This window comes from Rhododendron vialii, chromosome 3a (assembly GCF_030253575.1).
Source record: "Rhododendron vialii isolate Sample 1 chromosome 3a, ASM3025357v1".
NCBI classification, from domain to species: Eukaryota; Viridiplantae; Streptophyta; class Magnoliopsida; order Ericales; family Ericaceae; genus Rhododendron; species Rhododendron vialii.
The window spans coordinates 17619461-17691549 of NC_080559.1; the positions used below are offsets into that span (position 1 = coordinate 17619461).

At 37.8% G+C, this 72089-nt stretch overlaps 2 protein-coding genes, 2 long non-coding RNA genes and 1 pseudogene across 6 annotated transcripts in view; 3 read left to right on the plus strand and 2 right to left on the minus strand.

The window, feature by feature from the left end:
- Window positions 1–3887, plus strand: part of LOC131318776 (uncharacterized) — a 12838-nt gene extending 8951 nt beyond the window's left edge. The window contains exons 2-3 of the long non-coding RNA XR_009197812.1: window positions 2991–3052; window positions 3616–3887. This is a non-coding gene — a long non-coding RNA (uncharacterized LOC131318776). The remainder of the gene's footprint in view (window positions 1–2990; window positions 3053–3615) is intronic.
- Window positions 3888–7849: 3962 nt separating this feature from the next.
- Window positions 7850–9454, minus strand: LOC131318777 (uncharacterized). The gene is made up of 3 exons (XR_009197813.1): window positions 9183–9454; window positions 8104–8235; window positions 7850–8006 (listed from the first exon to the last, which is right to left on the minus strand). It is a non-coding gene; the product is annotated as an uncharacterized LOC131318777 (long non-coding RNA).
- Window positions 9455–31490: 22036 nt separating this feature from the next.
- On the minus strand, window positions 31491–34272 carry LOC131321172 (uncharacterized; annotated as a pseudogene).
- Window positions 34273–38653: 4381 nt separating this feature from the next.
- On the plus strand, window positions 38654–52964 carry LOC131318778 (beta-hexosaminidase 1). 2 transcript variants are annotated; one of them, XM_058348745.1, is made up of 15 exons: window positions 38654–39223; window positions 39325–39408; window positions 41637–41672; window positions 45190–45301; window positions 45404–45474; window positions 45615–45745; window positions 46438–46454; window positions 46695–46743; window positions 47269–47369; window positions 47492–47551; window positions 48296–48329; window positions 48431–48529; window positions 51369–51428; window positions 51526–51776; window positions 52603–52964. In XM_058348745.1, exons 1-15 carry the CDS (start codon window positions 38831–38833, stop codon window positions 52776–52778), a joined length of 1674 nt encoding a protein of 557 aa, XP_058204728.1. In that variant the 5' UTR covers window positions 38654–38830; the 3' UTR covers window positions 52779–52964. The 2 variants fall into 2 exon arrangements, with proteins under 2 accessions (XP_058204728.1, XP_058204729.1); XM_058348746.1 differs by lacking the exon at window positions 41637–41672.
- Window positions 52965–69672: 16708 nt separating this feature from the next.
- The window catches only part of LOC131318797 (protein-tyrosine-phosphatase MKP1), an 8583-nt gene continuing 6166 nt past the window's right edge, over window positions 69673–72089 (plus strand). The window contains exons 1-2 of one of the 2 annotated variants that reach the window (XR_009197815.1): window positions 69673–69801; window positions 70160–72089. The exon at window positions 70160–72089 is cut by the window's right edge and continues 894 nt beyond it. Coding sequence is in view for 1 of the 2 variants with exons in the window: in XM_058348766.1 (XP_058204749.1) it covers window positions 70452–72089 (1638 nt within the window). In the remaining variant the exon portion in view is untranslated. The remainder of the gene's footprint in view (window positions 69802–70159) is intronic. The other variant, XM_058348766.1, reaches the window with a different exon arrangement.

Here is a 72089-nt window from a genome sequence, read left to right on the forward strand (position 1 = left end):
TCTTAAATCTTGCGTGTTCTTACATCTAGCTGATTATATGTATTGTTTCTGTTTCTACCTCTGCTGGTGGCCATATCTCATGCTTGCATACTTGTTGATCTGTTTCATCAAACATAGCTTTGTTTTCATGGCACGTCTATTCATCTTGTACACATTTCAATTTTCAATTTCAATCACAAGGGTCCGTCCCATTTTCAAAATTCAATCACAAGGGTCCATCCTGTTTTCAAAATTCAATCACAAGGGTCCGTCCCCTTTTTCAAATTAAATTTCAAGGGTCCGTCCCGTTTTCAAGATTCAATCACAAGGGTCCGTCCCATTTTCAAATTCAATCTCAAGGGTCCGTCCCATTTTCAAATTTAGTCTCAAGGATCCGTCCCATTTTCAAATTCAATCTCAAGGGTTCATCCCGTTTTACCCCGTTTTCAAAATTCAAACTCATGTTTTCAAATGCAATCTACCGTTTTCAAATTCAAGCTCAAAGGTGTACATCCCATTTTCAAATCCAATTTCCAGTCAATTTTCTCATGCTTGCATCTACATCATAGTGTTCATGAGCATAGTTTTGTTTCACGAAACGCATTACCGCATTTACCCCCATGAACTACGCAGGTCTGATCCCTACAAAAAAGGTACGTAGGCAGCCCGAGAGGGCGCGACCACAAGTTTCTATATGTTGCATTTTCAATGCATTTACTTAAAAAGTACCTAGACGACCAAATTTGGTGGTCTATGTCTTTAACGCGACTTGAATCATACAATGGTAATCAAGTCTCGTCAAAGAGGGGCAACTGTAGACACCCCAATTTGGAAGTCGCGGATAACTTTTAAGTCCCCAATGATGATAAACAAAACATTATTTAAACCTTTTGAAGCACTACCTTTCGAAAACCGTAGACAAGTGGCCGATAAGCTTTCCAATGATTAAAACGTGCCTTGAAACTTTAAACAATGCTCTTTGTACTCAAAGGAGTGAGAAAACACCTTAGAACTTGGTATGAGAGTGCCAAGTAACACTTAAAATGAGTGAGTACGTATTTTGGCTATCATGGCACCAATGGTCTTCAGTTTAGTCTGCTTTCAGCCCATCTTTCATAAATTAAACTTCCTTATTTTTATGTTTGGATCCCACCATCTTTTAGTACATTCAAAACCCTCTTTATCGATATATAATAAGCCTTAATCCGATTTGAAATGAGGGAGATACAAGGATTTTGCCTACATGACTTATTTTTTGACCACCTGAGGGTAAAATCGTCATATCTTTTGATGTACAAAATTATTTTTATCCAAACCACTTGGGTTAGAAAGTAGACTTAACGAGCTTTCCAACGGTTTGAAGAACACCTAAAACTGAGTTCGGGAGTGTCCGGGGTGGCCATTCGAAGTTCGGTCTATTGAGCAGTCAACTATACCGTACGACGGTCAACTGTGCCGTACGGTGGTCAACTGTGCCGTACGGTGGACATATTTGTACCGTACGGTAGAGTTTTTAACTGCCTAAACTTAAGTCGGTTGGGATGTACCGTACAGTGGACCCTAGTGCCGTACGGTGGACTTTAAGTACCGTACGGTGGACTAATTTTTGGTCAAAAATGTCAGGAATGCGGCAAATCAGTTGAAGGCCGAAATTCTTTGTGTGCACACCAAGTATGCTTGATATCCAAGCTATTTTTGCTCTATAAATACCTCCCCCTTCATTAGACAAGATATTCAATTTTTTTTGAAGAAGGAGAGAGGGAAATAAGACCAAAAATAGTTCAAAATTACTTTGAAAAATCCATACTTGCATGTTTTCATACCTATTTCAAATACCAAAGGCACCATCCTCTTTCAAAAGCCATTTTTCACTTCCCATTTCAAAAACAAGCCATTTTTCACTCATTTTCACTTTCAAAACACCGAAACACCTCAAAGCCAATTCCAAAACCGCTTCAAAAGTAACCAAATCCAAAGCCAAGTCTCACACCTTGTCACTCTGATGTACTAAAGCTTACCCCGCTCATCCATATTCATACCAAGGGCTACCACTTGAATCCCAACTCTCCGAAGGAAGGCTCTCAATCCAAAAGGTATAAGTTTCTGTTCATATATTCTGAGGGGGACCATGTGGCCTAAACTGGTTCCACATACCAGTTCTGGGCTTAAATGGTTTAAATTGTACAAGAAAATAAAGTTGGTACACCGCGCATCTCTACCGTACGACACACATGATTGCCGTACGGCAGAGTCCTTTCAAGGGGACAGTTTCGTTTAAGCATTTTGTTTCTTATTCTTTTCGTAGAAACTGATTTGCAGTGAAGTGCTATTTTTCTACTTTAAGAGTAACATATGCCATGCTAAGTTGTTTTTTTTTTTTTTTAACAAAGCATGTTGGTCTTATATTACTTTTTGGAATGAGAAGTAGTAATTTCTTGCATAAACATGCATACATGCTTTAGATAACCTTGATTAACCTTGTTTTAAGCTGCTAACCATGAAGCCATGTGCCGTATGGCACAACTTTCTACCGTACGGTAGTGTTTGTCATGGAACAGAATCTTTATTTACTTCCTATAATTAAAGTGTTTTAATTCCAAGCATGCTTGTTAATATTTGTTTCTAAATTGTTTACGTGCTATAAACTGTTTATGTGGCATAATAGTTAGCAAATAAAATGATTTTCAAAATCCCACAAAGATTAGTAGAGATCGATTTTATCGGACGAGGGGGTGCTTTTCCAAACAAAACCTTCCCCCCTCGTGACCTTACTCCCGAACCCAAAACTCTCTGTTTTAAGAACAAAACCTTTTTAAAAGGGCAAAAGAGTCACATTCTTCAAATAAACGGTTTCTCGGGGTTAATCCTTTTCAAAACCCGGGTGGCGACTCTCAAACGAACCAACCATTTCCCCTTTTTGTAACACTAAAAATACGAAAAGAGAGATGGGGAATTTTTCCGGGCATATAGCCCACACTTATGTTAGTGATAAGTTGCCTATTTCTTTGTAGGAACTCCAACAAGAAATCAGTAATTTGCAACAGCAACTCTAAGCGGCAGAGGAACAACTAAGGTAATTACTATTTTTTTCTAGAAAAGTTTAAATCTAGCTACTGTATTCATATGTTTAAATCTTCTAGCTAGAGTATTCATGCAAGATCAAGTTCAGATGTAAATCACTAGTTCTATTTATATATTTGGGGTCAATATTAGATTCTTATTTCCATATTCTTGGAACAAAACTCGTTCTATGGATATTCCATGAAAAGTAGTTTTACGCTTTGTATAGCAGTACTACTAAGAACAATTTGAATCGTATTTTTTCAACTTGGTAATGGTTGGTTCATTTGGCAAGAATAATATACAACCTTTAATCAAATGCTCAGTTGATAAAAATTATGAAGGATAGTCATTATGTTGTAAAGAACTAAAACCAAAGTAGATGGTAGTTTCAAATGTTTTGATAGCCATGTGGATTCATTGCTCGACTTCGTGAGAAGGAAGTAGGTATGCTGATTTTACATTTGACAGCTTCAATTATCTCTTGTTTTCTCCTTATTGCTGTGTTTTCTTCTGCAATTCTGTTCTTTTTTGTCGCAACGTTAACATGTCCATTTGGCATTACGGTATTTGCAGGTTTATTTGATGACATTGAAGACGACATTTACTATGATGAAGAGAATTTGGAATTAGATGAATGATCAAGAGAATTTTGTGCTTCAGTTTTGTTTATAGTTTTGTAGGGAGACTATCTTTTAAGATTTGGAGTCTATAAGCATTTGGTAGTTCGAAGTATGTTTGAACCTCTAGAATAGCTTTGTCATGTATCAAACTCCATGAATTTTTCCTTTTACCATAATGATTGAGTAATGGCTAGTAACTAATTTGATTGCAGTTACTAGAAAACATGACTTGGTCCACGTGAACAAAAATATTGGTCCTCACTCATACTCGGCGTAGTCCTTTAAAAATTGATGACTTTGTCTTTTATACCTCAGACAGTGTTGACTTGAAAAGAGGATGGAACCCTGATTTCGGTTATCCGACCCCCTTATTCCATTCCTTCCTCAAGTCAGGAATGGCGGGATGCTAGCTTCCTACGACGAGCTGCTAGAACACCCCTTTTGACAGTACTGCTTCATGGCAGTACTGTCGGGGTGCAGCTTGACTTTCACGACTATCAGGGCACCTACGGAACTAGATGCAACTCAAAAGAAAGCTCCAACTTTATCTAGTGAAGGTTTAGGCTTTCTTTGCCTCGGACAAGCTTTTTTCTTTCCTTGCGTCTTTCTGTTCACATGGACCAAGTCATATTTCTATTCACATGGACCAAGTTTTCTAAGGAATGGTATTCAAGTTTTCGCAATAGTAGTAGTGGTGGTTAAACATACGTAATATATATTTCGTGTTGAGCTCTTTGGGGGAGCTCGACGGTGTCGTGTCACCCCGAGAATCTACCAGTGCCACCTCCTCTCGATGAGGGCGACTCCAACAACTTGTGCCTATATACTTCACCTCCTGTATTCCCCTACTTTCCACTCTCGTATGCCCCCAGACTTGGTTGTTATTGTAGAGGTGCCGAATGACATTCAACGACATCGCATGGAGTACGAGTGGTTCATCGAGAATGTATTATCCCACTCGTATGTATTATCTTATGGGTGATAACCCAAAGCCAGGAAAGTTTGTCCTAAGTTTATATTAAGTTTTCTTTTCTACCTTTGACCTGAAAAACTTAAGAAATAGTTTATTTTTATTCATGTCAATAATAATGGGCTATAAAGGGCAAGTCAGAAAATTGATTGGACTACATTGAGTATTCTAAACTACCAATCTTGTTTTTAACCTGGACCAAGCCATATATTCTGACAGAGTTTTATCCCATTTTAAAGGCACATGCGGGTGGAGAAAGTTAGGGGGAGCCATCTCCAAATCAACCTAAACCTTGTTTAAGGTAGAAAATGGCAAGTCATTAATTTTAAAGGACTAAGTCAGATATTAGTGAGGACTAGTCTTTCTGTTCACATCGACCAAGTCATATTTTGTGATAGAACATTATCCCATAACCATTCTAATGACATGCCTAAGGGCACATGAGGGTGGAAAGTTAGAAGAGTCATGTTTCATTCAAGCTCAACCAACACTGTCTGAGATATAAAAGTGCAAGTCATTAATTATAAAGAACTACGTCGGGTATTAGTGAGGACCAATCATTCTGTTAACATGGACCAAGTCATATTTTTTGAAAGAACATTATCCCATAATATTGACCATTGTAATAACAAGTCTAAGGGCAAATGAACAGAATATATGACTTGGTCTAGGTTAAAAATAAGATTGGTCGTGTAGAATCTATATATTATAAAACAGAGCGGTTTTCCACCAAAATGTCTATGCATACAAACAGAGCAATCTCTACAATCGTTTGATCGTACTTCCTATTAACTTTGTAGTCGTTGGATCGAGTGAATATTTTCTAATGTATAAACCTACAATAATGTAAAAATTCTGCTAACATTAAAGAGGATTTCCTTTTAAGATTTACACGTTTCCTAAACCTACAATAATGCAAAAATTTTGCTAACATTAAAGAGGATTTCCTTTTAAGATTTACACGTTTCCTAAACATACTCCTTCATTTTCCAATTGATTTTGATTGATTTAATTTTGTTCCCCTTTCCGAAACCTAATTTAGTATTAATTTTATATCCTATATATATGACTTCCTAAATAAGTTTAAATTCAAATTTTATTGGCCAAAGAAATGCCATAATTGATTCCATGATTTGGGCATCTATATTATAGCGTACGTAATAATTGATTCCAAATTGACCAAAATATTTACAAAGAGCATTTCTCTCTCATTTTTTTTTTTTTTTTGATCGGCAAAAGGAAGATACCCGTTCATGTTTACCAATGTTGGCTATTCCACACCGGAGCCACAGACCACCACTCCGAATAAACAGTAAATACTGTGGTGTCTATCACATATTCGACTTATTCGTTGAATCTCATGTTTTCTCTATTTATCTCACTAGCTATTCGGGAAGGTTACAGTCAATAGAACGAGAATTCTTGGTGATGTAAGCTTAAGGAAACTCTTATGTTTAGCAAGAATTCTTGATTTATGTTAGCTTATGAAAAAGCTTATGTTAGGCTCCGTTTTGCTAAGGTTCTTATTTTTCTATACCTGGATGCAACTAATGGAATTACACCGGTTTGATAACACATGTTGTGTTAGATTATTCTATGAATTTGAAATTTCGATAAGTAGATTTTGTTGGGAGGAGGGAAAATTTTTCACTTAACAGTTATTTGTAACCTCCTCTCACATGGGGTGGGATATACACATACACGGAACTTACCCCATGTGAGATTGAGTTAAAAATAACCGTTATATCCAAAAAAAAATCATAAAAGTACAATTTAATACTTCATTTTAGACTGTGTTTAGAATACGTCGCGTCGTGCCTTCAGGCACGGGCATCCACTAGTCGATATTATAAAACAGAGCGGTTTTCCACCAAAATTTCTATACATACAAACATAGATGAATCTACAGTCGTCCTTTCATATTTAGTGATAAGGTTATAGCCGTTGGATCAAAGGAAATGAAGGTTTTCCTAATGTATTAACCTCTCTCTCTCTCTCTCTCTCTCTCTCTCTCTCTCTCTCTCTCTCTCTCTCTCTCTCTCTCCCATAAATTACTCCCCTTAAGGCATTGTATTCAAAACCACCTAACATTATTCAAATGAAAAACCAAAATCATATATAACCTTTGTACAAAACCGAAATCAAAGTCACCGAGATCACCGAAATCAAAGCCAACATTCCTTTTCCTATTTCTAGGCTATCAAACGTACATCACGGAAATCACCGAAAATAGAACTTTCTATACATCGTTTATATCATTTTCACATTTTTCTTCTTTACTTTCTCTATCTCTCCCTTCCTCTCCTCTCCTCTCTCTCTCTCTCTCTCTCTCTCTCTCTTGGGAAGTTCAATACCACCAAAATCTACTTCACCGAAACCACCGAGGTGAGTTCTTCCATCATTCTTTGTATATTTGCTACCCATTTCCTTTTCATTAAGATTATGATGTTTATTAATGGATATGTTGCATTATTGTTTATCGCATAGTTGAATCTGTTGGACACGGGTTTGTATATTGCACACAAGTTTAGTATTAATTTACGTGTGGTGATTGTTTGAGCCGTATATTACACGTGAGTTCAGTATTTATTTCCATGTGCTAATTGTCCGAGTCGTGCCTTTAGGCACAGGCATACGCTAGTACTCAATATAGTCCATCAATTTTTTGACTTGCCCTTTGATACCTCATCTTTGTAATATAAATACCAATTGTTCTAACTCTCACATAATCACAAACCCAAGCATGCGATACAATCCAAACTATCCGAATCTCTTCCTTCACAGTGTGTGTGTATATATATTTGTTAGGTAATTCGTCTTCGGTAGGGGGGTTTTGGGAAAAACCAAGAAAGTGTTGTTATGGATAGTTACATTGACTTCCCTTCTAGTTCGCCAACATCTTGTTTATATGTGCGGGGAATATAGGAGGTGGAGTATATGGGCATATGTTGTAGTCTCCCTCATCGAGGGCACTCGTGGATTCCCAGTGTGACACGACATCGATCGTGGAGCTCCCCCAAGGAGCTCAACACGAAAGATATCAATTGCGGAGATAGTCCTACGAAAGATGTATTTTGTATGTTTAATCACCACTACTACTATTGAGATAACTTGAATACCATTCCATAGAAAAACTCATACAAAAATAATAATAATAAATTTTCCAATTACTACTCATTCACTTCCTGTTTCCGTGTAAAAAAAAAAGACTAATTCCTTGGTATCAACAAACTAATAAGCCAATATCATAAAAATGAGAATGTTAATGCATCTTCAGCATAAATTCATCAAAAGGTCCAAGTATTTAGAAAAGAACTCTATACATGTGGTGATTAAAAAAAAAAACTGAATTGACAACCCAGCAACTCTTAGACCTGCAATTCAAAAAGAATGAAAATGGATAAGTGACAGCATAGCCAAACCACTAACAAGGAAGTTAAAAGATGAACTCCAAAATAAAGCATTACATACCTCAACAAGGAAGACAGTAACATTCAAGTTAAGCTCCAAATCGGACCTCAAAAGCAAATCGGTCATGATGTCAACATTCAGAAGTACTCTTCTCATGCCACATACTAAAGTTCAATTCAAAGTTCCAAGGCCCTGCAAAAGGTTCCCACCAAGTCTATCAAGATCATATGCAGATAATGAACCCTTCATATGACTATTGTACAGAAAAGAACAAAAGTCTGGAATTGTAATAAACAATCATAGAGATCTAATTTTTGGTTCATAATTAGCAAAGGAAAAGATATCTCTTCTAGTTGCACTTGTAAGGAACGATTATGCAAGATTCAATAGATCACCATTCTTTCATAGAAACTAGCTAAAGCACATGTCCATGGACGCAGAAATGTCTATATGTATGAATGGATTAAGGGCAACACATGAAAACCGATTAAACGGAGCAAAGATTAGATGAATATTACAAGTTCACAACCACCAAATCCATATAAATAGGCCTAACCATTATTTTCACACTTTGGCTATCAATTGCAGATCCATGTTCCAGGATATGAGCACAGCGCCGGTTCGACACATCATCAGGGAGGGCAACAAATGTTACAACTTGTTTGCTAGAGACACCAAATCCCATTGTTATTCTTTTTTCTTTTATCAGTCTATTCCTACTCAAATGTGGTCACCAAAGTATTAGTGTTGTATTAAGCTCCAACTAATGGAGGACACAAGGGGTGTTTCTTATCCCCGAACTTAACTTTGTCCTCGTAATTTCTATTCTAGGTCTTCCATTTTTACCCAAAAATAAATCCAAAAAAGCCTAGCCAGTCAAAAGACACAAAACCAAGCACATCGTACTAACAAGCCAATATCAAAGACACATGAACATAGCAATGTCTATATACGTATGAATTGATTAAGGGCAACATCACCTGAAAACCCATTAAGCAGAGCAACAAGTTTATACTTCGCAATTACAACCACCAAACACAATCAAAACCAAGCACTTAAAATACCATACCAAAAATAAAAACAGGTGAAACCACTCACAACAACATATCCATGTCCATTATCAGATTTAGACAGCTTACCTGACAACGATCGAAACAGACCCGAGCTAGCGTGTCTGGTAGAAAGAGGGAGCCGATTAGGGGATGGAAGTTGGGGAACAAGGTCGGGCGTCGAGGAAAGGGCAAGTCTTGCGAGGATGGAGAGCACAATGGAGGAGGACGACCAAACCCTAAAGAGAGGAAGGAGAGACTTACGTTTACATTCTACTGCAGAGAGAGGAGGGAGGAAAGAGGGGTTTTGGAGAGTAATAGGGATACGACGTCGTCTTTATAGAAGGGCAGAATGGTCCATTTAGGACATGGTTTGTAACATTCCTAAATTTTTAGATAAATAAAAATATTCTGAAATGTTAAATTCTAAATCAATAATTAATTAGGTTAATAAACATAAGTACCTATTGAGTGTATAGTTTATAAAATGGTATACGGTGTTATAATTATTAATCTTTGCATACATATATATATATATATAATGATAAAGATCATGCCTACCTCACTTTCTTCATTTAGTCTTCATTCCATCCATATGCATGTACCTCATTTTTTTGTCAGTTTGAAATCCACAAAAGATCGGATCAAAAAAAAAAAAAAAATCCACAAAAGATGGCTTTATCCCTCCCGAACAACTCTCCCTTATCTCTCCTGAATTTTTCTCTCCCTCACTTCCCTTCTACGTTCCACCACCTTCACGCTTATCCTCCCACACTCCCACCACTTCCAAACTTGTACTCTCCCTCTCTCTCACTTCTTTATATAAATACATCTTCTTTAGACTCCTAAAATTGGTTACCCAATTCATTTCTTTAGCTGCAAAAAACAGTAGAGAGAAAAGAAAAGTGAGAAAGCTCCTGCGATTCCCCGCTGCCGCCATCTTCTTCATTTTACCGAATCTGTCCGGAATTCATTTTTCGTTTTTCGACTGAATTCAAGGTAGGATAATTGCTCCCCAAATTTCCCCTAAGTATATTAAGTTCCTAAAATAATGTATTCGTCAGATTAAAATGTAAGGGAATGGCGCCATGCATCAAAACCCACCAACAGTAGCCTTCCCCTATTTTGTCTCGAAAAACCTCAAACTGTATTGCATGTTTAAATGTTAATATTTCAGTTTGGCTTTTGTATCACACAGTCATGCATTTTATTTTATTTTTTTAATCCCAAATGGTTTATAATACTATAAAGGTTGACCCCAAATATTGTTCTCTTTCGACTCCACTGCATACATCTCTTTTGTTTGCTGTTATGACTGTGCTAATAGGTTATTATATTAAAAACATAGCAGGACCATTTATCTTGTTATTATTCAAAATACGAATAAAAACGCAAGTGTATCATTGGAAAAGTTAGGAGTATATTTGAACTTAGGACTAGCAATCAATTAAAGTGTTAAAATAAATTAGTACGAGCTAGACCACAGTAGGAATCTTTTAGGATAAAAGGTAATAAACTATATATAAGGTAAAATGTAAAACTAAACTCGTAGTCTAATACCAATAAAATTTTAGGCTAACAATTAACAGGAAAATTTTATAACTTAATATGTTAACAAGGGAGTTAGTAGGATCGAGAACTTTATGAATCCAAAATTTGTGAAAAGTAAATGACTTCAGTTAGCATGGTAGGTAGTGCATGTTGATAGGTATAAATGTATAAAAATCCCTAGTAAGTAAAAGAATTTTTGGCTAACTTTGTAAATCAGTGGATATGACTTGGTCGGAACCTTATGATATCACCTAAGTCGAACTACTAAAACCTACTGGGTACGAAATGTTAACAGAAATCCTAAAAGCTAGTAAAATTATAATAAGCATATGTGTCAGATAAAACATAATTAACCAATGAGTCCTGCTACCGGTACAGATTTTTGTGCACAGATTGTGCACAGATTTCGTTGTGGGACCCACCACGGGTCCCACACAAATCATCCAAGCCGTTCATTAAATGTAAAACATTTTTTTAAGGGTTCCCGTAAAAAATAAGCTCAATCCAATACCTATAGGTGCTTCATCCAACCATCTAACTTTTCATTCAGATTTTCGGATAATGAAAAGTTATACGATTGGATCGAGTATCTATATGTATCGGATTGAGATTATTTTTTACGGGGACCCTTGAAAAAATATTTTACATTTAATGAACGGCTCGGATGATTTGTGTGGGACCCGTGGTGGGCCTCACAACAAAATCTGTGCACAATCTGTGCACAGATTGTTTGTGTGTGTAGCATTTCCGTTAACCAATAAGGCATCGACCCAATCCAAATCCCCTATGTGTTTAATTCTTTGCACATATTAATTGTTATATTGTTGCCTCATTGAAATGTATCATATTTGAGCTGTTGATTGATTGTATCATGTTGAATGTGCTAGAATGGACTTAGGTTCATGGGTGATTTTGAGAAGTGAATTCGTAGACGTGATTAAGTAAATGATAAAATGGTAAAGTTAATTGAGGATGTTGGGTGCCGGTAAAGGACCCTGGTACGGTAAAGTACCTTTAGTTGAGTTGGGGAACGATAAAGAACCCCAAGTTCGGTAAAGTACTCAAAGTATGTGGAGGATGATAAAAGACTCCAGGTATAGGATTTGGGATACAATAAAGGATCCTAATGCAGTACAGTACCCTGTGTGTGTGTGAAGGACGGTAAAGAACTTTGGTACAGTATTTTAGGAAACGGTAAAGGATCCCTGAATACGGTATAATACCCAGTGTATAGATTACAAGTATGCTAAAATACCCAGTGTGTAGAGTTGGGAAACGGTAAAGGATCCTGGCAATGAGATAGTATGATCCCTAATGATGAGTTGTCATGGTGAGCTGTTCCTTTTATTATGGTTGTAGGCGAATTCAGACTGAGAACATCATTTAGAAGTATTCGCTTAGAACCCTGGTGCAGGACAAATAAAGGGAGAATTATTCCATGGGACGGTCAAAGTTGGTGGACGTGGGAGGAAAGGACCTTGTGGAGAAGATCCTTAGATTTTATGTAAGTCGATGGATAGTAAAGAAAAATGCGATGTGCTGTTAATCTGCACCTATTGTGTATTATGAATTATTATATTGTTGATCTACTAATTGTAAGGTAAGAGGTTAGTAGGGTTGAGATTATCTACTGAGTTTAGTGTCATTGGGCTGGCGTTTCATGCCAGGTAATCAAGAGACCGAAGAGTAGAATCCGCTGCAAGACGATCCGTACCTGAGTGAGGACCTCCCAGCTGAGGCAGGGGAGTTTGTTGAGCCTTGGAGGCCATACCCTTAGAAACTCTATTAATTTGACGTACTTTTATTTAAATTTTCATAAGTGTTATCACATTTGTCAAACTCTATTTTATTTTGTTGGTTTGTAAGACAATTAAGTAGGTTTGAATTTGGTATTTAAAGTTTTCGCTGCTAAACTCTATTTAATAAAAATTTCATTTCTTATATATCAGTTGAAAATGATTTAATTAACGTGTCCAAAAATCGGGGCGTTACATGGTTATCATGTATTGGTGATTAAAATAAGGGATACCATATATTTGCGATTTGGAGAGTGTAAACCATCAAAGTGGTGAATAACCTTAGGCCCCGTTCCGGAAAGGAAAATAAGTCCTTATTTTTTAAAAAGGTAATTCCAAGCTAAAAAATAATGTGTTTACGCAAATTATTTTCGTATCAATACGGATCTTGTTTGATAGATCTCATTGAGATCTTTAATACGGTGCAAAAAAAATTGAAAAATTATTTTTCATTTATATTATTTTTGAGTTTGAAAATGTAAAATAAGTATTTATTTTTTAAGAAGGTGTTCTGGAACGGGGCCTTAGTCTCCTCCTCTGACAGGTAATTTTCCCTGAGTTTTCATTTGTGACAGTGACACGAAATACCCCGCCCCACCTGATTCTCATCCTTGTGTATGACATTGGAGAAACAACAATACTACAACCACACACAAATACCTACACATATTCATAAAGGACGTGGACCCCACACACACTGGATGTGTGCATTGTACGTGGGGCCCACTTCATTTATGAGTTTGTGTGTGTAACGGCCCGTTTGGATAGAGGATTTGTTTTGAGTGGATATATAATGAGGATGGATTTAAAGGTGGATATGTAATAAGGGGTGATATGTTAAGAAGTGTGGCTTCACTCTTAAGAATGGTGGATTTGTAATGAGGTTTTTGGATGGTTTTTTTTTTTTTTGAAAAGGAGGATATAGAAGGTGGATGTGGTGGGATTATATGTCAAATGACTGAATTGCCCCAACTTAGATTTTTTAATGATAAAAATTCGTTTATTTAATTATAATTATAGTAAATATATATTTACCATTACTTATTGCAGAAAATTAATAAAAATTATCTTTAAAATGTTTAAACTTTATTTTTTATTAATTTTTTTAATAAAATTTTAAAAATTTGAATTTTTAAATTCATTTTAGTAATTAAAAAAATACATTGTTTTATAGTTTTCTTTATCTTCACTCTCATCGAAAAATCTATTCCAAAACAACAATTATGACATTTAAATGTTAAAGACGACTAAGAGTATGCTTAAAAATATATTTGGCTCAAACATTTGTGTAACCAGCACATAGTATAAATTCAATGTTTATATTATAATAATTGCAATAAAAATTATCATAGTTTGGGCATCAAATCAAAATGAGTCCTGCTAGTGGTACCGACCAATAGCATAAGGAAAATGAATTGACGGCCGCGCAGGTCTGTCTCCGGCCATTGGACGGCGGATCCGAGCTGTTCAAAATTTAAAAAAAAAAAATGAGTGGGCCCGCGCGAGAATCAATGGTATCCGACGTGCGTAGGTGCTCGATCCAAACACCCTATTTTTTGTACATACATGTACACACGAAAAAATGGGGTGTTTGGATCGAGCATCTATGTACGTCGAATGCCGTTGATTTCGGTGGGGCCCACTTGGTTTTTTTTTTTTAAATTTTGGACGGATCAATCCGGTGGTCGGAGACGGCCCGGCGAGGCCGTCGGTGCATTTTCCCTACGGTACTGTCGGTACCAATAGCATTTCTGAATCAAAATTGTATTTATAATAATTGCAACCCCAACCCCAAAATTGTATTTATTATAAGTATTGTATATATTTACAATAATTGCAATTTAAAAATCATTTTATATATAGGTATATATGTATACCGTATACATAAAAGATCACGACAAATCCCAGTCACCCTTGCCCTTACCCCATCCAATGCATTCACCCACACACAACCTCCCATCTGCAGTCTTCTTCGTCGATCATCCTGAGTTTTCCAGTCGTAAGTCTCTCTCTCTCTCTCTCTCTCTCTCTCTCTCTCTCTCTCTCTCTCTCTCTCTCTCTCTCTCTCTCTCTCTCTCTCTCGTTTTCCACAAATTTATCGAGGAGGTCGAGATGGGGTCACCGGAAATATCAATCGGCGACCTCCAACTCTTTCTCTCTCTCCTGTTTCAATAGATCGTCCAGAAAGCAGATAAAAAAAATAGATTGCCTAGAAAAGGGGTGATTTGGTGGACGAGGTAGGATTTTGAGAGGGCAAAATCATCAAAACAGCACCCCACTTCACCAACGACAGGCCTAATCCGGGAAGAGGTGGATTACAAATCCAGGAGAGCCTCAAATTTACCTTCCCATTTTCACTCCCAAACACCGGAGAAGAGGAGAAGTCGGAGATAAAATCCGACCGCCTCACAAATCCACCCTTTTCTACACTATCCAAACAGGCTGTAAGTGTTTGTGTGTCCATGTGTGGTTGTAAAATTATTGATTGAAAAAATTATACATTGCCCTTGGGGCAACAAGTCATTTTTTACAGGTGTTAGCCTCTCACCAATCAAAACCTGCCTTATGTCATTATTCTGACACATCAACAATTCTCAATGGCCAAGTACCCAAGACAAACGACAAACCAATGGCGTTAACATCCACATCCACCTACACCTATCTTGTTAATTTTGATGTCCTTGCTATTCTCTCTCCTCTTTTCATTTTTCCGGTCACTTCCTCCCCCTCTATTTAGGCCATGTTTTCGGTAGTAATTTGCGAAAAAAAATGTAGACATTTTTTAGCATATTTTTCACATAAATTAACAATTTTTGGCATTTTATCATCTCGTTCACGGTAACTAACTTGTCAACAAAAAAAAATTTCGCTATAGTAACTCTACTCACAAACACATCTACTACTTGTTCTGTAGAGACCCATATATTTCTAATTATCGAAATGTCTTATTAATGCCTAATTGGGAAAATAGGAATTGTATGGTAGATAATTGCATTGGGGTTTAAAGTGAATGAATGAGAATTAGAGGGAATAAAAGTGTGATTTGCTTTTAAGGTAGTATAAATAGTGTGTGTGTGGTTGTAGGAGATAGAACTATCTCTCTCTCTCTCTCTCTCTCTCTCTCTCACACACACACAAAACTCCACCAAAAACCTCAAGAACCTCAAGGATCCATCTTCATTTCACCTATAGAACGCAAGCTCGGGCTTGTATCATGTTGGGTGGAGCTCGGAGAGAAGATCTCGGTTGATTTCAAGAAACTTGGAGCTAAGGCTCGTTCAAATCGCTTGGATTTTGGTTATCGTCGCGAGGTAGGGACTTCTTTACCTCTTTTATGTATTTATATGTTGGTTTGGTGTAAGAATCGGGTTTGGATCTTCCCCCTTCGTTCATTTCGAAAGTTGTCAAAATCTGTAGAAAATCACCCAAAATCGCATAGGGATCGATCCCTAAACTCGGGGGATCAATCCCCCTTTTCATTTCTGATCCAGCAAGCCCAGGGATCGATCCCTGGTGATGGGGGGATCGATCCCTCCCCTCTCTAGAAATTCTACTCGTCTTTTAGGATTCAGCCCAACTTCAAACAGCCATAACTTCTTCATCCGATGTCCATTTCATGCAAATTTTATATCTATTCGAAGGTCTTGAAGTTAGCTTTCCATTTCCATCAAAATCATCTAAAGACTCTGAGTACACAGAAAGTTATGACTGTTAGAGTGGGGGTGTGTCAGTCTCCCAACATCCGTTGGCTACAACTATGATTTTTGTTTTGTCATTATGACTTCCTATGATTAGTGGATGATATTCTTGACCCATTGGCCTTCCGTTAGTGAGGAGCGAATAGGGAATTACTTGGTTAAAATGTCAATGAGATGCAACTTGTGATTGAATTGATTACTTGTGAATGTTTGTGGCATATTTGTGATATTGTTGGCATGTCGTGACATACTTCATGAATGAATGTGGTTTTGGGAAAGTCTGAACTTGCATATCATGTGAGAAAGTGGTTGTTTGAGTTGGAAGTTGGTTTAGAGAGTCTCGTAATGCAAATGGTGGTAATACGGAGACTTAAATAGGTCTCGTAACGCAAGGGGTAGTAATACGGTGACTCGAGTCATTAGGGATCACTATGACGCAAGGGGTGGTAACACAGTAATCCTCGTGGTGTTATACAGTAACGCAAGGGGTGGAAATTTAGGATAGCGAGTCGTGTTGAGGCAGTAGAGTGCATGAGTCTTGTGAATTGTGCGGCCGTTAGTGATAATGGCATATCCTTGAATGATCGTAATGAATGTTGATGCACCTATGAGTTCATTGTTATCTCTTGATTGAACTATATCTCCTTGTTATTTCATTTGCACTTGGCTTCATATTTATACATAAAATTGGTAAAAATTTTCCTATTGAGCTAGTATAGCTCAACCTAATCTTTCTTTTCAAGTTCAAACACTGGACAATAGTTTGCATGCATTCATGTGCTTGGATGTGGAAGACTCTTAGAAGCTAATTTCATTGAGTTACAGAATTAGCTTTGTAATGACTTCCTTTAGATCAAAATGAGTTTGTAACTAATTATCAAAAATTTCTTTTGACTAAATCGTTTTATAACTTAGTAATTGGTTGTACTTGTATTTGGACTCATTTGGGGCCGAAGTGCCAATGTTGTATATTTTTAAAACTTGGAGACTTGTTTGTAAAGTTAAACAGGTGGCCGGGAACTTCTTTTGGGTATTATTTATCTTATGCGAGGATCTTTTATTGAAATGGGTTATTTATTTATGTTGAAAATCGAGGGCGTGACATGTTTACTACCGAAAACAACTTGACATTTCTTAATAACTTATTCACTACCGAAAATACCTAACAATTTGATTGCTACAAAATTTTCTCAAAATTTATTCACTACTGAAAATACCCCCCTAATTTTTGTTAACACTCATCAAGTTTTCTGAAGTGTAAAAGGACCAGAGAAAAGAGAAATAATTTTCAAACTCTTTATTTTTTTATCCACACTTTCTTTATTCTTTTTTAGCAAAAAAAAGAATATATACACTTTCAATGACAAGTTAAAAAACACAAAGGGAGTGGATATCAAAAAAGGAAGTGCGAAAATGACTCATTCGAGATTAAATACCCATCCTCCCAACATTTTGGTATTTTTTTATTTTTGGTTTTTGTTATTCATCATGTTTTTTTGTATGAATTAATCACTTGTCCCTTGTGTCTAAAAAATAAATATTTGACCCAGAGAAAAAAAAAGTTTAGTAGATACGAAAAAGTACAAAACAATTGCTATTGTCGTCGCATTATATGAACTTTTTTTAAAACTTTTAGTCCATATTTTTATACTTTTCTAAATCATCTTGTCAATACTAATGATTAATCCTAAAAATTATGATGAAAAAATAATAAAAAATTACAAAAGATAACAAATACAAAAAAAATAAAAAAATTCTCCCTTCGTCCTGTAAAGTTAGTTCTCTACAAAATTACGTTCAATTTTTAAGCTTAAAAATAATGTACTTACCGAAATAATCATTTTGATTGGACATCAATAAATACAAAAAAATTTATTTTTCAAAAATTTGTTTCTTTAGATAACTAGAAATATTCAATGAAGATAATTTTTAAAACCTAAACTTCTTAACAAGCCCTACAAAATGAACTGTTCGGATCCGTCAATTAAGTGATCAATGTATACTTACAAATCAGACATGTTAAAAATGCCATTTAAAAGTTTTATGATTTTGTGTAGACATTGCCATTAGATTGTAATAAAACTTTAATGGGACCCTATTTCTATAAATGTCATTCAACAACCAGAACTTGTAAGTGTATTTTGAGCTCAAGAACTAACATGATTTAGAGAATGAATTGTAATACAAATTTATCTCAATCATGTGATTGATCCCTTTGTTGGTCCAGGTGCGAAGTCGATGAAATGATCATTTGTTATCATGATGATAATTTCTGAAAAGACCTTATCAAAGAGTGCCACAAGAGGACAACTCCCTTACTGCATTTGGTGCACTACAGAAACTCGGTTCCTTGAATTGTGACAAATCATGCAAAGTTTACTTTTATTCACACATAAAAAAAAATGCATGAACGTTCCATTATGTAAGTATACAAAAAAGTATCTTTTGGGTTTAAAATTTAACCCAAAAATTGAATGACGATAACAATCATTAAAAGTTAATGGTATCAAATTAAGCTGGTTTTTACACAATAGCTTATAAAATCAAGAATTACTAAACAATTGCTCTGACTTGGTATAGAGTGTAGACTCCACAAAGGATACGAATAATTAATGTTCATCCAATTTTTAGATTGTTGCATAAAATTTTTTTTATCTGGTTATTAGGGATGAGAAATAGTTCTCTCCGGATGAGCTGAAGAACCTCCAGTGTCCGGATCACCAATAGGCCAAAACCACGTCACCGACTAATAAATGCTGCTGCTTTGACCGGAAAAACAAAACCATTCCCTCCTAATTTGTAAGAGGTTTGGTGGGTGCAACAGTCAATTTTAGGCTCTATTTGAAACTCAAGGAAAAGAAAAGAAATTTAAAATATATATATATATATCTCTTCTACTGTTTGATTGGAAGAGAAAGAGAGAAGAAAATAAAATTTTCAAGTGTAGTGAATATTACTATAAGAGGAGTAAAAGTTATGGCTCCACCGAGATCAATTCTAAATCTTCGCTGAATAATTTTTTCCTTGATATTTTATTTTTGATAATTCAAGTGTTCGTTTCAGCTTTTTTGCACATCGATTAATTATGGGGGACTAATCTCACCTTCCACCTGCGAGGGGGTTTCCTGATCTTATTTGTTGAAAATTAAGTACAATTGCTTCTGTAAGTAGAGTGAAATGCAGTTGGTGCCTCCCTTATACTCCTATGCACATGGGCAGATTAAATTCCTCAGGATAGAGTAAATTAGGATTAATGAATACAAAAAAAAAAGTACAATTGCTTCCTTCTTATTTCCTCTTCTCCTCCGAGTCCTTCTATGGGTACACCATTTGCATACCGCATTTTGAGAGAATCAGTTCGTGGTCTCATATACAAATGATTAAAGACACTCAAATAATTTTTATGGTCCGATTATTTGTATGAGACCCCGATACAAATCATTTACAACAGAGTTTTTTTTTTTTTTTATCCCCCAAACTATGCCCATTTTCTCTACTTAGTTCCTAAACTATCAATTTGATGATTTCATCCCCTCAACTATCATACCGTTACCTACTTAATCCAATAGATAACGGAAGTTGGGAATTTGGAGGAAAAATGTCATGTAAGGCCTGTTTGGAACCCTGTAGAGCAGATATTTGATTATGAAAACCTTAGAGATAAAAGTTAACTATGGCCCTTTAAGATAAAATAATCAAAAAAATAAGACCTTCGCACCGGTTTCAACAAATTGAAAATTGGTGTAACGCCTCGATTTTTCGGACACGTTAATTAAATCCTTTTCAACTGATTTAATAATTCATAAAACTGATATATAAGAAATGAAATGTTATTAAACAGAGTTTAGCAGCGGAAACCTTAAATACCAAATTCAAACCTACTTAATTGTCTTACAAACCAACAAAATGAAATAGAGTTTGACAAATGTGATAACACTTATGAAAATTTAAATAATAGTACGTCAAATTAACAGAGCTTCTAAGGGTTTGGCCTCCAAGGCTCAACAAACTCCCCTTCCTCAGCTGGGAGGTCTTCACCCTGGTACGGATCGTCTCGCAGCGGATTCTGCTCTTCGGTCTCTTGATTACCTAGCATGAAATGCCAGCCCAACGGCACTATAATGAGTTTTGAAACTCAGTAGATAAATTTTACCCATTAACCCTTACTCTACAAACAATCACATTTATAATAAAATGAGGTAAAAATCGAAGAGCACAAAACTTGTTTCATTATATAACTATCTCGACTTAAGTAAATTCCAGAATCTCAACTTCTATAATCATTCCAACACCGCAGTATTCACCACATTCCAAACTCAGAATTTCACTGGATATACATTACAGGTTCTGCTAGGCTACCCTCCATAACGCGAGGTCCTAGTAGGCTACTCTCACAATTCTAGGTCCATCAGGCTGCCCTCAAGGTCCTGCTAGGCTACCCTCAATACCTGAGGTCCCGCCAGGCTACCCCTGAGGTCCTGCTTGGTCACCCCCACAATTCTAGGTCCATCAGGCTGCCCTCAAGGTCCTGCTAGGCTACCCTCAACACCTGAGGTCCTGCCAGGCTACCCCTGAGGTCCTGCTTGGCCACCCTAACCACACCGGGTCTTTCAGGCTGCCCTCAAGGTCCTACCAGGTTGCCCCCGATCACACGAGATCCTGTCAAGCTACCCTTGAGGTCCTGCTAAGCCCACAACCTTTCATTTGATTCCTTTTCCCACTAACCAGAACAACGTCTGCATAAGTTCTCTAAGTCCACAACTCATCCAATATCTCTAATGATCTTTCTACGTTCTCAGTTCAATCAACCAAGCAATCATTTCAAATAAGGAGTAAACAGATCATAATATAACTACAGACACAGGGTAACTGAACCGCCGCACATGCACCCACATCCAGTGAGCTTAAGTCCAAACTAACTTCACAACAATTTCGATATGTTTCAATACCAAAGTATTTGCAAGTGAATCAACAATAACTATAGTTCATAAAGAGTCATTGAAACAATACATTATCGACAGTTCAAAAGACACAAGAATATTTCACATAAAGTATTCAGATTTGTCCCGGTGACTTTTGGGTTTCATTAGGATTTTGCACATAGGTTCATTTTAGTAATTTTCATTATTTGAGGAGTGAATAGTTATTTCGTAAACCTTGTTATTGTAATATAATCTAGTTAGTTAAGCCTAAGGTTAAATTTTGTAACATAGAAGTCTGAGGGTAAATTCCTAATTTTACTCGGTTAAAGTTTTATAAGAGTTGAAGTTGAGTATCTTAAAGCACATTAATCGACAACGTTGATTTGCATCAGTTTTCATTTTTTTTTTATAAGAAAAATAGTTCCTAAATATTTACTTTGAGTGTCACTCACAACTATACATAATTATTTATTAAAAAAAAAACTCATTCTTCACTGATACTAGAACCTACTTCTTCTTCTTCTTCTTTTTCTTTTTATACTTCGTGAAAATCTACTTTCTTATGAAATCTATTTGATACATAAACACTCTAATATATAAGAGTTATAGAATATATACACTAATCTGCATAACAACATTTGTACTGATCATTCCATTTTATTATTATTAGTTTTTTTTTTCTTTTCTACGTATGTACATACCTATCTATTACTCAAGGCTTTTAGATAACTAATATAATAATCTAGAGTTCAAGAATTTCCGTCCACCAATCAATTATTCAATATTGTAATAGCAAACAGTAGGCAAAATGGGGCATGACATATTAAAATCAACTTCAACTAAATCTGGGTTTATATCCAGAAATCAAGTTCACGAACATGAGCACAGGGGTGGCGATCGTAGGGTAAGGGGTCGCGTGCGCGTCACCGGCGGGCTGTTTCGAAACAGTTCTTCACATTATCGAGTTTCTTTACATGGGTTCACTGAAAACCACAATAATATCTAAACATACACCCAATATACTTAGAGTTAAGGGGTAATGAAAAATCTACCTTAATCCTTGGAGTTCTAGCTAGGACGGATGAAAATGGTAGATTCGGAAGCGGGGCTTGGTGGCCGCAACGGTAATACTTTTCTTCCTTCTTATTCTTTCTTTTGCTTTCTTCTTCTTTCTGTCTCTCTCGGCAAAAAAAAAAAGAAAAGAAAAGGTAGGGAGTTATTAATGATCTCTCTCTCTCTCTCTCTCTCTCTCTCTCTCGTAGTGGAACAAAAAAATGGGGAATGGAAATTAATGGGAGAAAGTAATACAGGAGAAGGAGGAGAAATTATTTCCCTCTCTCCACTATCTCAGCCGAATAGATGGGGAATGGGGGAGGGATTGGTTGTTGTAGGGAACGTGGGAATGGAGTGTGGAAACGTGGGATAAGTACGGGTTTTGTTTGGATAGGATTTTAGTTAGGGTTTTTAGGGTTTAGTTAGGAAGGATAAGGGATTAATATAAATGTGTGCATATCTAAAGTATAATAATTTTCGTATACGATTTTGTCTGTAATATCAATATACACATAATAATATATTTTAGTTAATTAATCTAACTAATTATTGAATTAGTATTTAACATTTTAAATTTGTATTTAAAAAAAATAGAGTAAAAATCTGGGTCGTTACAATTTGAGCACTTAATTTTTTAATCATACAGTATATTTTAGTATATAGACCTTCTAAAAAAATTAAGTGCTCGAGTTTTCAATCCGTTTGAAACAGTGCGATTATTTTTCTGATCATATTATTCTAAAGAGTCATGATTAATTTTTATCTCTAGGGCTATCATAATTAAATATTTACTTTTTATTTGGAATCTTTTAGAGCAGATACTTGATTATAAAAGCTCTAGGAAAAAAAATTAACTATAACCTTTTAGCATAAAATGATCAAAAAAATAAGATCTTCGCACTAGTTCACACTTATTGAAAATTGGATCGCTTAATTTTTAAACATATTTTTAATATAGAAACAATCTAAATTCTATATAAAGAATTCAGTCTTTTTAAAAAAAAATATGTATGTATTAGTCTCTATAAAATGTCACGTAAGATTCTAATATATGAACCTTGTAAAAAAATTAAGTGCTCCAATTTTCAATTTGTATGAACTGGTGTGAATATCTTATTTTTCTGATTATTTTATCCTAAAGGGTCATAATAAATTTTATCTCTAAGACTTTCATAATTAAGTATCTGCTTTACAAGGTCCAAACGAGGCCTTACATGACATTTTCCATCCAAATTTCTAATTTCTGTTATCTATTGGACTAAGTAGGTAACGGTATGATAGTTGAGGGGATGAAATCATCAAATTGATAGTTTAGGAACTAAATAGAAAAAATGTGCATAGTTTAAGGGATAAAAAAAAAAAAACCTCTTTAGAACATGGTTTGCATTTGGTGTCCCATAATTTGATTGTTTCCCCATAAAATTCCATAGAAATGCTAACCACACAGACTGTATGTGCACATATCGTGCACATATGGCTCTGTGGGGCCCACGATAGGATCCCCACAAACAATCTAAGCCTTCCATTAGCTTTAAAATGATTTTATAAGACATCACACTAAAAATCAACTCAATTACTTGTGTTTGATCCAATTGCCTAAATGTTTCTTCAGATTTCAAAATCCTAAAGTATAAGCGAAAATTTGAAAGATTAGATTAAGTAATTAGAGATATTCAATTGAGCTGATTTTTCGTGTGATGACTTAAAAAATTATCTTAAAGATAATGGACGGCTTGGATCATTTGTAGGAACCCCGTAATAGGCCCCACCGAGCAGTATGTGCACTATCCATGTACATACTCTCTGTGTGGTTAGCATTTCTGAAAATTCCTCTCGGTTGTGCCATAACCTTTCTCCTTTATTCAACTAAAGTTATCTGGGATCCACCAAAACTCTTACAAAGTGGGAATGGTTTTTTTCCGTTTACCTTGCAAAGCTGCAATGGCATTTTTTAGTAGGTGATATGGCTTTAGCCTATTGGTGATCCGGACGCTCTATTTTTTGGAAAAAATTTTACAAATGGTCCCTCTAGTTTGTACGAGTTTTCATTTTCGTCCCTCTAATATTAATTGTATCAATTTCAACTCTATAGTTTTCATTTCATCTCAATTTCATCCCTCTCCCTGACGCTGTCAATGAAACAAACGGAATTAAAAGGCAAAATTGTCATTTTTTCTCATAGAGGGACTAAATTGAGATTTTGTGTAAACCAGAGACAATTTCTAAAATTTTACATTTTACTTTCGTTTTTTGCAAATAAAATAAAAAAAGACCGTAATTAATGTATTTGATAACTGAATTATTTTTTATTGGGTAATCAAACTATATTGAAAAAATTTATATTTCATTACACATTACAAAAATATTAAAAAATGCACAAATCAACCATTTAGCTAATGTCTTTGTATCATGTTCAAAATCTGTGTTTATTTGTTATATGAGTGATCTTATGAGCAAGTCCCAAAATAAATACACTTATACTCATATTTTAATGTATTTGATCTCTTAATATTCAATAGTGTTTCCTTGCTTAATTAAACACAATTACAAGATTTCTAAATACTACTGACCAACTTTTTCTTTTTAATCATGTGACAAAGAAAATAACGAGAGTGAAAATTCAATTGAAAAAAATATAATACCAAGACATTTAACATAGGGGTTGCTTTTCGAATTTTCTCATATTTATTGTAAAGACCCTGGTATTTTATATATATATATATATATATATATATATATATATATATATATATATATATATATGGGGGCGGTTCCGGGGACACCTAAAAAAACACCCCATAGCTCCCGATCAAATTTTGATGATCCGAGCCGCTCAATGTGATCAGAACGTGATTTTAAGGGTACCCGTAAGAAATCAGCAAAAAAAATGACCGGGAATGGCTTGATCCGAACAGTTTCGAACGGTTTTTTATTGAACGGTTCAAATAAAAACTGCTTAAATCAAACCTTTCCCGGTCATTTTTTTTTGCTAATTTCTCGCGGGCACCCTTAAAATTACATTCTGCACACATTGAACGGTTCGGATCATAAAAATTTGATCGGGAACTATGAGAATGAGATTATGGGTGTTTTTTTGGGTGTTTTTTTAGGGTGTCCATTGAACCGTTCCGTATATATATATAATTATAATTGTCAAAACAAAAATATTATTTTGTTCGAAAAATTATTTATATCGTCACACCAATTTTATTTTTGTAATCAATCATGCGCACATGTACCCAGCGAGTATTTTTCTTATTGTGTCCATGTGTTGCACCGGACTAAACCCATTCCCCATCCTTTTTACTTCGGCAGAGGGAGAGAGCAAATCTCCCATTTTACTCCTTAAATTCCTCCCAATGAGACAACACTATATTGCCCATGGGTCTTTCTCCCCCATGCAAAGTCCAAAACCCATTTTATAATACCCATTTTCCCACTTCCCATATTTTCTCGGCAGAAGGAGAAAAGGAGAGAGAGTGAGGCATCACTCCTCAAATCCTTTACTTTACTCCACCACCAAACAATTCCCACACTCGGCCTCCTATTTGTTTCTACAAACCCATCCCCTGACCATTTTTCTTTTTCTCATTCTCCATTTATTTGGCACAGAGAGAGAGAGAGAGAGTTCTCCATTTTCTTCTACCGCCTCCATATCACCATCTCCACCAGACCACCCACGGTCGGAAGATTTGAGCTCTAAAATCAACCCGAACACAGCTCCGTTCAGCCCCAAAAATTAGTTGCATTCCAGTTCAAAAACTTGCTGCATTTCAGCTCCAAAAGCCATCATGTTCCTTTTAGTAATTTAATTTAATCAACGGGTATCTGTAATCTTAACGTGGAGAGATTAATAAGTATTTAATATCATGGAGCTCGTAATATAATTGAGATAAGGATGGGAGTGCAATTATAATTCTGTAATGGGGTGAATTATAATTAGTGAAATAAGAAATAGAATCCTGGCAGGATTAGTTTTTCCTTATTTACACTGAGAGCCCAGACTTATTACTCCTTAGATCCCTATCGTAGCCCTATATATACACGTTATGCTCTCTAGGTCTGATGGATGTTTTTTCTATTATTCAGTAAATAGAGACAGGCTTAGAGAGAGCAAACAGATCACGAAAGAGTCCACACTTGGTTCGTGTTCTAGACGTGAAGGGAATACGATAGAAGATCGTAAGATACGGTCGAGCAGTATTCGTGATTTATAGCAAGGCGTGCTATAACAAGTTCAACCAGCGTTCGTGTCGCAGGGAGTTGAGGTAGAACCCCAATTCCGCTTTATAAGGTTTTACAATTTTTGTTGTCTAATCAGTACGCGTCATTATTGGGTCTTGGGGATTCGGTTTCCCAACAGTTCCTGCCCGAACAGCTTGGTAAACCTGCTCTTGCCATTTTTGAATCAGCTCCAGAACCAGTTCAAACCAGCACCGAATCGGGTCTCGATCCGGCTCCAAAACAGCTCGGAACGCAACCTTGAAAATCAGCCACCACCACCACGCGAGCTCCACGCCACTCCGACTGCCACCAAAATCTTTCCGAAACCCGTTTCGCCAGATGAGAGGTAGTTCGGAACTCTCCTCCCTAAATATATGTCGTGTTTCTATTATGATTTTTAGCGTTACAGTATGATATTAATCAAATCCAACGTCGCCTGGTCGAAATCCGGCGGAATCCCACTGATTTCCGTTGAAAACAGTACTAGAATTTGAAATGGAAAATAGAATAATTACAGTTTAACCTCTCGTGATTTAAGAGCTTATAAATCTAACTCTTGAATGGTAAAAGTTAATATTAAGCCCCAAGGCTAATAAGGCCCCGTTCCGGAAACGGAAATAAGTACTTATTTTTTAAGAAGGCAATTTCAAGCTCAAAAATCATGTGTTTACGTAAATAATTTTCCTATCAATATGGATCTTGTTTGATAGATCTCATTGAGATCTTTTATACGATGAAAAAAAAATTGAAAAATAATTTTTCATTTATATTATTTTTGAGTTTAAAAATGTGAAATAAGTAATTATTTTTTAAGAAGGTGTTCTGGAACGGAGCCTAATTAGTTTTCGATTCCAATGCCGCCGGTCAAATCGGCCGAAACCCACTATTTTTCCCGAAAATGGTAGCCACTGGATTTGAAAATTTCTTAGAATATTTAAGGTTTAGGTGGTGTTCCACTTTAAGAAAAAGTACTTTTTTTCAAAATGTTTGAATTTCAAATTCAAATATAATGAAAATGAAAAATATTTTTTCAATTTTTTTTGCACCGTTTAAAAAATCTTAATGAAATCTATCAAACAAGATTCATATTGATAGGAAAATTATTTGCGTAAACACATGATTTTTGAGCTTGAAATTATCTTCTTTTTCAAAAAGTACTTTTTTTTAGAAACCGGAACGGCCCCTAGTCCCTCAAATAGATTAGCTCATAAATCTAACCCTTGAGTATTAAAGGCTAAGATTACAAGTCCAAGGTGATTAAGAGTAAATCGTAGACTTTAGTTTCGAAAAAGAAAAGAGAAAATAAAAGGAATAACTTGATTTATTTTAATCGCATGATTAGTGTTATCGCACGATTAAATAGTTTTAGCATGTAGTAATGCTACCCACACATACATTTGGAACAGATTTTACACAGCAAGCCAACGTGGCAGTCCAAGTGGGAAAAAGTGGGGCCCGTTCTCTCCCTGCCAATTCCAACTCCCGCCCATTTTCTCCCAAAATTGAAACGAAAAACTTAAAGATTGGAAACAAGGGAGAGAAAAAAAGAACTTCCCCCAAATCCCCGATATTCACCTCCAAACTCACCCCTCTTCTCCGGCAATTCTTCTCCAGCGTATCTTCCACGTTGTGGAAATCTTTTCCGGCGACTTCTCTGCTGCCGTCCCCACCTACTTCTCCGGAGTCTTCTCCTCGTTTGGGTATAATTAGTTCAAATTTGGCGTGCCGTCCATGGTGGGGGTTTTGGGTGGCCGTCAGGTTCGCCGTGGTTGCACAAATCCGTGGTGGAGGTGCTCGGTGCCCTCACAACCTTCGTATGAAAAATAGAGACAGAGAAGCCTTGTGAGAGATGGAAGTAGGGGATGGAGAAAGGGTGGTGGTCGTTATCGGCATCAGTGGTAGGAGTGGTCGTGCGATTCAGATGTGATGGAGTGGGGGTCGTCGGTGGAGAGAGAGAGAGAACACTTGCGTTGGATGGCGGTCGGTTGCATCTCGGATGGTTTGCAGTTGTTGGTGGCGGTGATTTCTGGTGCTGGTGCGGGGACATGGAGCAGAAATGGATTTGGAAGATTTTGGGAGTCAAAAATTATACAGTATTCTGAAAATTTTGAATCTTTCAAAATGAGAGAGAGAAAGAGATAGAGAGAGGGGGGTGGGGTGGGGCCCTTTTTTTTTGCCACGTTGGCTGCTGTTCCTAATCTGTTCCTGATGTATGTGCAGGTAGCATTATTGTTTAGCATGTTGGTATGTTTAGTTGGATTATTGAATAGCATGATTAAATTTAACGTATGATAAATTATTCGCGTGTTTAGCCTTATCGCATGATTTGTTATTATCGCGAATTTAATTGTTGTTATAGCCCATGAGCATTTTCGAAAAATGTTGAACTGTGTGAAATGTTGTTGTATTGATAGATTGGACAAATAGGTTTCTGGGTTGGTTGCGATGTGCGGACTTATCATCTTAGACGTTGACAGTAGGTTTAATGGAAAATGGATAATGTGAGAGGCTGTGATTGTGATTCCGAACAAGGAATCCGGGGATTGAATTGTTGGAGGTTGATTGTTGGTGATCTGTTGAAAGTATGGATTTACGAACCCTGGCAACGGCATGGTGGTGATCGGCTCTTGGATGTTGAGACAGGTCATAAGGGAGGTATTGTGCTTGTGTCACAACCCGGGCTCGAATGTGCTCGCGTGCGCATCCGGTGAAATTTTATCCGAACTTATGGTCGCGGATGGAATATCGGGTATATAACTTAGGTATCTTTTCATCCGGATCTGGAAAAGGGGAGTCGGACCACATCAATGTTTGTGCCAGAGGTTATGGGTAGGAACGGATCTGTGGATAAGATCCGAGATTTCACATAGGTTAAAGGATAGTAATACAAGAAAAGTTGATTGTCCTCTTTTTATGTTATTTTATGCATGTTAATTATATTCCTATTGTTGTAAGTTATGGGTTCGGGTGGGTTTTGACTACTGAGCGTCATTGTTCACGGTACTATGTTGCCCTGGTAACTCGAACGCCCTGAAGATGGAACAGAAGTGTCATACGATTCGATCGAGTTAAATCCTAATGAGGAAGAAGCTGAAAACCTGATTTCTGTGCGCATAGTCGCTCTGATTAATTTAAGTCGACTTTATTTTGGAAGCTTCTAAGTTTATTTGAAAATTGTAATATTTTGATTTATTCGAAACAATTGTAAAATAATGACATTTGCTTTTGAAATGGTGATGCAGTAAATTTATAAATTTCTTTTGTGAAAGTAATCTTTTCATTATTTTTTTAATGTCTCCAAATTTTCGAGGCGTTACATTTTTTGTGATATATATAATAAAAACTTTAAAAAAATTCAACATATTTTGATTATTCAATATAAAATGAGATGAGAAATATATTACATATGATGTATTTTAAATTTAATTACAAAAACAAAAGTAAAAATAAAATTGTAGAAATAATCCGTCTAGTTTGCATAAAATCTCAATTTAGTCCCTCTGTGAGGAGAAATGACAAATTTTTCCTCCAATTCCGTTTGTTTCATTAATGCCGTAAGCGAGAGCGACGAAATTTAAGACAGAATGCAAATTATAGGGCTGAAATTAACACAATTGATACTAGAGAGACGAAAATAAAAACTCATGCAAACTAGAGGGACCATTTATAAAATTCCCCCCCCCCCCCCCCCCTTTCTGTTTTTTTTTGGGTAATTTATCTGGACACTCTTTGGTCATTCAGAGATAACTTTTCTCATTTGGGATTTATTTTTCAATTATTAGATAACAACAAACACTCATACAAATAATTTACACATACACTCACATCTTTTGGTGGCAAGGCGGGTCCTGAGCTGAAGCGGGAGGTATAGCTGCTTTAGGCCTCTGGATTATGTGCAAAAATTAGGGCCCCATTATCCCTAAAATATAAGTATATATTATATATAAGTTTTTCCATGTTTTAGCACAAGAGTCATTGTAGTCAAGTTGTGCGTGCAACCTTAATAAAAAAGAAGGCTCCTTCGTTTGAAACTAGGAGCTCTGTTTTGGCAAACAATTTTTTTTGGCAGTGGCATTGCCACGAAACTTTGTTTTAGTGCCACGAAACCTTCATCAATCTTAAAACAATACACTTGTTAATTGTAGGGTCTCTCTCCCTCCACTGTTCAACTTCTTTGGAACCTCTCTTAGAGAGGTCTATGGTCCGAATCTCAAGGGTGGACCACTACTGAATTTACTTTATCTCTCCCCAGAGGTTGCTACCTTTAGGTAGTCCTAGTAATTACCTGGTATATATAGAAAATGAGGACTACTTGTACCAATAAATTATAGGTGGAACAAAGTCCCAGACACCATCGTTAACTTAGAAAACTAGTATAGATAGAAGCAAAGAATATTGTAACATAGCAAAACATTTCAGAAAAAAATTGCAGCATTTAATAAAATTTTAACATGATATCCACATAGCTCACATTCATTCGGTTCTGAGGACCCTTATCATCCTTTGGAGGCAAGGGTCCCAAGGCAGCTTTCTCAAGTACCAAAAATTAAGGACACCCCTAATGCCACGACACATTTGTTTAGTGCCACGCAGCCTTTATGTTGTTTGCCCCCTTTACCCTCAAATTTCTCTCACGAAGAAATCTTCTTTCTCTTTCCATTATCCATCCATGGCTACCTAGCTCCATTCCAACCCCACCACATAATTCTAGAATCACAACACCACGAAGGACAGAGAACCAGAATGAAATTCTAACAAATAATGTTGTCATTAAAGATTTTTCTTCCGTTCAGCAATCCCACTCCCGAAAAATCAACACCCATTCTCCGTGAGGCCGTGCCACCGCCGCCTCCCCTCCAACGCCGCCTGACGGTTTCAAAATCTCTGTAGGAGAAAGAACTCGGGTTGTACCATTTCCCAAGTTTCACCATTCAACTTCAACGGAGTTTTCAGTCCATCAAAAAAGGACCAATGTATTTGGATTTGAATATTTTACCACAAGAGAGAAAAGTTGAGATGTGAATCTTTGGAGAGAGAGAGAGAGAGAGAGAGAGAGAGAGAGAGAGAGAGAGAGAGAGAGAATCAGGCTCTAGGCAGTGTTAGGTATCCTTTATGTTTAAGGGTAAAAACGTCAGATGGCTAGAAAGATCGTGGTAGTAGAATTTTGTGTCGTGGCATTAGCTTTTTCCGAAATTAATCATCCACCAAAATAAACATATTCATCTCTATAGGAACAATTGGAACTAGAGAATTTTCAGCATACTCTGATTTTTCCCCCTACCATTCTTGCTCTTGGCCTAGCCTTCAAGGGCACTGTACAAGCAATCCATTAACAAGGTTAGACGTGACATACTTTTCAACAAAGAAATGTTTTACAACAAATCTCAAAATAGAATTTGTTTTCTCTCTGGACATACGACGCTAGAATTTTGGTCAATTCCCAGCCAAAAAGTGCAAAAGCTGCACCCACCACAAGTAATCTGTTATATTGGAAGTAAAAATATATTGACTGAAAATGTTATGAACTAGATCATAGATGAAACCAAAGAATAAAGCATAAATTAATCGATAGTAAGAAAAATAGGCTAGAAATTTTCATGTTTCTAGAGAATCTAGACTACAAGCAACAAACATTTATACAAGGCCAAAAAACTATATGGTGTCTCTCCACATGAGCAGTTTTCAACGTTGAAAATAAAAGACCACTCTTGTTGATTTAATCCCTTACAAAGACGGAGAAGAATGTCAAACTTTTACAGCCATACCAACTAAAATCATAATGAATGTCTAAAACTAACTATTTTTTAAGTAAGAATAGGTCAACTTATAAATAATAATCATGAAAAGAGACAACCTTTACCTTGACCATCTAGCTTTATCTTCATAAATTTTCCAAGCTTGCTTCTTCCGTCCTCCACAAAACGGCAACAAAGTAGCTTTACATTTGTCAATTATAGCTAGAAGAAAACTGTATGCACAAACTGGTTAGAATAAACTAACCAAAGTACATAAACGAAGAAACTCGTAGCCAACGAACTAACATCAAAACTTTCACTCACAACATGGTAGCTAGCCATAGTAGGAATAAATAACCCATGGAATTCAATAAATAACCCATGGAATTGATCCAGGATTGAATTGCTTCGAAATTACCTTAGCCTAAGTTGCTTCCACATAATACCGTGATCAACTACAACCCAATATTAAACTTCCTAGTTTTAGTCATAATATCATATTCATGTCAAAGGGAGACCAAATAAGGCAATGACACCTTAGTCGTGTCTTCAAATTGATTTTCTTGTTGTTAAAGATGATGAACGAGAATTAGCAAGAACTACTAATATATAAACAACAAAAAAGACTGGTGCACAAACTCCACAGGTGTTTAGAAAAATAAACCAATTTTTTGAAAATACATTAAGTTCCTCTAATCCCAAGCTTGAAAGATGCCTCATGCAAGGGAAAGGACCAAAAAATCACCAAAAGAGACTATAAATTTAAGCCCACCTTATTTCATATCACTTCAAGCTATAGTAGAAAGAATGGTAACTCCAGAAAAGGGATAGTTTCTCCAACTAAATTGGGGGTGTAGAATTAGGTCCTACTTCAAACAAAAGCATCACATCATGATCATCATGAAGTGGGCAGAGTCACTTGATCGGAATGAAAGTAACAAAGCAAAAGAAAGGATTATAGCTATAGGATAACAGCAATGCAAAGTTGTCTTCTCATTATAGAAGAAGGGTTCACAGCTGTAACATTGGACTTGTAGTTAAAAAAGAATGGTTTTTACGTACTCAAATGCATGAGATTTTGGTAGAAATTGGCTTAAAGTGGGGCCGATTCTGCCGAAAATCCTGGAAAATAAATACACAAAAAAATGAACGAAAGCTTAAGGCTATTGTAGTTGACGCATTTTATCAAACACTTAGAAGCCAATTGAAGTACATGTTCAGAAATACCGAAAAACGTACCGTAAGGACACACATCGAAATTCAAATTCCACTCCCCCATTTCACGAAACATACTCTCAGAGCCTTTAACCAACCCGTGCCTACCATACATTGTGGTAATAGCATTTCCAACCGAGGTTTTAACAACTAAACCATGCTTAATAGCAAGTCCATGTAATTGCCTGCCTTCCTCTAAACCTACAGCTCCATTACCGGCACTTATCACACTAGTAAAAAGTATACTCATTTGGTTCCAATCCACTATGGAGCAACACAAGAAAGACTCCAAGTGCTTTCTCCCAACACCATGCATTCCCATACTCCGAAATCAATAAGTTTAAATAGCAAACATCAATGTCCGTCAACTCATCGAACACTTGGTATGCGTTCCAAAATGGAATAGAGGTGAAATCCGAATTGAGTGAAACTAATTTTCAATTTCACCGAAAGTATAGGAAGTGTAGCTACAGACACTTCTGATACTAAAGTAAAAGAAGGATCAAACCTAGAACACGTATTTTACTAATAATCCTTCCAAAAAACCAGATGGAGAGAGAGAGAGAGAGAGATTGATTTTCGTACCTGTGAATGTGAACAGAGAAGAGGACACGCATGGCAAGTTTGAACAACCCGGATTGAGTTCGCAATTTGAACTGAGAACGTGGGGTAGATGAGGAGGATCGGAGCGGGTCTACAAACAACAAACAAAAGACTTTCACCCATTTCCCCACACACCAAAACACAGCAGCACAAAACAAAATTCAAGAAAGGAAAGAGGATATAAATAAAAAAGTACCATGAAAGTGAAAGTGGAGATGCCATAAACCAAACAGGTGGTGCGAAACCAAGACTTACACCCCGAAAATGGCGTAGAGATTGAGGACAGAGAGGGGCCACTGGAAGAGGAACTTGAGCAAGACCAGACCCACAAAGAAATTGGGTTTCTCCTCGACAAGTAGTAGATGAGTGAAGGGGGAAGTCATAGTAGATGAGGAGGAGCGGTTGAGGGAGGGGTGGGTGTGTGGGAAACAGTTGAGTTGGACAGAGAGGCATGGGGTGTGGGGAGCTGAGAACTGACAACGTGGGGTACAATGGGGTGTGCGATTTGAAGGGAAAATATGGGAAATGATACACCCACCGAAGCAACCCCCACCGCACCACCCACCGCACGTCGTCGGGCCCACTTCAGCTACCGGACGGTCAATCCGAACCGTTCAAAAATTCTATAAAAAAAACCGAGTGGGCTTACGCGAGAATCAACGGCAACCAATGTGTGTAGGTGCTCGATCCGACTTTCAAAAATCAGATGATCCGAGCCGTTAAAAATGAAAGTTTGGATCGAGCACCTACACATGTCGGATGCCGTTGATTCTCGCATAGGCCCACTCGGTTTTTTTTTTAGAATTTTTGGACGGTTTGGATTAGCGGTCCGGTGGCCGGAGTGGGCCCGGCGACGTGCGGTGGGGGTTGCTTCGGTGGGTGTATCATTTCCCGAAAAATATATGGGCCGGAATAGTCTAGGTGGCTTGAAAGAATCTTGACCTTTGGTTTAATTAGTTCTCAATCTCAGCCTTTGAGCGGAAGGTGCTACTCAATCCGAACCATCCATTAAACACCAAATAGATGTAGGTTGTTGGATTTATGTTAGGATTCAAAAACTTTCCTTCCATATTATATAGATAGATAGATAGATAGATAAGTGATTGCACACCCTTAACTCAACTCCCTACTATGCAAAATAAGAAAAAGATTCTTAAGGCTAAACATAGTTGTCCTCTCCACCCCATCTAAATATCTACTATTACACTCTCTTTGAATTAACCACATCAAGCAAAGCGATACCAAATCTAGCACCATCGTCTTAGTCTTCCCATTGTAGCCCTAAACCATTCTTGAATCAACTCTCTCACCACAGATCGATGGTGAAGAAAATAACGGAAAAATAGGGAACTAGAAAGAGTGCTCTAAATAATAACTACTCTACCCACTTGTACAATTAATGTCTTTTCCAAGTAGTAAACTTACTCTCCAATTTCATTTCAAAAAAAAAAAGAACTTACTCTCCCATTACCAGCACATCGCAAACTGCCTTGTATTTAACAGAATATCCAAACGGAAGCTCCATAAATGTTCAACGAAAGGGCCCTAACCGACACCCATGTTAGCTACCAAGATCTCCACATTTACCACCCCACCTACAATAGTTTCATTATTTGTTAAATGAAAAATGCTAACCACCGCCCTAAGGGCAGTGGATGATGTGTAAAAACTATGCCGTTATCCATGAAAATTTAACAATATTCATGAGATGTGTATTTATAATCTAACTTATTTGGCATTATATGTAAATTATCCACCCCCTAGTGGCAGTGTTAAGCAAGAACCTTGTTAAATTGATCTTAAAACCAAGCACCACGTCAACACAAATTAACAAAAGTCTATGTACTCTCAACCCTCTAAACAAATTAAAATGGGAGCCACTAAAACAATCAACCCCACCCCCCCTCCCCCCCAAAAAAAAAAAAAAAAAGATTCCAACATCAAAGTCAATCCATCACCTTCATTACAACCCTCTAGGATCACAAGCTTATGTCCTCCACCGTTGATTGCATGTTCTCTCCGTTGAAGGTCTGAAACTCTGTAGCCCTTTGGGAAGGGTGCATTATCCACCTCCTCAGTATGAGGTTTTCTATACATTAGCCTGCCCAAAGGTCTGAAACCAGGCCCTAACTGCTCTTGGAGCAAGTTTAAGGCTTGATCCCTTCCCAAAAACATGTTTGGCACGGGAGACGGCTGTGGACGTGCCTCTAGTGCATGCTGGTTCTGGTTTGGACTTGCCCCCCGAGTATCAGAACCTTGAGGTGTGTGAGTAACTCCTTTGCCGTTTCCAGAACCCTAGCCTCCTTGAGAAGGCCTCTTGTCCGCTTTGGCAAATTTATCAGATTTGGTCTGGTTTTCCATTAAAACAAACCTTTGATCCTTACTTGCTAGAGGCGTCTATGCTCCTAAAATAGTAACTCCTTTGCTTCCTTACTCCTCGAGTGCAGGACTGTTGGATGAGGAAGGGTGGTAAAAGACTTTGAGGATGTGGCATTGCCTCCTTCAAACCTGTTTGGTCTTGGTCGTTGCCATAAACACTAAACTGTAGAAAGACCTGCTCTTGAGGAGCAAGCGGTAACCTCTCTGTGATCAAAGCAACCATGGTGTTAATTGCTTGAGTCAAAGGCTCTAAGGACTGAGAGAATGATTGCAAGATTCACTGCATAACGTTGTTTGAAATCTCACATCCTGCTATAAACATATAATTTTTGACACTGTCCGTGGAGTCGCTAAAGTCTTAAGCACTGATTTGAGGACCAACTTCCTTAAGTAATGGCACGTTGACTACCACTCCATCAGGACTCTGTAGTGGATCTGGAACGAGTGGATCCTGTTGCTGTTGTTGCTTCCTTGCCATTTTGAAACCCTTAGACGATTAGGGTCTCATCGGGTGTGCCAAAAGATGTTCAGTACTCCCTCCGTCCCATTTTTATTGTCCATTTTCGTTTTTTGTGCGGTTCTTTCATCGTTTATATCTTTTAATATGAATCTCCAAAAATATGCAATATGAATCTTGTTTGATAGTTTTCGATTAGATCTATAATACAAAGTTTTCAAAGAACATTGTAGATTGGGAGATATAATCATTGAAAGAATGACACGAAAAACGAAAATAGACAATAAAAATAGGACGGAGGGAGTACAAAAATGTTCAAAGACTGAGCGCGGACGTGCCAAGACTTGTCGTGTCCAACGTATAGGATTGGATGCCCTTTTCTGACTTCTAACCATGAGATCGAAAGTGTGTGACCTTAAGGGCAAGATCACAAGTGGTTCGTGGTTTGTCACAACGGTTGTGGACTTCGTAATTTCCTAACTGTGCAAGAAAGAAGAGCAACGTAAAAGAAAAGATGAACTTTATTATGTTGGAATAATAAATTTGGGTACAAGGAAAAGTAAAAACTCAAATTACTTGATGAAGTAATCGAGTTGGATGCAAGAAAAGTAAAGATAAATGCTTCGCTGAGAAGACTTTGGTTTAAGCGCTAGGCTTGATTGGAGTGTGAACCCCTCTTTAGTCTTGAGTTCTATATAGGCCAAGGTCCGTACGGTTTTGGCCTTGCATGGGTTTCCCGCTTTCACCTGGTGATGACAAGTGTTCCACGTATTGAATTGTTGGCGGTTTTTGGGAGTTAGCTGAATAAAGCCATGCCTTCTTTAGATCATGGGTGGTTATTGGAAGTTGGAAAGGAATAGTGGGCTTCCTCCTTTCATGGATATCAAGTATATCAAATGACCCTTTTGTTAAAAACCATCAGCAAACCACTTCCTTTATTTCAGGGAATCTTCTATAGTTGTCTATTGAGGTCCCATTTCACTTTCTTTCTAAATTTTCTTTTTTTAAAAGAAGGTAATTTTAAACTCAAATATAACGAAAATGAAAAATAATATTTCAATTTTTTTTGCACCGTTTAAAAGATCTCAATGAGATTTATCAAATAAGATCCATATTGGTAGAAAAATTATTTGCGTAAATATATAATTTTTGAGATTAAAATTACATTTTTTTTCTAAAAGTTCATATTTTAAGAAACTGGAACTGGCCTTGATTACCGTGGGCTATGGGCTTAACAAATTAAATCCAAGTAATAAAGTCCAATTAAATCCACACCATTAACAAGTTTAGATTAAAATCAATTGGGCCCAATCAGACGTAGCCTTAGCCCATGGACTATAGATCTGAACATCTTCATTTCTTGACCTAATTTAATTAAAAAATAATAAAATGACTCTCCAACGCTAACCCAGACTGGGTATCAAAAAACGGGTGTAAACACGTGCATATACCTATCTACAACTTATTTACCATAGGAAACAACTTTACATTTATCAACAACTTATTCACCATCGGAAATGCATAAACACCTAACAATTTGATTGCAACAAATTTTTCCTCAAAACTTATTCACTAGCGGACTAGCGTTACACATTTTGAAATTGTTAGAAAATGACAGCAAAACATCGCTCGCATACACCGGCACCACCAACCACCGTGTAAGAAAAACCCCTATCGCCAGATAAATTTTTGACCCGTTTGTTTTAAGATTTTGGATTTGCAGGTAATTAGTTTAGAAATAAATAGAGTAATGATTGAAAATAAGAGTAATGATTGGATTTGAACTTGTAGATAATGAGTGTAGAAATAAATAAAATATTTATTATAAATATGAGTAACAATTGAAGAGAAATGGAGAAAAAAATGAAAATAATAATGGAAGGAAAATAGGATATTCTATTTTCCAGACAGAATGCAACAGTTGCATTCCAGAAGGGGTTGCCGATTTCTCTGGCATGAGCCAAACAATTCCTGCCAAATAGCACAAACCCAATCCTATTCACGTCAACACACCCTAGTCTCGTCCACAGAATATCACACCACTCTCTTCTTCAACCCTCTGCTATACATTCACTGTCCACCGCAACACCACCCCACTCCCCAAAATGGCCTCCGATTCCGCCACACCAAACCCTAGTCCCCTCCTCATCTGTATATACACTGTATTCTTATGTATATCTGTATCTACATCTGTATCTGCCCTAGTCCATGCTCAAACCCTAAGCCTGGGGTCCAAACACAATTCGACCTCACAACTCAAGGACTCTCTCGTGTACCTATGGCCCCTGCCCGCAGAATACACGTTCGGCAACGGAACCCTCTCCGTCGACCCCGATCTCTCGCTCGCTGTTGGCGGCAGCGGTGGGAACTCCGCCATCGTTAGGGACGCGTTCGAGAGGTACAGAGCGATTATTTTCAAGCACGGCCCGTCGAATTTTAGACCGATGAAGTCACATATCAGTAAAGTTAGGGTTGTTGTCCATTCCGATAACGAAGAGGTGAATGAAGTCGCTAAATCTTTTCGATAATTGAATGGTTTTGGTTTTTGAGTGTTGGGGATTATGCTTGATGTGGTTGTTTCTGGTTGTTAAATTAACAGCTTCAACTTGGTACGGACGAGAGCTATTCTTTGATAGTGGCTGAGAGCGATGACCGTTCGATTATTGCTGAGGCCACGATCGAGGTAAACTGAAACAAGAGGTTTCGTTGGGGAATTATGAGATGTTAGATATGAGGGGATGGATGGTCTGAGAATGAATTTTGAATATGAGATGTTAAGTAGCTTTCTTGGTCATTTCATTTTCATGTGGCGTTTAGCACTAGTAGTTGTGAGTCAATTAGAGCAACTGAAAAAAATAGAGATTTCAGAGTTTGGGATATTGGGAGATGCTTGGTAAACAATAATCCATGTCAGCTGGCAATCCGTATGAATAATAATAAGTGGGATTGGGGGGAAAAAAAGATGGCTTTGGTGATCCAGTCTAATGAGTCTATGATGAAATCTCAAGTCTGTCTCTTTCCTCTCTCTTTTTCCCTTAAGATTTTGTAAAAACATGTATAAGGAGGGAATGGACTTGTTTTTCGGCTCCTGCATTATGGACCTATTTGTCCAATGCATGCCTAGCGTTTAAAAATGATTTTTACAACTCTTTTACGAGCACAAGAGAAATTTGTAGGTGGTCTTGGAACGAATTAAAAGAAGAAAATGCCTACGAGGATTTAAGGACTGCTCAAGTATTAGTTGTCCACTAGGAATGGCTCTCTAAGATTCCAGGAAAATTACACCTATGAAGCGGTTTCCTGACCCTTGTATAGTGTACTTGCAGCATGGGAGAAGTAGGCCCGTAGTTAATCAGACTCATCAGAGCATAGTTAATGCTCTTAGCCTACGTAAATTGGGTCACTAGGTGCTTGGGAAAGAATGTTGGAGGCAAATATCAATTGTTAAGTGAACAGACCATTTTGCAAGTGCCATATGTAATTGCCCTTAGAGGCCATTGCATGGGCAATTAGCATAGCTACCATAACTAGCCCGCTCTTCTAACCATTATGACCAGACTTTGCATCCCATAGTTGGCACCATGACCAATGAACCCATGGGAGCCCTACAGGACCTGTTTTGAACCTGGGTTGGCATAATGCATCAAGTTTTTGGTTTGAAGTGCCAATGCAGTGCAGATGTACATCAAAGGGAAGCCAGTACAGACATCGTGACCTCATACATAGAGGATCCCGTTAAGGTGGGAGTGAAGCACTATGACTCCTGACAGAGTTTGTTCAGGAGGACTGTTACAGTGTTACTTGTTTTGGTTCCTTGCGGCTTTACTTCGCCGTGCTATGGCCAAGTAGAAGTGCCTCACGGGGAGCTATGGGAGGTTTCTTAGCATTCATAACAGGATTTTCTTTATTTATTTGCCTAAAATAAATCTTAACTTGATTCAGAATAAATTATTGAAAAGACATCTAAAGAGTTCACCTCATGACCTGCATCCTATGATATGCACGGATCCCCAGTTTGGGGCGAAGAACCGTGTCGACACGATACAACATGGGTGTGGGATATGTACGGGATCTGGCCCGAAAAATCTGGACACGGTTGTTTGTGCAGGTCTGGTTCACTGAAGAAGAAGAAGAAGAAGAAGAAGAAAGAAGAAGAAGAGAACAAGATGGAGAAGAAGAAGAAAGGAAGAGGAAAGAGTAGTTGTACCTGGTTTGGCAGAAAAAACGTTACTCCATGGAAGCATGGAAGACGTTCATCGGCATGGAAGACGATCGTTGATGTTGCAGAGTGAAGAATAGTCGTTGCTTTTTGTCCTTTTATGATTAGGGTTGATTTTATTCTTTGGGGCTGCGAATTGGGCTTGTAAGTTGTATAATGGACCTATTTGTTCATTTTAGGCTACTACTGGGCTTGTACGTTTGGGCAATTAAAATAGATTCCATAATTCTTTATGGGCTTTTATTATCATTTTATCACAACACAAAGAATCAATATTCTTAGATTGCGTAAATTATCTATTATTTTACATATTAAATTTGAAAAATATAAAAAATTAATTACAAAAAATATCATTTGACTTATCCCCGAACCCGTATCCCAATCTAGATCAATATCCATGTATCCTCAAATTTTAAAGTTTAGGTATCCGATCCTTAGATATACACCCGCACCCGATACTCGCACTCATATTTATGTAACATAGCCTGCATCATCCATTCAATCAAATAATCTCTTGATTCCTTGATTATCACTGCTTTTAGAGCATTATTTGTCAAATATTGGTACTTTATTTTGATTATTATCTTGGGATATGTCTCAACATTACTTGATACATCTTTGGCATCTTGCAAATGTAATATTCAATTTAGGAGGTTTCTCTAAATGTTTGTTATCTTTTCTGTTGACCACAGGCAAATTCTGTTTATGGAGCATTGCGTGGGTTAGAGGTATGTCTGATTAATTTATGATCATCAAAGGGCACGCTGTTGTCGTTGGATGCATATACATCAATTGCATCATAAATGTTTCATAAAGAGCTAGTTCCTCAGTACAAAATGGGGTTTAGTGACAACCACAAATGGACTTGTGTGTGTGGTTGTTTGTGTTATGCTAATGGCAGGTATATTAGTGTAATTCTGTGCTTGCGTAGGTGTGTGTGCGTGAGTCTTAGTTGCAGGAACCTCCAATGTGGGTGGCGAATCCACCTCGGAACCTCGCTCCCGCGCTTCCAAGTCAGGAACCTCGATTCCATTGAGAAGGAACCCGCTCCCAACTAGGATAGAACCTTTTAGGCATATAAATCCTAAAAGAAACAAAAATAAAAGATACCAAGCAAGATAAAAGACAAAGTAATGATTAGATATTAGAAAAATATTAACTTAAATTTGCTCAATTACATAATATAACCATAATATTACTTGGTCACTAAGACAATATTTGCAATTGACATGAATGACGCATAATAATATTTACTTGCATTACATATTTTCATGTATTATTCCTAAACGCTCCCCATCCCGAAAGAGCAACTTCTATAATTCTACACCACCGATCCCGATCCCCCTCCCACCCCCGCTTTGTGCAACTAAGGTATGGAGAATAGATGGAATTACATATTTAAACTATAAATATTTTTATGTTTTACATTTTAAGTGGTAGAATAATATCTTCTTTTAGACATCTAACTACATTAAAATACATAAAAATAAATATTTTTTCCTTAACGTTCCCGACGGCGCTCCCACACTTCTATGATCATCAGCTCCCCCGCCCCCGCTTTGTGCAACTAAGGCTTGAGTTGAGAGAGACTATGAAGCACCGACACCTCTAGAGGTCGAGGTATCGCAGTGTCGGACACGGGGACGCCGCGGGGACACGTACGGGACACGCCACATGGCGTGTCTCATAATTTAATTTGAATTTTTCACTGAGACACCTCGGGGACACGGCGGGGACACGGCTAGGGACACCGCGGGGATACGGCAGGGGCCAAACTGCAATTTTTTTAAAAAATTTGGGGGCCAAACTGTAATTTTTTTTAAAAATTGGGGGTCAAACTGTAATTTTTTTTTAAAAAATTGGGGCCACATTATAATATTTTTAAAATTTAGGGTGCCGAACTATAATTATTTATTTATTTATATATATAAATAAATAAATAAATATACACGTGGCGTGTCCCCTGCCGTGTCCGTGTCCCCATTTTTTTAGAATTCCCGTGTCCCGGTGTCAGTTTCGGTGTCCGTGTCGGTGCATCATAGGAGAGAGACAATTGACTTTTTATCATGCATGTATTGTGAGGATATTTGTGTACAATGTACATTACTTTCATCATCATTTTTGGTTTTTTTTTTTATAAAACTATTAGAACCATTTATACTATGTAGCACGGATACGGACACGGACACAGACAGGGCAATTCTAAAAAAATGGGGATACGGACATGGTGGGGGACACGCCACGTGTATAAATCAATAAATAATAAATATATATAATTTTTTTTATGAACCATTGTATATGAATAATTTCACAAATTGTATAATTTTTTTTCAAAGGCATAATTACAGTTTAACCAAAAGGTTTTGAATAATTTCATATTAACCCTCAAAAATTAAAAATATTATATTTTGACCCCCAACTGTGTCCCTTCATGTCCCCTATCAAAAAATAATAAAAATTATGTGGCGTGGCATGTCCAATACGTGTCCCCGCCGTGTCTAATATACATGGATACAGCGCTCTTTTGGAGTGTTAGTGTTTCATAGCATTTATATTTGCTTTGTGTACATATTTTTGAACGCAATAAACCTGCTTACCATATTTCCCCTGAAATATACCAAGTTGTAAGTGGGAGCCCCAAGTCCGTACCACCAAACTTGGGGTTCACATAGTGTCTGTAGCGCCCCAAGGCACTACACCCCTTGGTGCCCTCAATTGTGGGCCCTCTATAATCTCTATTTGTGATCTAAACTGTTCATTATTTTGGAACATTGAGCATTTTGTGCGTAAAAAATCATATCAATCGGACACTGGTAGACACATAATTGAGGCACATTTGTCTTGTAGTTCATTCTCTAAATCATATTGGCCATGTAAAACAAATGGTATCGGACCATAAGGCTACAAATATTCATTCAATTTGATTTTTTGCGTGGATGATCTACTTAACATTCCCGACAAGATGAACGATTTAGATAAAAAATAGAGATTATAGAGGACCCGCACTCGAGGGCACTACAGGGGTGTAGTGCCATGGGGCGCTATGGGAACCCCAAGTCCGTACCACAAACTTTCGTTGGGTTGGTGACTGAGGGTGATTGTGAGTGCTAACCGCTCTGGCGCTTGGTCATGAGTTCGAATCAGGGATCATCCTCTCCAAAAATTGTGGGTTTGAGGCTGCCTATGGTAGCCTGTGACCTGTCTTATACCTTGCTGTAAATGAGAGCCTTGTGCACTGAGTCTGACTTTATGTTTCAAGTTTTTTGTGAGTCAGGACCTTGGTCGCATAATTTGTGACTTAAGGGTAGCTAACCATGGATTGGACTGCGGATCCACATTTTCAGTGCCAATGCGAGTAAAATTCACCATCCACTTTTGTCAGATAACGAACTGAACTGTAAATGACGCGAATTTGGTTTGTTGAACCAATGATTTTATTTTGTGTCACATGTTATGGAGTAGCTGTAAACCGTTACATCTATGTACATTGCAGGAAAAGAAGACCATTCATTCACCTGTCAATCAGTCAGCATATCAAAGTTTGTTTGTCTGAAATTGAAAAACAAAGCTTCCAATATGCCAACTGTCAATTATAGGGTAACTTGTGAAAGTAAACCTTCCACAAGGCCAATAGAAGTGTTTGTTGCCGAGTTCCGTTTTTGGAACATAGCATTTCCATAAACAGGGGGACTGGTGAAATAATTCGTGGGCAATGGACATGAATTTGTAATGGTCATATATATTTTTTGTTGGCACAGATTTTATGACAGAATGCATGAATGTTAAAAAATTATGTATTAAATATATAAATTTAGATACATATAGAAAACACTCTCTGAGACGCTCTGTCATACGGTTCGTTTAAATATTGACGCTCTCGTGCTCCTACTCTTGCAACCGCACTGGCTCACAAACTATGTGACCTAGGTCAGGACACTTACTGTTCTCATTCCAGATGTAATTAATACACATTGGTTAATGCACTATGTTGTATTAAGGTTTTTTTATTGTCACTATAAAACCTGTCGCTAACGTTGGTACAGTGTTGAATGAACATTGATGATTGTGTTGGACCTGTTGGTCATATTGTTTGGAATATTCAACTTAGAGAAGGAGTTCCATTTACATAAATGTGCAATTGGAGTTCTTCAGATTACTTTAATGGCCCATGGCCCTAAGTACACCCTTGCCTCGTCTATTTTTGTGGGTGTATATTTTCACTTTGTTATTCTCCTCTTTCTCCAGACATTCAGCCAATTATGTACTTATGATTATGAAACAAAATCCATACATATATACAAGGCACCATGGTACGTACGAGACAGACCAAGATTTGCATTTCGTGGGCTTCTACTTGGTATGCAGGTCTTTTGTTGACAGGAAATGTAAATTGGCTTGATTTTGTGATAATCACATGCTGGAATGTTTAATGATGTCACTAATGTGCTCAATCTTGCAGATACTTCAAGGCACTATTACCCTGTTGATGTGATTAAGCAAATAATTGAATCCATGTCCTATGCTAAGCTGGTAAGTATGCAGCTCACTGTATATTCTCCTGCTTGGATTTGGTATTGAAATCATATGCAAGTACTGTCTGATATTACAAAATAAACATCTTCTCTACTAGCCCTGCATATAATTCTGATATTGAGAATTGCATTCACTAGAATGTGCTTCATTGGCATATCATAGATGAAGAGTCATTTCCCCTAGAAGTTCCTACATATCCAAAGTTATGGAAAGGGGCATATTCAAAGTGGGAACGCTACACCATTGAGGATGCTGATGAAATTGTCAAGTAAGATTGATGTATCTTATTCTACCCTTGTTACATTAGCTTAATTGCTTTTAAAAACTCTTTTCAAGATCTCTCCAGTATTGTTAACTCATTCTTTAGAATTAACCTACTGTTCACCCCCCCTTGGATTGAATCCAATTCAGATAAGTCTGCTATATTCTTATCTTTGTCCCTTTGTACAAGTAATTTGCTGTTGGGGTGGGGTGGGAAAGGGGGAACAATATTTCTCAGATTTTACTAGAGGTCATGCACGAGAAATTTATGCTTAGTGTGATGGTGCCTCCTCGTGTATGCGATATTTCCACCTTTTACTTCCCGTCTTGGGGCCCTGACAAAGCAATACTCTTCTAGGAGCAGGGTGGCATTGTAGGGGTGGGACTTGTACGATTGTGTCATTCTTTTGAGAGAGTTTTATGCATGTCATCTGAGTTGGCTACTTTAAATGTCAATCCCCTGTTGTTTCTTTTTGCCGACCCCAAGTGATTGGGACATAAGGCTCGGTTTGGTTTATCATGGACTTCGTGATGGGAAAATGAAATGCCATATGAATCGTTCATTTTGCCCTCGAGTTTTGGTCTCATTCTTGCTTTCTGCATTTTCTTTTGTTTGGTACTTTCTTATTTCACGAGTTTGTTGTTATATACTTTGCTAACAGTTTGCTTTCGATGTCTACATGCTGTCAAATTGTGAAGCTTCGCCAAGAGAAGAGGTTTGTTTATCTGTGATTCTGTCAAACGTATTAGTCTGTATTTTGTAGTATGCATTAGCACACTAATGGGTTGTGGGTGCTAATATTATTTTCTCTGCGTTGTCTTTTGTTCTCAATTTTTATTGAAACCTTTTTCCCAGGTTGAGATTATTACGTTTTACTGTCAGTGAAGTTTGTTCACTTTTTTTGTTCAAGTTCTGTGACATTTCCCATCTTAAATTTTGGATGTCTTTTTGGCAGGTATCAATGTTATGGCAGAGGTAGACGTACCTGGTCATGCAGAGTCATGGTAATACACTTCTAGACATCCGGTGTTCTTTCTGTTCTTATCGAGTTCGGTACTGTCCTGTACGTAAATAATTTATTTCTGGAAATATCTGAATGGAGAACAAATTGAACTGAACAAAAAACAATCTATTGGAGTTGGGTACATGAAACCTCATTTGCCTCCCTGATTCTGTGGCAAAGCAGCCTTGCAAAGGAGAATGTGTCACGCTAGTAAGTAGTAACGGAATTTATGCATGCACGTAATTCTCAATCTCTATGCCTAGGTACTACAGACAATAATGCTAGTGTATTGCTTCATTCCAACTGAGGATTAAAAGATAGGATAGAAATTTCTTTATGTTCTTACCAAGAACTCTTCATGCTCTGCCTGGGTTACTCTGGGAAATTGGATTATCAAATTATGCATGAAGGATAACCTGGAAACATATTGGAACTTGAATGATAACCTGGAAATATATTGAGTTTGACTTATCCTAACATCCTTCCAATTAATTTATTTCAACCTTATCGTCTGCTATCTATGCAGGGGTGCTGGGTATCCTGATCTTTGGCCTTCAGCTTCCTGCAGAGAGCCTCTGGATGTTTCAAAAAAGTTCACTTTTGATTTGATTGCTGGCATTTTGACAGGTTAACCTCCATTCATACAGTTTATTTGGAAAAAGTCACTTATAGTTTTGTAGTTTACTCAAGGTATGAAAGATTTTCTTTCTCCTTCTGTAAACTTCATATTTTTGGTCTTTCTATGGCAGATATGAGGAAGATTTTTCCATTTGAGCTCTTCCACTTGGGCGGTGATGAGGTTCACACAGGTTAGCAGTATGAATTGTTTCATGTTGCTGAAACTTCTTCCGTTATTGTAACACTAAAATTAATTTTGTGAGCCCCACCGGTACTTCATATTGCCTTATAGGATGAACTTTACCATTCAAATTAGCAAGCTGACATTTTTCTATCAATTTGCTGTCATTTTAGTTTTCGAAATGTTTGTTTGTTCTGTCTTCACTTGAGTCACCATATTTTGAAACAACGGACCACAACCAGTAAATTTCCTTATCAGTTTCAAGTATGTAGGCAGATGCTACAACTGCTAGATCATTCCTGCAGTTTCTATAATTTGCAGAGCTTTAATGGTTATGACTTCATTTGAATGATAAGTGGAATAATATGAATACCTAGCAAAAGACTAACTGGTGTTCAGTGTTAAACATAAGTTTTAAACTACCACCATTGCCATTGCATAATGTTCAGGCAGAGGTCATGTATGATCTTTGTTGGACCCGTAGCCGTTATTTTATTAGCTTAAAGAAGTACTTCATGTTACTTGAAGAGGTGTTTTATCTTCCTTATAGTTATTTTGCGGAAAACATTTTTTTCTCCTCTTATAGTATGGCAATTAAAGAAAACCTCTAGCTGTCTCTTAGTGTGTTTGTGAGTGTGTATGCGTACGTACATTTAACTTTCTCATCATAGAGATGGTTTTACTCCTCGATATGAGCATTCTGCTTCTATGACTCCTGATCTCTCTTTTTATGTTGTGATGCTGTTTCGTACAGATTGTTGGACCTCAACTCCACATGTTCAGCAATGGTATGTGTGTCACTTTTAACATCCTATGCGGTTGTTATGAGCCTAAGACTGGGGTGAAGAGTTTGAAGGTTCATGTTTTGTACATATTGTTCCCTATGCAGGCTTCGAGATCACAACATGACTGCTAAAGATGCATATCAGTATTTTGTACTCAGAGCTCAACAAATAGCCATATCAAAGAAATGGACCCCTGTCAATTGGTAGGTTGTGATCTTATACCACAATTTTGTTTGTAGGAAATATAAAGTAAAAAGGGTAAATTACAGTTAACCCCTCAAACTATGGCTCAGAGACACTTAACCCCCTCTAACTATTATTTTTGGCACTTAACCCCTCTAACTAATGGAAACCCTTCTTCTGTTTGCATTCTGTTAGGAATTGGATGGTAAATGTCATGTGCAAGTCACATGCCCTCCCATTTGAAAATTATAGACTATATTACCCTTTCTCTTATACACGTCTGTCTCTCCCCTCATTTCACCACCCAAATCTTCCCTCTCCTTCTCTCCCCGAAACCCAGATTTCACCACGAAGCCATTGACCACTATCACGACGCCGGGAAACCAGATTTCACGCTGACCACCACCACGCCATTGTTGACCACCCCCTCGTCAACAGGTGATGCCGATTTCACAGATTTCATGCCGATTTCATGCCACCACCACCGTCGAACACCGGAAACCACCACAAAACACCAGCAACGTCGATTTTCATCTTCACCAGAGCTTCCCCCCCCCCCCCCCCCCCTCCCACACACACACACACACACACTTCTCTGTGTGTATGACTCTCTCTCTCTCTCTCTCTCTCTCTCTCTCTCTCTTCTAGATCTGGCGATGGCTAGAGACAGCAAGAGACAGTTGGCGACGGGGAGATTCTATGCTGGAGTCCGTCTTGATTGCAACCAGTCCACCAGCGAGTCAGTCTCTCTCCGTCCCCTTCTATTCCGGCCATTTCCCGGCCATATCGGTCATTTTTCTGTGTAGCAATTGTGTCCTGTTGTTAAGAAAGTAGATCTGGAGATCATTATACTCTGGTTTCCACAGAGCTATGGAGATCCGTGGCGGGAGTAACACCTGGGAAGGAATTTTAGGGCACCCACAGATTGGAGGGAATTTTCCACCCAATTTGTGCCTTGTTCACTTCACAATTCTATTCAAAAAATATTTCTCAACTCAATCATTACTCTCATTTCTCTCTCTAAGTTTTCAATCATTACTCTCTTTTCTCCCTCTATCTCTCTCCACTTTTTACCTCTCTCTCCAATCATTACTCTCATTTCTCTCTCCACTCATTTTTCAAAAACACTACTCAAATCACAAACCAAACAAAGCAACACCCGCAAATTTTAGGGCACTCCTTTTTAGATTCAAATCGAGATTTAAGGTTGGGGAAAGAAATGGGTTTTCAGCCTTTGCAGATGCGTGTTTTCGTGAAGGGCAAAATGGTAACTTAAGGCCTCCCCGTTACGGAAGTTAGCCGGGTAAGGGTTTCCATTAGTTAGTGGGGGGTTAAGTGCCAAAAATAATAGTTAGAGGGGGTTAAGTGTCTCCGAGTCATAGTTTGAGGGGGTTAACTGTAATTACCAACCAGTGGCTTGAATTTTATTTAAGAAAAGTTGTCATTTCTCACTTGTTCTAGCATGGATTTTATTAGGTTGGGAAAATTTTGCAGGCCAAGTAAAAGTTATGCTAAGCCATGATGAATTGTTAGATTAAAGAACTTTTCAGTAGTCCTATAACTATTGACATGTTAATTGAAGGACTGATCATTAGACTATTAGAGAGGTGATTTGTAGTGACATTGATCACTAAAACGCTTGACAACGGTTTTTATGAAGAGTGCCATGAATACTAAACAAAAAGGATTTTATGGACTAATAGCATAAGAGATCCACTGATCCACCAATGCTAATTACTAAGAGTACTAAACTACGAGAGCTCCATAACTATAAGACAAAATCTGCTCCAAACATGCTGTCCAAACAAAAGGACTGTATGTAGTAATCAACGTGCCACGAAGTATTATCTTCCTTCATAATATCGCTTAGTATTATATAAGCCTAAAAAACCATTTATATTTAATTTAACTACCGTAAGACGGTAAGAATAAAACTCGTAAACTTATGGATTCTAGAGAAAGCAGCAGTGCTTGTTTTCCTTGATGATATATACTTTGGAAGTGTGGAGACTGAGCTTGGCAGCAAAAGTAAAAAAACCCAGGAATCTGAGATGGCTGGAATCTCCGTCCAATTCTCCAGCTGGTGTAAAAAAGAGAGAATTAGTGAGGATCTAGAGCCCATCTTTGGGCAGCCGTAGCTACTGCAATGAAAGAGCAATGAAGCGGAATATAAAAAAACAACTAATCTGGTATCAATCTTGAGGTCAATCCTAACTTCCACAGCTTTAGCACTACGAGTGCCCAGGCCTTTGTGGTCATGCCACATTGCCCCTTACTTCCCCACGTGGAGGTTCTGAGTTTGAACCCCATGCGAGGCAATTGGGGGTGATCCTTGTTTCCTTTCCCTTAGATGAGGCTAGAATAGGTTCTTCCTTTGTATATCCAGAACCTTCATAACATGGGTTTCGGGGTTGGAAGTGCTCTCTGGAATTATCAATTATCTGAAAAGGTGAAATTTCTAGAAAAAAAAAACCAGAAGCAGATTGACTTCCATTTTTTATCGTTTTGATGAGAGAGGTTGGAGGTCGTTGTAGAGAGAAATGCTGGAAAGCTTAATTAAGATATAGAGAACAAATAACTAGCTTGGTCTACGATCCAATATTGAGACGAAGATTCGAATCAAGAAGCTTTTGTTTCTAGCTTCCAAATGCACCTAAGGATGCAGGAAATCTGAATAAAAGGCTTCAACATTTTTGAGACGCATGGTATGGGGTTCTCCACCAATGAAAAAAGGGAAAAGCTAAGGTCAGACCCAAACCAAATTGGACTAACAAAGAACTCAACACAAATTTTCTTACTCTGATGATGTCCTGACATACATATGGCATACTGTGACAGTAATGATTTTTCTAATCTCAGGGAGGAAACCTTCAATGCATTCCCAACAAAACTCAACCCGCGGACTGTGGTGCATAACTGGTAGGTTTCAGATTGAATTTTCCTATCCAGTTCTACATTTGTATCAGTCCAGAGGCATAAGCCGCAACGGTTCAACTTGTTAACAACGTTTATCCAGGTTGGGTGCGGGTGTTTGTCCAAAGGCCGTTGGACAAGGTTTCAGATGCATTTTCAGCAATCAAGGTTTTTGGTATCTTGACCACTTAGATGTCCAATGGGATGGTGTGTATAATGCTGAACCACTAGAAGGAATAAGTGATGTGTCCGAGCAACAACTTGTTCTTGGAGGAGAAGTGTGCATGTGGGGTGAGACAGCTGATCCCTCAGTCGTTCAGCAAACGATATGGCCTAGAGCTGCTGCGGCTGCAGGTATGCCAATTTTACTCCACCTATTGAACTAACTATTGGTGGAATTCTATTGCCGCCTTATGAGTAGCAGGTAGCACAAATGTAGTGGGTTTGAGGTCTTTTTTAGGCCCCGTTCGGTGGTACAGTGGCTTCTATTGAAGTGCTTTTAGTATAGGAGTTTTCTTTTAGATAAAAGAGGTGGTTGCAAGTTTATATCATGTTTGGTACTCTTTGATCCTGCACTTGGGAATCACTTTTAAGTCCTTTTTATGCTAAAACACTTTAGTTGCTGCTTTTTTCTGGAATGTGCTGCTAGGCAAAAACATCAACAGTCAAAACACTCAAACATGCTTTATAAATAGTGCCAACCACACCTTGTCGTATGGCGGATCCAGAATTTTGGTTTAGTGATGACAAAAATATAGAGTTTTAATGACTATTTTAGGTTGCAAAATTTATTTGGCTGGATTTATTTTGGTTTTCTTAGTTGAAATATTTAGTTACTCACAAATTTAATGGGATTTTCCTTTATTTTGTCTCCATACAAATGGTCCAGTATCAACAATACTACTCACAAGTTGAATTATGCGTCAAGAAATATTTTTATAGCGTATTTTTTTAACCCTCTCAAATGACTTTAGAGCTGCCCATACCTTGTCGTGATTCTTTGTGATATCCTGTTTGCAGGTTTAACCAATAGTGGATATGCAAATCTATTTCCATTCTTTTCCTTGCTTTATTGGAGTTTCTCTGTGTTTCTTTCTTTTAGTTGGGCCTTTTCTTTATCCTTTTTCCTTTCGGGGGTCCTGGAGCATGCTCATTAGTAATTACACTCTTTCTACTGTAGAGCGTTTGTGGAGCAAAAGGGAGGCCACATCTACAAGGAATATTAATATCACTGCGTTACCTAGGCTGGAATATTTCAGATGTCTATTGACTAGGCGCGGGGTTCCAGCTGCTCCTGTTATAAATTTTTATGCTCGAAGTCCTCCAAGTGGCCCAGGATCATGTTACGAGCAATAGTTCTGTTGGCCAGTTAGGTAATTCTTCAAACATTCTGTACTAGTTATTGGATTTTCAGCAGCTAAATATCTCTGTTGCTTCAGTGCAATATCCCTGTGAGGGTTTATTATTCTTTGGGTTGTCAATAATGAGATTGTTATGGTTCAAAAAAAAAAAAATTAATGAGATCGTTGCTGCTTTCATGCATCTAAACCGCTTTCTGCAAGTTGGAGAAAACTTTGTTGTTGTGGCATGGAATATTAATGTCCTGTCCTGCATTTGTTTGAGTGTGTACCTACTTCTAAGCCAATCCATATGAAAGCAAATCTATGATTTGTGCCTTCCTAAAATGGAGTTTCTGTACTTGCCAATCAAATCATCTTTGTTACTATTATGTTGATAATACTCCCTCTGCCCGCTTTTGTTTGTTCTCCAGGGACAAGTTACATTTTCGCGGACAACAAAATATACTACTATTTCTGTTGATAGTTTCTTGAATTCTTTTACACCTTTTAAAAGATTTAATAGAGCTATTTTGCCTAAAATTATCTAGAGTGAGCTGCTTTTTCATGAAAATTGTTGGATGAACATTACCTAAAATTATCTAGGGAAGTGTATTTTTTGTCCCTGATAATGCACGTTCTTTCAAGAGGACAAACAATAGAAGACGGAGGGAGTAAATTGTTTGCAGAGACTATATTATCTTGCAGAGACCTGGGGAAGAATTGAGCTTACTTAGAACTTAGAAGGGGAGGTTTTCTTGCAACATGCCGCAGGAAATCAATCTGAAACCTTGACAAAAATAAAAGGAACCAACTTGTCAAATAAGCTGAAGAAAACTACTTTTGGCATTAGTAATAGGCTGAAGTATTTTATGCAATACTTTTTTTCTTGAATTCAGCCCATTCTCATTGTTTAAGTGCTTGCTGGCTGCGTATTTGTGTTTATGGGTTATTTATGTTTCTTTAACGGCTTGTTTGTTTGCGGCTAAACATTTTGGGGGATCAAGGGGATATAATAAGAGGGAATAAAGAGTTGGATATGATTGAAAGGAGATTATTTTAGAAAGGGAATTAAAAGTTACTACTACTTCCGTCCATGTTTAAGTGTCCTACTTCGTAACTCTAACTTATTAAGAAAATTTCATTACTACACCTTTCATATCAACTTATATCTCCACTTTTCCTACTTATCCTTTATAGAAACATCATCATTATACTTTTACTCACTAATTTATCAAAATGGAATTTATTTTTAGGGGCAAAATGGAAAATGTACCAATTTTTATTCATTAACTTTACAAAATTGACACTTATTAAGGGACAATCCAAAATAGAATACTGGACATTAAAAAGGGGACGGAGGGAGTACTTGGTTTGTTTTGCAGTCGATATGAGGGCTGGATAAAGTACAATGGTGTAAAAATATGGTGTAAAAATTTTATTTTGCCCCCAAACGAATAAACAAACTCTCTCCCGATAAACAACTTTTTAGATACCAATGAGTTCTTATAATTTATGAAAAAAGTTTGAATTTTTCCTTAAAAATATTATGTTATTTTTAAGAGATCGTGACTAGACAAATATTATGGGACGGGGGAGTATTGTTTGTCTATTTTACTGATAGTCGACTAATCGACTAGAGATTGCTAAGTGTGCTGGAAATGTGGGTGTTTGTGGTGGTGGAGTTTGGTTCCTTGCCGTATTTCAGGACTTCTCTGGAAGCAAACTTAATGAAGTGAATGGAGATGGAAGAAGAACAACAAAATGGACTTTATTATCCCTCGGTGTAGAAGTCAAATCGACTATGAGAACACAATCGAACAGACGGTTAAATTACAAGCTACTCCTAGAGCAAGAAATGTAAAGTACAGATAAAAGTAGAAGCCTTTGGGCGATTGATTGGGGGCTCTAAATATCTTCCTTTCTTGTATTTATAGGCTGTTGTCGACTTGAAATTCAAATCATACGGACTTCCCTCCTTCGATTTGAATTAGTTGGCTCCATGCTCCCTATTCTTGCTCCACTATCTGCATGAGGCGGTTACTTCTCCATGATCTCACATGTTTCCAACGTTGTAATTATTTCAACTGCCTGCTTGCATTAACCGTCTGACTCACGATCCGCATGTGATACAAAATTCTGACACGTGTCCAGTCGAATATCAACCGTTTGATCAGTCCATTTTCCTTAACAGGCTTCATATTGCATTTGCATTATATCAATCGGTCTAAAATGCGTTGACACGTGTAACATTCTGACCCAATCGATTATAATATACTAAATACTAAATTATGGTGTAAACAATGCCCCCCTATTTACCTGAGTTAAATATTAACTTTGGTAAATATTTCGCTTAGCAAATCACCACCTATATAAGGCAGAGTACTTCAAATTTAGGGCACGAATCGTGCTTTTTCTCACAGAACGTTGAAACAGCTCTCGAACCCTAGAACAGCTTCCGAACCCAAATGGCACTGAAATCCAAACTACAGATCGTCAGCGACCCAGTTGAAGATCCGGCCACCGAGTCAGTGCCGGAGGATTCCTTCCGATTCCCTGAATCGTACCGAAACGGGATTGGCCAAAACCAGAAGACTCAAGTTCTGATTCCTGACGATAATGTCAGTTCTCACTGCATATTGGGTCCAATTTTTTCATCAGTTCTCCCGGATGGCTTTCCAGAAGTCTACCCAGTGGGGGAACGTGATCCACTTCTCCTTCAGCTTCCGTCGCTGGAATGGTTAGGCTGGGGTAAGAACACCTGCCTTCGTTCTTGGCCTTACACCGTTGAAATGGGATGGGTAGATTGGGTAAGGCGCATGATGAAGTTCCCTACATCGTCTATATAAACTTCCAAGAATTTATGCAAAAAATCATGGAAAATTAAAGAGTGTTGCTATATGTACCGACCACGGGGAGGGAAAACGTACCGACGGCCGCCGGCGGGCCGTCTCCGGCCACCGGACGGCCGATCCGAGCCGTTCAAAAATTCTAAAAAATAAAACCGAGGGGGTCAACGCGGGAATCAAGGGCATCCGAGGTGTTTAGGGTGCTTGATCAAAGCACCCTTTTTTCGTGTATATATGTACACATACATATATACACGAAAAAAGGGTGCTTTGATCAAGCACCCTAAACACCTCGGATGCCCTTGATTCCCGCGTTGACCCCCTCGGTTTTATTTTTTAGAATTTTTGAACGGCTCGGATCGGCCGTCCGGTGGCCGGAGACGGCCCGCCGGCGGCCGTCGGTACGTTTTCTCTCCCCCAATGGTCGGTACTCATAGATTTTTCGAAAATTAAATTCATAACTCTTTGATAAGTTGCACCTGCATTTTTCAATCCGAAAGCCATGACCACCCATTCAAACGTCCCTATGTATCCAGGACATCTAAACGCTGTTTTATGCGTATCTTCTTCAGCTATATATATTTGATTATAACCAGCATTACCATCCATGAAGGACAGCATTTGGTACCCTACTGTTACATCGACTAGCAAATCAGCAACAGGCATTGGATATTGATCCTTTGGTGATGCGGTATTAAGATCTCTAAAATCAACGCATACTCTAACTTTCCCATTTTTCTTTAATACTGGGACAACATTTGAGACCCATTCAACATACTTGACCGGTCGAATAAACTTTGCCTCAAATAAACGTTCCATTTCTTTTTTGACTTGAGGTAAGACATCATCCTTCATTCTCCTTGGTGCCTGTTTAAAAGGTACGTAGTTCTCCTTTATAGGTATTTTGTGTTCAACTAAAGACCTATCTAAACCTGGCATTTCATCATAACTCCAAGCAAAACAATCTTTAAATTTACGCAACAAGTACTTAAACTTTTCCTTTATTTCAATAGGCAAAGCAGCATTTACATATGTGATCTTAGGATCTTCTGGAGTTCCCAAGTTGACTTCTTCTGTGGGATCCTTTACTTGGGCCCCGTCATCATCTAGCTTAGCTGGTGCTGGTTTCAGGTCTGCTAATCCTAACTCTTTCATGTTTAGAGGGCTATCATCAAAAACACACTCAGCCCAATTACAAGAAATAGGCTCATCTGCCTGCAATTTTCTGTCAACAAGAAAAGAAAACAACCTTTTAAAAGTGGCTTTCACAGTAGCCAAATCTTCACACCCTGTGTTCAATAGGTTTCTAAACATTAAAAACTTGTTGATCAATCTTGGCAGGCCTTGAAATAATGTTAGGCCTGATAAAATCTTTGCTCAGCTCCTGGAACCCTTCCTTGATGTATTTGAGGAATTGGCTCTCAGTTACTCCAACTTGATTAGATCTGACTTCTGAGTCTTCTATTCTTGTTGGCCACAAATGTTCGTAGTAGAGATCTGCTTCTACGTTGTTAGTCTCTGCTTTGAATGGATGTCGGTCTGCCCAAAAGACCTCCATTCCCGCTGCTTCTTCTTGCTTTAGAAAGATCAAGGCCTGATGCAAAGAAGACGGCACACAACTATTTATATGGATCCAATCTCTGCCTAGTAAGGCATTGTAATTAGATGAAGAATCGATTACGAAAAACGTTGCATTCATCTTCCTATTTCCAATCTGTAGTTGTAAGGATATGACCCCCTTAGCAGGAGAACACCCTCCAGCGAAATTGCCAACTGTAACCTCTGTTGGGATCAGGTCATCATTGGTTTTGTTCAAAACTTTGAGCATTCGAGCAGGTAAAATATTAACTACTGCCCCATTGTCGACCAACACTTTCGAGATAGGTTGGCCATTCATATGCAGTTTAATATACAGTGGTCTTAAATGCCTTATTGAGGCATCATCAGGTGTTCTAAGAACTACAACACTGTTTCCATGTTTATCCGTCTCAACATTAATGGGCTGTGACTGAGGATGCTTCTCTTTGTCCATTATTTTTACAATCGATTGGGTATTATCCTCAACATCGCCTGCCAAATTCATTGGCTGATTTGGTTTTGCCTTAAACTGCTTAGGCAGAACTAAAATCATATTACACTGGTAGTTTATAGGTACTGACCCGAATTGGATTGCGGCCAGGCTTTCTCCAAATGTTGCAGATCTCTGTGGAGACGGTGACGCATCTTTGATCAGGTCTTCCTGTTCTGACCCTTCGTCAAAGAGATCATCATCATCATCTGCCTCCATGAGCTTCTGGAATTCCTCCATTTTCTTCTTTAAGCTCTGCTTCAATTCTTTTTTACCCTTCAGTTGGGCAGTCGACTGGGGAGGATCTGTAGCACTACTCTCTTGCCCCCCATGCTTTTGAATTATCTGCTTTGGGCCACTAGTTTCTCCTTGATCCCGGGTCCATACCATGTTTGGAACCTTTGATGGTTCCAATCTCTCTCTTGGTTCGAACACATGGTCCCATGGGTCACCATAAGCCTTGGCTGCAAACTTCCTTTGAAGCCTTCTTTTCTGTGAACTGGATACCTTAGTGTACCAACCCTCTGCTGGGAACTTTGGATGGCTAAGCGTGCTCCATTCCTCGTGATCATTATTGGGTGGCATTACCATCCTAGGTTGGTGCCATCCACGTCCATAAGGTCCTCTACCTCGTGGTCCAGTATCTCTTCTGAAACCAACACCCCTTTGACTAGGGTATCTCCTCTGATTAGGAAATTGGTACCCCGCCGCCTCAAGATCTTGGCAAGAAGGCACCCCAGGCCTTGCAGGCACGACTGGATGTCCCCTGAATAAAAATGGTCCATCATCTGGCCCATAGCAATGCTCTGACTCTATTCTGTTAAAGAGCCCCGGATCTATACCTTCATAAATCAGTTTGGCTCCCACATAAATTTGAAGGTCATTTCCTCCCATTGTGTTGAACCTCAGTCCGGACTTGGAGAATGCACTTCTCTGATCTTTTTCTGCTATAATTGCTTCCCCATACTGGACTTCATGCCCACACCTAATGCAGAGGTAGTCGTTTGGGAATCTAGAGGTATGAGACTTTGCTGACTCTTCTTCAGTCTGCATGTGATCCTCCTCCCCCTGCTTTTGTTTCGTCACATTGGAACCTAGCCTTTTGGCTAGGCCGGCCGTCACCATGTTCACTTCAATCTTGGGAAAAGGATTGGATTCAATTCCCATGGGATCCTTGTCGCCTTTAGCATACTGCAACAGTCCCTTCTGGATCAAGTCCTGCACACAATTTCGGAATGTAACACAGTTGTTAGTATTATGCCTAAATGAATTGTGCCATTTACAATATTCTTTTCCTTTTCTATCCTTATCAGAAGGAATAATATGCCCAGGACTCAAAGTAACAAATTTTTGTTTCAACAATTCATCAAATATTTGGTCAGCTTGTGCCAAATCAAACGAATATTGTCTATAATTTGCTTGCCCCCCACGCCTATTGGGTTGAGATGAAGGCATATTCATTGGTTTTTCTGTTTTAACCAAAGTGTCACAAATTATAGGGGTCTTTCCAATGACTTGCGCTACATCAATCTCAATATCACCTTCCACATCTTGGTAATATGTTCCTAGAGACGTGTTCCTCAAAAGCTCTTCTTCTTGTAAAATAGCTTCAAACTGAGATGCCCTCATGGAGAGCTCAAACAGATCTTTGAAATTAGATCCATTAAACTGCTTTTTAAAATTAAACTCGAGACCATCTTGAGCTATTCGAACTATCTCGGTCTCTGGCACATTACAATGACATTGGTTTCTTAATCTCTTAAATCTAGTTAAAAACTGTTCTGCCGTTTCATTTGGCTTCTGCTTTAACTTAGCCAAGTCGGCAATTGAGACCTCTGGTTCATGTCTAAAATATTGAGCATGAAATTGTTCTTCCATATCTTGCCACGTATGGATAGAATTTGCAGGCAGGCTTATGAACCATGTGAATGCTGTTTTAGTTAATGAATGTGGGAATAATTTTAACTTAAAAACATCATCAGAGCCAAGTTCTCCTAACTGTAGACAAAACCGTCCTACATGTTCAATTGTCGACTGATTTTCTGTACCACTAAAAAGTGAAAGCTCAGGCAATTTATACCCTCTTGGCAAAGGAACATTGTCAACCCAATGTGGGTAAGGCTTTCTAAACATGGGTTTTTCCACCCTGCGTAGCCCTGGTCCGTACACATCTTGGATGACTTCTAATATTTGTGCTCTATTAATATTCATGGGATCTGGGGCTCTAAGGACATTTGGTACATAAGGTTGTGCAAGAGGGCCATTCTGACCGTTCCCATTGCCAATGTTTGGCACATTGTGAACGTACTGACCACTATTTCCATTATTCGGTCCTACTGGCATAGTATGATAAGTATAACTGCCATGATTTGGCAGAGTTTGTGCGGCATTGTATATGTGTTGACCATTATTCATGACATGGACTCCTGTGAAACCAGCCTGAGGACTTTGACTAGAATTTAAACCATGATTCTGACCATTTCCACTACTGTTACCAACTTCATATATAGATGGGACACTCTGGTAAAAACTAGTTGGCTTGATTGTGGACCGTAGAGCAGTTGCTTCAACAAACGGTCGACTGTGCACATTCATATTTGAATCGAATGCTGGATTTGTATATACCTGTTGAGGTGACTGTCTAGGCAGATCTCCAGTTTGCAGTTGCTCATGTACTACACCATGTGCATCCACATCTATGACAGATGGGGGCGTAACTACCCTTCTCAATAGGGTAATCAATTCCTGTGCCGCTTCGTCTTCTGGGTTAGACAAAACTTGTGCCAACTGCCTGGAAAGGCCCTGTATATTTGTTGGTGCGCTCAAGCCATTTCCTTGGCTATTTTCTGGCACCCTTTGTTCAGGATGCGCCACGTCAGTTTGGCTTTCTAGGCCTTCATTCTGAGGCTCTGCAGGTCGGTCGCCTTGTTTCCTTGTCGCTGGTGCCATTACTTCCAAATTAGTAATGATGCCCTCCTTCTAGCGCCAAAATTGTTTGTCTATTTTACTGATAGTCGACTAATCGACTAGAGATTGCTAAGTGTGCTGGAAATGTGGGTGTTTGTGGTGGTGGAGTTTGGTTCCTTGCCGTATTTCAGGACTTCTCTGGAAGCAAACTTAATGAAGTGAATGGAGATGGAAGAAGAACAACAAAATGGACTTTATTATCCCTCGGTGTAGAAGTCAAATCGACTATGAGAACACAATCGAACAGACGGTTAAATTACAAGCTACTCCTAGAGCAAGAAATGTAAAGTACAGATAAAAGTAGAAGCCTTTGGGCGATTGATTGGGGGCTCTAAATATCTTCCTTTCTTGTATTTATAGGCTGTTGTCGACTTGAAATTCAAATCATACGGACTTCCCTCCTTCGATTTGAATTAGTTGGCTCCATGCTCCCTATTCTTGCTCCACTATCTGCATGAGGCGGTTACTTCTCCATGATCTCACATGTTTCCAACGTTGTAATTATTTCAACTGCCTGCTTGCATTAACCGTCTGACTCACGATCCGCATGTGATACAAAATTCTGACACGTGTCCAGTCGAATATCAACCGTTTGATCAGTCCATTTTCCTTAACAGGCTTCATATTGCATTTGCATTATATCAATCGGTCTAAAATGCGTTGACACGTGTAACATTCTGACCCAATCGATTATAATATACTAAATACTAAATTATGGTGTAAACAAGTATTAAATTACAAAACACTAGAAAACTAAGCAAGAAATTTTTTATGATAAACAGCGCTACCGGCCCCTTCATCAATGTCAAAACCGCCTCGGTAGCAATCCACAACGACCTTTGTTAACTCTCTCAGTTCGATTATGGGAAAATTCAAGCCGATTGTCATCACTTCAGCAGTCCACGATTTTGTCACGAAGTAAAAAACATCTATTTAGTGACATTAGTGTTTTAAAAAATGTGTTCCTCTGTAGAAAATTCACAAATAAAGATGGAGTAGGAGGTGAAGTTGACAAGGATAAAGAACTAAGAAATGGAAAAAGAAACGATTAAGACGACCCAAAGATTAAGAAGGGTCATAGGAGTGTTTTGGTTAAGTAACAAGCCTAATTATATGTTTTGGGCACCCTTTTAGGGCTGTCTAAATTTTTTCCTATATCAAGGGATATCATATCCTGACAAAAAGAAACACACAAAATATCGGACATTCTCCATTCGGATTTCTATATCCGGCTTAGTCCAAAATTTGCCTCCCATATACGGCTGCCAAATAGGCCGTAAACATAAGGCCCTACGACTAAGTTTATAATTTCAGTCCAAAGTTGAGAAACCACTACTAGTGTAGTTGGTTGTCTTATTTCCCCCTTTACTGGAGGCCTTGGTTCAAGCCCCATGAGGGGCGGGCTTTGGGAGGGCAGAGCTATGGATAGCCTCCGGACTCCTGTGCTAACTCTAACACTCCATTAACCCCGCTAATGTATAAAATATTGGCAAAACTAAAAAATAAAATTCAGTCCAAGGTCTTTGCTTGATTTGAATGACTTGGAACAACATCTAGGTCATCAACTTTATGATTGCTTATATGACCAGACTATAGGTGTAAATTTGGCCCAGTGGCTCGAAGCCCGTTGGAATTTATCTTGGGCCAGGCCCGATGTTAGCCAAGGCCTAGGTCCTACCTAGGGGTGGCAAACAGGCGGGTTTGGGTCAAATTGAGTAAGTTGTTAGTGGGTTGGGTCTTTAATGAGTCATTGACCCATTTAGACCCATTAACTATGAGTCTAATTATCCATACCCACCCCGACCCATTTATTTTAAAGCAAACCCGACCCGCTCATTAACCCAATTACATATATACTAAAAATTATGATCGAAAAATTAGAAAAGTAAAAAAAATTATGATCGAAACTCATAAATTTTTTCAACAAGACCAAAATAAGTAATTTTTTTTGTCTTATTGATTTTTTTTTGTCTTTATTCAAAAAATTATAAGTTTTGATCAAATTTTTTTACTTTTCCGATTCCTCTCATCAAAACAAATTAATGAGTCACAAAAATATGACACAAAACAAAAAAAATGCAAAAAAAATTTGAATAAGGACAAAAAAATAAGTCAATTTTTTAATCCAAACCATTTGCGGGACTACCATGAGAGAAATTTATTCACGGCGGAGCACAATTTCACGGGTCCATTCGCGCAATTAATGGATGAGATGTGTTTTCAATTTTGACTAGTCAAAATAATTGTTACCGGTCAGAATTGATTTTTAATTCGGACCATTCAAAATATTTTTGAACGCATGTGATTTAGCACAAAACAATTGAATAAAAGAGAAAGAGAAGGCCTTGCTCTGGGGGTTCGGGGGGGGGGGGGGGGGGGAGCGAGAGAGAGAGAGAGAGGGGGGGCGGGAGAGAGAGAAGGGGGGGGGGGGGCGTACTCCTCCACTTCCTAATTGCAAAATAGACCAATTAAGAGATGGAATTAGGTGGGTTACTTTCATTGCCCATTGAGTCATTTAAGTTGACCTAATTGATGCCCAATTATGACCCAACTAATAATGGGTTAGCTGGGTTTGAACCCATTCTTACCCAACTAATAAATGGGTTGGGTTGGGTCTATTTTTTAGTTGATGGGTCTGAATTTGTTAATGAGTCTGAGTTCAATTTGCCACTCCAAGTCCTACCCAACCCCCTATGGGTAGGGCTTGGGCTAGAGGTTTTGAGTCCAGGCCGACCCGTTGGACTATACGATTGCCCGGCCGTAAGCCCGAATATTTTAGCCCCAAAAAAGCCTGATATTGCAATTAGTTACTAACTCTATAAATAATATACGAGAAAATGATGGGCCAGTCCCGCTTTTCAAGTTTATATAGGTGGGCACGTCCTTGCATCATAAGTGTAGCTCCGTTCCGGAACCTAAAAAAAATTTTTATTTTTTAAGAAGGCAATTTCAAGTTTAAATATTATGGATCTATTGAAATTTAAAAATATGCAATATGGATCTTTTCTAGAAGATCTTGATGAGATCTTTTATACGATGCAAAAAAATTTAAAAAATTATTTTTCATTTACTTTATTTTTGAGTTTGAAAATATGAAATAAGCTGCTTATTTTTTAAGATGGTTTCTGAAACGAGGCCTAATATTCCACTAGATCCTCTCCCAAAACCTCCCCCACGCGCCTCTACAATTTCCTGCTGCATTTAATGTGCGGTCCCCCCTCCCCTCCTGCCTCTCTCCTGTACAATCATCCCCTGCCACAAGCTTGCTTTTTTTGCTTCTTTTTTTTTGCACGAAAACAGTTGCTTTCTCTCTCTCTCACCCTCTCCACTTCTCAATCTCTCACAGCTCCTCCATCTCTTCTCTCCCCTTTTTATTTCAAAACATTAAATTTTAAAAATACTTGTATCTTTTTTTAATATATTATATATTTGAAATCTACTCGTAGAAATCTACCAAACGAGAACAATATTGAATATAAAAATATGTAACAAAAATTCATTTTTAATGTTTGTTTTATTTTTTTGAATGAATTTTATTTTGTTAATTAGCAATGTTTTCAATTCCCAAAATTATAAAACCTTAATTTTAACTGTTAATTAGTAGTAATGTTAATTAATAGTATTTTCAATCCGCAAATTCTAATCCTAAAAACACTAAACCCTAATTTTAACTATTAATTAGCTGTGTTTTCAATGTCAAATCTTAAACCCTAAATTCTAATTTTCAATCCCTAAATCTTAAACCTTCAAAATCCTAAATCCCAAACCCTATGTGAGAACCCACCTTATGGAAATAAGAGTCCCACCTTATGAAAAAGCTGTTGACCTTTTTAACTGTTAATTAGCAATATTTTCAATCCCTAAACTCTAATCCTAAATTTTAATTTTTAACTGTCAATTAACAGTGATTTTAACTCCTAAAAATCCTAAACTCTCATTTTAATTATTAATTATCAGTGTTTTAACCGTAAAACCTAATTTAAACAAAATAAATCAAATAAAATTATAATTAACATCTTTTCAGAAAAAAATATAATTAACATAATTTATTCTGCATTTAAACTATTAATTATTCATTTTAATATTTTTAATTTTGAAATTGGACTATTAATTTAAATTTAAACAGAATAAAACAAATATTGGAAAATAAAAATATTAAAATTTTATAATTTTATATTCAATACTGGTCTCAATAAATAGAGTTCTACAAGTAGATTTCAAATATATAAATTTTATAAAAATTAGATATGTAAAAAAAAATTATAGACATTATAAGATTTAAATTGTAAAATAAAAAGGAAAGGGAGGAGAGAGATGAGAGAGGCAGAGAAATTCGGATGAGAGAGGAGATAAAAGGGACAGTAAAACAGAAAAAAGGGTGTGAGAGAGAGAGAGAGAGGAAGAGAGAGGAGTGTGCATGTGCGTAAGAGAGAGGAGGGAAAAAGAGAGGCTCGCGGAACAGAGAGAGGAAGAGGGCGCGTGTAACAGGACTTTGTGGGAAAAATACTTAGGGAAAATGACGGCTAAGGACGTGTTTTGATAATTAATATACGTCAAGGATATTTTCAGTATTAACAAATGTTCTTAGCTTGTTCTTGGTGGGTATTAATTATCAAAACACGTCCTGGGCCGCGGGTATTAATTATCAAAATACGTTCTGGGCCGTCATTTTCCCAAATACTTACGCACATTTATGCGCAAGGACCCAATGGGTCATAATCCACTCACATAGGACCGGCCTGAAAAAAACCCAATTTTAAATGTGTCAAATTCCTAAAGCATTTCAATTTTTTTTTGAAGCTTTCAAGTTCAAGCTTACCAAAACTTCAAGTTTCTCTCAAATGGCAAAGTGCAATAGTGCAAGAGCTAACTTTTGTTTTTCACATTACCCTTTGGTAACATCTATTTGATTTTTCCATAAATTAGTTAGTTACTAGTCGTAGATTTTCTTTTCTCTTCTAGTGCATATATAATATTGATGAAAAGCAAATATATAATAGTTGGGATGTATTCGGCTAGTGTCTGATACCAAGTTTACAGACACGAAGTGGGTACAAACACGAAGTAGGTTAAGATCAAAGAGAGAGAGAGAATACAAGGGAAGATATTATAGAACACACGGATACTTGTATTAGCTGACTTGCCCTTTTACAACAGAGAAGGGACCTCTTTTTATAGGCATCAAAGGGTCCCTTGCTTACATCATAGAACAGTATGTACGTACAACCATAATTGGTTTACATTATTACAAGTTACTATTACTAGTCCACATACGTAGACTTTTCTATCTATTATCTGCAACACTTAATACTCCTGACAAACTATTTTTACATTTATGGACAATTCAACAGTATACACAAATTATATTAAATAATACTCACTAATAGTATACCCCAATTATTCACCCTCTCTGCAAAGAGGATAACACTTCCATAGTTTATATTACACCACACAAAAGAGACAGTTGGTATGAGCACATGGTTGTTATTCTGGATCATCTGTATGAGCACATGGTTGTTATTCTGGATCATCTGAACTACTTTCTTCATCTCTGTCAGTCAAGTGATACTGGGTCAAAAGATAGCGAATATTTTGGCGCCATTCTTCCGGATAAGTATCATTGAATTTCAGTTTGTAGTTTCATAATGGAGGAGAGATGAGGGAACTTCTGCAAGTGTCAATCCATTGAGTGAACATAGTGTTTGAGTCATGACCAGATAATTCCCATTGTGGATCTCAATGCTCGGGAACTCTTGATATGCTGAAAGGAATATAGTGTGATACTCTTTTCGCCAAGTGATAGAACCATCAGGATTAGGAAGACATCTGTTGTTGCGAGTTGTCCAAAAAGCAAATTGGAGGTCTTCGTCTGCACTAGTGGGGATTTGTCTGATCTTTTGTTGCCAGTAGGGTATATTTCCAAAGAGCAGGAGAAATTTCAAAAAGAAATCTTCTGGAGGTTGAACTTGATTGAACGCCGCATGAGCCAGATAAACCAATACTGCTGATTTATTAAAACAGACACTTATAGTATACACATTGACTAAATACCATAAGAGGAGATAGATTTCTTTTTTGAAATAAAAGACATTATGGTAAGACACTTCAAACTGGGTGAGAAAATGATAGACAGGATAGAAAGGTAGACCTTTTATGGGACCTTCATCAAGACCATACTTGAAAATACAGAGATGTTGAAGGTTTTGACATATTTGAACAGACCTAGAAAGAAGGGTTAACTCTAAAATATGACACTGAAGGTGGACAGGAAAATTGACTGGATGGAAACAGGAAATCATGAGAAAACAACCTGGAACAAAGGATTGTGGTTTTGATTTTGAAAACTGGTTGATTTCTTTTTTGAGCCTTGACAGAAAATCAGGGAGGACATTTGTTTTTTCTTTTATGTGGACAGCATCAAAACTCCAATTGGAAAACCAATTTGCCTATCTGAGTAACTGTGCCTTTGGGAGGTGCTTCTGTTTGAACCTGAGCATGCTGGGAAAGCTCATCATATCAGTCTCAATTAGGAAATGATGACCGATTAGATGAAATTCAAACTTCTCAATGCTCCTTTTAATTGCCAGAATTTCTTTGTAAGTAGAGCGGTAATAAAGTTCTGCTGGAGAGAAAGCACCACTCTTGTATCCACAAATTCTGCGCTTTTGATCTGAATTTTCTTCCAAAAGAATTGCTCCCCAATATAGACCAGAGGTATCTGTCTGAAGGACTCTCTTTCCATCTGAAGGTATGGTTAATGGAGGAAGAGTTTTGACTAAAACTTTAAGGTCTTTTACAGCTTTGGTACAATGGACTGACCAAGGAGGAGGGGTTTTCTTTAGTAGAGCTGAGAGAGGAGTATGGTATTGGGCAAGGTTGGGAATGAAATCAGCCATATAGTTAACAATTCCAAGGAACTGTTAAACTTGTTTGACTGTGAGATTTTCATCTAAAAAATGGTCAAGTTGGGAAGCTATACGAGGCTGGAGGGTATATTGACCTTTTAGAGATATGCATCCCTAAAAAATCAATTTCTGGTTAGGCAAGAAGCATCTTTTTCTCTAAAAGCATGATACCATGGGTTTGGACTAGAGAATGAAAAAGTTGTAGTAAGACAATATGAGACTCAATATCTGGAGAAAAGAGTAGGATGTCATCAATGTAGACAAGTGCTGAGGATAGAATAGGAGCAAATACCCGAATCATGGCATTTTGAAATAAAGATGGAGCTGTTTTCAATCCAAAAGGCATGACTGACCATTGGAAGTGGTGGTCTGGAATGCAAAAACTAGTTCTGGGATGATCATCTGGATGGATGCCCAGCTGCCAAAAACCTGCTTTCAAGTCAAACTTGGAGAAAATTTGAGCTTTAGGCAAGTTTGCAAAAAGAACACTTCTTCGAGGAAGAAGAAACTTGTTATCCTGCAAAAAATGATTAAGAGGCTGGTAGTTGATAACCAGGCGAAGCTTTCCTCTTATTTGCTCTGTCTTTTTGTTCACATAAAATGCTTCACATGCCCACTGAGAGGTTATGGGCTCAATCAAACCTTCTGACTAGAGTTGTTGGAGTTCTTGAAGAGCAAGCTGGTAGTGTTCTGAGTTCATTCCATGATGGGTAGCTTTTGTGGGGTTGATGTCTTCATTTTTCTTAAAAGGAAGAGAAATGAAGAAATCTAAATTTTTTCAAAGTGGATTGGAGCATTTGGTGAGAAACTGAGAATAGGATTCAGCACAGGAAGTTTGGATTATGGCTTCTTTGATGGAAGAAAAATTTTCTATGAAAAAGAGATTTGGTTGGGTGGTCCAAGGTAACAGGTAGTTTTTGTATTTCAAACCTTTTTTGAGTCAGGAAACTTTGCTGAGATTTTGAAGAATATTAAAGCCTAACAATAAATATTTTCCTGAGAGATCAAAATCATAGACTTGGTGTTTCCTGGAAATTTATCCATTCATGATTTGCTAAAAATAGAAGGAATTATTTTTAATAAATATTTTGCCTACATTATTCAATTTTCTGCCACACACATTGTCTTGAAGTCATGCACTCAATAAAATTCTTTTATGTGTTTCATGTAGTTAAAAATACGCCTCATTTTGTAGTAATAAAAATAATAATTTCGCTCAAAGATTAATTTATTTCTAGTAGTGGAAGTTCTAAGAAAAAAAAAGTCCAAAATAACCTGGGCCCGAGTCTGAACCCAAGCCCTTAGCTCAGATATGTAGGGTCGCAGGCTGGGCCTAGATTTTCTAACAATGTAAGGGCTTGGCTGGGCTTGATTTTTTTGCAGGAGCCCGATGGGCTTGGACAGGGCCAACCTGATCATATGTGGGCCGAGCTGTACTGAGCCAGATCTAATTGGTAGTTGAAAAATAGAACTAATTCATCATGTTGCCTATAAAACACGACCGCGTAAGCATATTGTGTACTAACTATTTGTCTGGATTTAATAGTCCCTCGTTCTATTCTAACCAGATAAAAAAGAAGATATATTTTTAAATTGGTAATGAATTTTATATCCAATATGAATCTTATTTGATAAATCTCAATTAGTTCTGTAAGACAATATTTTTAAAATCGTACAAAATATTATAAGTTACCAGATATAATTGATTAAAAAATGGCACGAATTCTAAAAAAGAACTATTAAATCTAGACGGAGTGAGTATTAAATTTTCTGTATAGTCAAATAATGTTTTTTAAACATAATTGTCAAATTATGATGACAAAAGAAAAAAAAGGTAGGAGTAATGATTTTTGCACACTTATTTTACGAGTATAAGGGCACCTTTTGCTTGTTTTTTAGTGAAAAATACACACAAAAATTCCATTGAAAGACAAAAATGGAGTTCATTTATCAAAAGAGAGTGAAAATCATTTCCAGAAAAAGTTGTCAAATAAACTCAAGTTTTTTCTGAAAGTGTTTATAAAAAGTTTACTGGTGGAAACAACTGAAAAAAGTGGAGAAAATAAAAGAAAAGAAACGATTTTTTATTTTTTTATTTATCCGCAAAAGAAACGATTAGAAAGTAGTAGAAACGGAATGAAAAAGACTCCTCTCTCTCTATACTTCCCAAGTCCCCACTGGGCAATATTCCGCCTCCTCGAGTCCTCGCATTCCGTCCCTCGCTGATCTCTCTTTTTCAAAAATGGTGATTATGTAAGTAGCAAATCTGACCTCTCTCTCTCTCTCTCTCTCTCTCTCTCTCTCGGTCGGTATACACATACATCCCGATTCCAGACTGTCAGACACTCTGGAGCATAAACTCACACACTTACAAATCACGCTTCAAACCCTAATTCAAGGGGCTTTTTATGATCCATCCCCGCGAATTTTAGTAAATCTAGCTTTACTCTTCTCTCAGATCCTAGTTTTTATATCTCATACTTCGTAGCTAGGGTTTTTCTCTCAGATTCGGAATCTCAGTTATCTGACGTTCGATCTTAGCCCTAGATTAGTAATAGTTTCTATTAATCTTGATGTGCTTGGTTGATTTGTGGTTGAATTTAACTTGCAGGTGAGACTATGGACTTGAAATAAGGTATTCTTGCTTTTCTCTGCGTTGATTCTGCTTAGGTAGATGTGTGTTTATCCCACTGTTTTCAAGCCAAGCAAGAAAGAATTGGGGTTTCTCAACTACCTGAATTTAGTTTGGTAGCTGATACATTGGGGTTTTGAAGGGAAGTTTTAGGGTTTTTTCTTATATAGATTTAGTGGCTGATCACGTTGAGGATTGGGAGGAAAGTGTTGAGGGATTCTGACATCTAGATTTAGTTCGGCGGCGGTTATATTGTGGATTTGAAGGGGGCATGTCAGGTCAGGAGGATGCTGCCTCAGGCAGTGGCGATATGGACTCCTGTGGGCCATTCCAGGCTTCTGAAGCCCGAAAAACCTATTGGCGCTCAGCTTCATGGTCCTCTTCCCGGTCCATGCTGCCGCCTTTGAACACCGATAGTGAGAGAGATGGCGCAAGTCCAAATGCGACAAATAGTGTGCAAGCTAGGCGGTTTCCTGCTCCTTTAACTCCTAGATCCCAACAGAATTGTAAGGCAAGGTCATGTTTGCCCCCATTACAACCACTCTCCATTGCTCGCAGGAGCTTGGATGAGTGGCCAAAGGCCGGGTCGGATGATGTTGGGGAATGGCCAGTTCCTATCACCCCGGGTGGAAGAGATTTGAACAAGAACGGGGAGAGATTGAAGCTTGATCTGTCAACAATCCAAAGGAACTCTGACAAGAATGGTGGGCTTGTTAAGAGAGAAAAGATTGCGTTCTTTGATAAAGAGTGTTCCAAGGTGGCTGAACATATATATCTAGGTGGGGATGCTGTTGCAAAAGATAGGGACATACTCAAACAGAATGGGATAACCCATATTCTTAACTGTGTGGGTTTTGTTTGTCCGGAGTATTTCAAAGCCGACTTCGTATACAGAACTCTGTGGTTGCAGGATAGTCCCTCAGAAGATATTACTAGCATATTGTACGATGTTTTTGATTACTTTGAAGATGTCAGGGAACAAGGTGGAAGAGTTTTTGTGCATTGTTGTCAAGGGGTCTCTCGATCTACTTCATTGGTAATTGCTTATCTTATGTGGAGAGAAGGGCAAAGCTTTGATGATGCTTTTCAATATGTGAAGGCGGCCAGGGGAATTGCTGATCCGAATATGGGTTTTGCGTGCCAGTTGTTACAGTGCCAGAAAAGGGTTCATGCTTTTCCTCTGAGTCCCAGTTCGTTGCTGAGGATGTATAGGATTGCCTCTCACTCGCCGTATGATCCACTGCATCTTGTCCCAAAAATGTTAAATGACCCTTCTCCTTTTACTCTGGATTCTAGAGGGGCATTTATCATTCATATACCTTCTTCTATCTATGTGTGGATAGGTAAGAAATGTGAGGCCATCATGGAAAGGGATGCCAGGGGAGCTGTTTGCCAAATAGTTCGGTATGAGAAAGTGCAGGGGCCAATAATATTGATTAAGGAAGGGGAAGAGCCGGCATATTTTTGGGATGCTTTTTCTAATCTCCTACCTTTGATGGATAAAGCTAGTAATGGGGTGAGTGATGTTGATTCAGCAATTAAAGTTTGCCCAGGTGAGAGAAAAGTAGATTTGTATGATATAGATTTCGATATTTTCCAGAAAGCAATCAAAGGGGGCTTTGTGCCTCCCTTCGCATCATCTGAAGCTGAAAGTGAAACGCGTCTTCCGGCAAGAGAAAGCAATTGGAGTGTGCTGAGGCGTAAGTTTGCTTCTGGTAACATGAAGGACTTTGTATCAGCTTCGAATATGACTCTCTCCAGAGTTTACCCAGATTCCGTATTGACAGTAGGTGGAGATAATTCCATGACCAAATCATTGCATCCTTCAGCAAATTTGTCGTCATCAACATTCCCATCATTAGTTTCGTTGCCATCGTTATCATCTTCTTCTTCTTCCCCTCCCTATCTC

Excerpts from the sequence above, each read along its gene's own strand:
- LOC131318778 (XM_058348745.1), top strand. The coding sequence starts at position 38,831 with ATGGCCTCCGATTCCGCCACACCAAACCCTAGTCCCCTCCTCATCTGT. Across the intron at positions 48,330-48,430 it reads ACTCCACATGTTCAGCAATG|GCTTCGAGATCACAACATGA; the intron begins GTATGTGTGTCA and ends TTCCCTATGCAG. Across the intron at positions 48,530-51,368 it reads AAATGGACCCCTGTCAATTG|GGAGGAAACCTTCAATGCAT; the intron begins GTAGGTTGTGAT and ends TTCTAATCTCAG.